A 70,213-nucleotide genomic window follows, 5' to 3' on the forward strand; every position below is an offset into this window, starting at 1 on the left:
CGCACCCCTTATCCTCAGTCCCTTAACCCTGATACAGCCCCCCCATACCCAATCCCCCTCCCCATACCACTCTCATCCCCGATTCTGTCCCTCCAATGCAGCTTTCATCCCCCAATCCCCTTCCTGACACCACCCTGATCAGCTAGGGTGACCAGACAGCAAGTGTGAAAAATCGGGACAGGGGGTGGGGGGTAATAGAAGCCTATATAAGAAAAAGACCCCAAAATCGGGACTGTCCCTATAAAATCAGGACATCTGGTCACCCTACCTGATCCCCCTCCTGATGCTGCCCCCTCCCAGATAGCCCTATTGATACTACCCCATCTCAAATACCCCTACTAATACTGGCCCCATCCCTGATACCACCCCCCCATAAAGTCCCCCGTGCCTGGCCCCCGTCCTGATACCTCCCACATCCCAGATCCCCTTCCTCATACCATACCCGATCCTCTTCCTGATACCATCCCTATTCCTGATACCTCTGCTAATACTGCCCCCATCCCTGTTACCACCCCCAGCACAGTCCTCATCACTGATTCCTCTTCTCCCTCAAGAATACAACCTCTCATCCCCGATGCCTCTCCTGATATTGCCCCTACCCTGATACACTCCCTGCACCCCTACTGATACTGGCCGTAATCTGCCAATACAGCCCCTCCATTGCTGACACAACCTCACCGCTAATGTTGCCCCCATTCCTGATATCACTCCTAATACCTCCCCCACCCTAATACAGCCCCACTGCCAACAACACCTCTATACTGATACAGCCCGCACTGCTGACATTGCCCCATACCTGATCCCTTCTGATCTCCAATACCAACCCCCAATACCACCCCAATCACCCCACTATCAGTAGTGCCTCCATCCCCAGTATCCCTCCCAATACCACCTTATTGCCCATATTGCCCTCTCCCTGATACCCCCATCATACCTCTCTCACCCTGATACATCCCCACTGCTGATACTTTCCCTATAGTTCTCCCAATACTTTCCCTGCCTTGTTACATCCCCATCACTTATACCCTTCTCAGTGCCACCTTGCATAACACCTTCATCCCACATACCCTTCCCAATACCTCCCCTGTGCTGATGCACCCTTACCTGGGATACTGACCTAATTACTTAGATTGAAAGCTCTTTGGGAGGGGGACTGTCTTTTGTTCTGTGTTTGTACCGCACCTAGGACAATGGGTACTGGTCCATGACCGAAACACCTAGGCACTATGATAATGCAAATAAATAATAAGAAAATAGGCACCTACATTTATAAAAGTAGCCTGATTTTCAGCACTACTGAATTCCTATTGACTTCAGTGGGAGCTGTGGGCTAGCAGCATCTCTGAATCAGCCCCCTTTTACTGACGTGCCTAATTTTAGTCACCTAAGTTTGAAAATGTTGGTCTTGGTGCCAGGTTTATGTTATTGTTCCCTATTTCTTGTCCCTACCTCCATATCTTTTCCTTCCCATCTCACCTTTCTCATATCCTATGTCCCTCTGTAAACCATCAGCAGTGAAAACCAGTCGCAAGCAGAAAGTTTGAACACTGCAATGGTTAAACACACCTGTACATTTTTGCCTACTTAATTACCATTTAGTTTCAATTCCAAAAGTTACTCTTCACTTTCTACTCCTAAAATTGTTGCATAGTGTTGTTGGCATAGCATGGCAATTTAAGAGTTAGCTGCATTTCAGTAGTAGACAAGTGATCTTTATGTATACAGGGCAAAGTTCTGGGTGCAGTAGTTGGAGGAACAGGGCGTATATAACCTTGTCTCTCACCATGACTCACCCTTACAGCAGGAGGGCAGGATTCAAATACAGAACACAGAAGTGCATTAGGCTGAGAGATTAGCTACTACATCAGCTAGTGCACAAAAGGACCCATTGTTGTGTAGGTAATGTCCAAGAACACATGGCCCCATCTTGGGTGCATAATCATCATAGAAACATAGAAGTGTAGGACTGGAAGGGACCTCAATAGGTCATCTAGTCCAGTCTCCTGCATTCAAGGCAGGATTAAGTAATAACTAGACCATTCCTGACAGGTGTTCGTCTAACCTGTTCTTAAAAAACTCCAATGACGGAGATTCCACAACCTCCCTACACAATTTGTTCCAGAGCTTAACTACTCTGACAGGAAGTTTTTCCTAAATTCCAACCTAAACCTCCCTTGCTGCAATTTAACCCCATTGCTTCTTGTCCTCTCCTCAGAAGTTATGGAGAACAATTTTTCACCCTTCTCCTTGTAACAATGTGTATGTACTTGAAAACTGTTATCATGTCCCCTCTTAGGCTTGGTCTACACTAACCCCCCAAATCGAACTAAGGTACGCAACTTCAGCTACGTGAATAACGTAGCTGAAGTTCGAAGTACCTTAGTTCGAACTTACCTCGGTCCAGACGCGGCAGGCAGGCTCCCCCGTCGACTCTGCGGTACTCCTCTCGCCGAGCAGGAGTACCGCAGTCGACGGCGAGCACTTCCGGGTTCAACTTATCGCGTCCAGACAAGACGCGATAAGTCGAACCCAGAAGTTCGATTGCCAGCCGCCGAACTAGCGGCTGGGTATAGACGTACCCTTAGTCTTCTTTCTCCCTACTAAACAAACCTATTTTTTTCAATCTTTCCTCATAGGTCATGTTTTCTAGAACTCTAATCATTTTTGTTGCTCGCCTCTGGACTTTCTACAATTTATCCACATCTCTTTTGAAATGTGGCACCCAGAACTGGACACATTACTCCAGTTGAAGCCTCATCAGTGCTAAATAGTGAAAGAATTATTTCTCATGTCTTGCTTACAGCACTCCTGCTGATACATCCCAGAATGATGTTCACTTTTTTTTTGAAACAGTGTGACACTGTTCACTCATATTTAGATTTTGATCCGCTATAGCCCCCGATCCCTTTCCACAGGACTCCTTCCTAGTCATTTCCCATTTTGTATGTGTGAAATTGATTGTTCCTTCCTAAGGGAAGTACTTTGCATTTGTCCTAATTGAATTTAATCCTGTTGATTTCAGACCATTTCTCCAGTTTGTCTAGATCATTTTGAATTTTAAACCTATCCTCCAAAGCACTTGCAACCCCTCCAGCTTGATAATCTTCCACCAACTTTATAAGTATACTCTCTATGCCAGGGGTCGGCAACGTTTGGCACGCGGCTCACCAGGGTAAGCACCCTGGCGGGCCGGGCCAGTTTATTTACCTGCTGAAGCGGCAGGTTCGGCGGATCGCGGCCCCCACTGGCCGCGGTTCGCTGTCCCGGGCCAATGGGGGCGGCGGGAAGCCGCGGCCAGCACATCGCTCGCCCGCGCCGCTTCCCGCCGCCCCCATTGGCCCGGGACAGTGAACCGCGGCCAGTGGGGGCCGCGATCGGCCGAACCTGCCATGTCAGCAGGTAAATAAACTGGCCCAGCCCGCCAGGGTGCTTACCCTGGCGAGCCGCGTGCCAAACGTTGCCGACCCCTGCTCTATGCCATTATCTAAATGATTTATCAAGATATTGAACAGAACCAGACCCAGGACTGATCCCTGTGGGACCCCACTAGATATGCCCTTCCAGCTTGACTGTGAACTCCTGATAACTTCTCTCTGGGAACGGTTTTTCAACCAGTTATGTACCTACCTTATGGTAGCTCCATCTACACTATATTTCCCTAGTTTGTTTATGAGAAGGTCATGTAAGACTGTATTAAAAGCCTTACTAAAGTCAAGATATAGCACATCTACCACTTCCCCGCATCCACAACGCTAGTTGCCCTGTCAAAGAAAGCTATTAGTTTTGTTTGACATGATTTGTTCTTGACAAATGCATGTTGACTGTTACTTGTCACTTTATTATCTTCTAGGTGTTTGCAAATTGATTGCTTAATTATTTGCTCCATCTTTCAGGGTACTGAAGTTAAACTGACTGGTCTGTAATTCCCTGGGTTGTCCTTGTTCCTCCTTTTATAGATTGGCACTATATTTGCCATCTTTAAGTCCTCTGACATATCTCCAATCTCTCTCATCAGTATTTTAGGGGTCTGACATCTTCAGATGGTATGTTGCAGGCACTAGGAATGGTGCATGTGAATTTGTCCCACTTGTTTTTAAAGGATCAGTAAGGAGTGGCACAGCACACAAACTTGCCCATCCTCCCTCATTTGGCTAGCCTGAGTCATCTTGCCACGTACCAGTCGAATGGCTCTGGGACTCACTACAGGGCCAGACCCTTTCACTCTCCACTATAATAAGGGCAGTATTTTGCCCAAAATCTGTAAAGAAATTTAGAATCCTCCTTGCTGAAGGACGTTTTAAATAAAGGTGTCATCAGGTGAATACTTGTGTAGTTCAAATAGAGTAATATTTAGATGAGTTGACTGTTGTCTCTGTTTGGGTTATGGTAATTGTGCTTGACAGCGGTTACAGCATCACTTAATATAGCCCACAAAGGAAGCACCTGCACTTAATATGAACAATTAGTTTCTAGCTAGAAGAAGAAATACACAGTCATCATAACTACATCAGACTAAATATTTCGGAAACAATCCAAATACAGTCTTAATTTTTAAAAAGTAGGAATCCACTGTAGTTTTTTCCATTCAATTAAATTACATTTTTGCCAGTTTGGGAACATGGGTAACCATACTAGGTTTAACTGCACATCTTGATTACCTTTAGATACATGTAGGAAGCTAGGTTTTAACTCCACAACTCTCCATGCTACCTGCTGGCTTGTAATAGCCTCCCATTGAAGGACCGTGTGTACCCTGGCTGAAAGCACCCCTTCACTAATTTCCATAGGCAATATTGCCAACCTCAAAAGTCAGGGCCCCCAATATCATGATTTTTTTTTTAATTACATTTTAGGGGGGGAGGGGATTATTTGCCTTCTGTTTCCAAGCCTTCATCATGCACCATTACAAGCTTCTCTGCAACCTGGAGGTCTAGAAACTTTGTTTTTTAAATGAAAGGTGAGATTCTCATATAATCACTTGACTGAGCTGGGGCTTTAAGTAAAAACATCAAATATCATGAGACTTGTCGTAAGGCCACAAATGTTGGCAACACTGCATTGGACCTGCACACATTGTCACACGATCTAACTAGGCTATTTCCCATGCTGAAAAACTAAAAGTGCTCAGCTGTAGCACGCAGAACTAAAATGTACCTGTATTTACATTGCTACAGCAAACAAATATTTCCTTCTATATGCAGTCACCAGAGAAAGAAACAAGATTTGACAGCTCTTCATAAATAGTGACCTCCTTCAGGACACTTAGGATAACCACTATTGCTGACCCCAAATATTAAAAAAAATCATGAATCAGGCCTCAGAAAAAGAGATTAATCACATTTTTACTTTTTACACAATCAGCTCACAAACACATGGTTTCTGATACTGGTAAAGGAAAACGGCATGGTTAATGCATATTTTGTATCTAGGTTTAATACATTTTTCTGTGCTCTTGTGGATATTAGTGAATTAAACTAACTGATGTGAAATTGAATCACTGTTCATTTTCTCCTGCAGGTCAAGTAATTATGTGAGAATGGCTAATAAAAACATCCCTTCCATTTCCCGGCCTCTCAGCTCCCAGCAGCTGGGGACAAGGGCTGATCCAGCTCAACACAGGGCCCAGGTTTTCATACAGCAGGGATTTGGTCTGTTCAAGAGGAATTGCAATATAACATCTTGTTAACTAGAGCCTATATAAATAACTGCATTTTTATATACACCTCTACCCCGATATAACACGAATTTTGATATAACACGAATACTGATATAAAGCGGTTTCACCTATAACGCGGTAAGATTTTTTGGCTGCAGAGGACAGCGTTATATCGAGGTAGAGGTGTACTTTGATCTTTTAAATGTACATGCAAATAATTTCTTCAGAGGGAGTTTTATGAGATCTCAAAAGTTTGTGGAAAAGTATAATGGTTTCTTTTAAAAAGTAGTATCCCACACTGACACCAAGGACCACAACATTTAAAACACATTGCTTTATTGATTTACAATTTCTAGCCTTTCAACTCAGGGGTTTGGCTGAAAGAATTTAAATAACCAAAATAAACTTTTTTAAAACTAATATATTAATTTATATAGTTTTTATAACATGTACCCATTATAAAACTGAACAGCTCTCTCTTATTTGGAATACATATTGATAGATTATTATATTGTGCTCATTACATACTGGGTCAGATCAATGGTCCATCTAGCCCAGCATCCTGTCTTCCAACCATGGCCAATGCCAGATGCTTCAAAGGGAATGAACAGAACAGGGCAGTTTCAATTAATTCATCCTCTGTCATCCAGTCCCCGCATCTGGAAATCAGAGGCTTAGGGACACCCAGAGCATGGGGTTGCATCCTTGACCATCTTGGCTAATAGCCATTGATGAACCTACCCTCCATGAAGTTATCCAATTCTTTTTTGAACCCAGTTAATAGTTTTGGCCTTCACAACATCCCCTAGCAACAGGATCCACAGGTTGACTGTGTGTTGTGTAAAGAATTACTTCCTTATGTTTGTTTTAATCCTGCTGTTTATTAATTTCATTGGATGACTCCTGGTTCTTGTGTTATGTGAAGGGGTAAATAACACTTCCTTATTCACTTTCTTCATGCCAGTCATGATTTTATAGACCTCTATCTTATCCCCCTTAGTCCTCTTTTCCCAGTCTTTTTAATCTCTCCTCATATGGAAGCTGTTTCATTCCCTTCATAATTTTTGTTGCCCTTCTCTGTACCTTTTCCATTTCTAATATATCTTTTTTGAGATGGGGTGACCAGAACTGCATGCAGTATTCAAGGTGTGATCATACAATGGATTTATATAGTGGCATTATGATATTTTCTGTTTTATTATTTATCCCTTTCCTAATGGTTCCTAACATACTGTTAGCTTTTTTAACTGCCACTGCACACTGAGCGCATATTTTCAGAGAACTGTCCATGGTGACTCCAAGATCTTTTTCTTGAGTGGTAACAGCTAATTTAGATCCCATTATTTGGTATGTGTAGATGGGATTATGTTTTCCAATGTGCATTACTTTACATTTATCAACAGGGCTGGCTCCAGGCACCAGCTAAGGAAGCAGGTGCTTGGGGCGGCCAATACAAAGGGACGTTACTCCGTCCGCTATTGGGGCGGCACGTCCAGGTCTTTGGCGGGAATTCGGCGGCGGGTCCCTCAGGCCCTCTCTTCCTCTTTGAGCTGCCGCCGAAGAGGAAGAGAGGGAGTGAAGGACTCGCCGCTGAACTACCACCGAAGAATGGAGCGGCGCGATCAGCTTTTTTTTTTTTTTTCCCCCCGCCGCTTGGGGCGGCAGAAAACCTGGAGCTGGCCCTGTTTATCAACATTGAATTTCATTTGCCATTTTGTTGCCCTCTCACCCAGTTTTGTGAGATCCTTTTGATCCTCTTTTCACTCTACTTTGGACTTAATTATCTTGAGTACTGTTGTATCATCTGTAAACTTTGCTACCTCACTGTTTACCTCTGTTTCCAGATCATTTATGAATGTGTTGAACAGCACTCATCCCAGCACAGATCCCTGGGGGCCCCACTATTAACCTCTCTCCATTATGAAAACTGACCATTTATTCCTTCCCTTTGTTTCCTGTCTTTTAACCAGTTACTGATCCACAAGAGGACCTTCCCTCTTATCCCATGACAGCTTAGTTTGCTTAATAGCTTTTGGTGAGGGATTTCTGAAAGTCCAGATACACTATATCCACTGGATCACTCTTGTCCACATGGTTGTTGACCTCCTCAAAGAATTCTAATAGATTGGTGAGGCATGATTTCCCTTTACAAAAGCTGTGTTGACTCTTCCCCAACATATCGTGTTCATTTATATGTCTGATAATTCTGTTCTTTACTATAGTTTCAACCAGTTTTCCTGGTACTGAAGTTAAGCTTATTGGCTTGTAATTGCCAGGATCACCTATGGAGCCTTTTGAAAAAAATTGCATCACATTAGTTATCCTCTAGTCATTTGGTACAGTGGCTGATTTAAGTGATAGGTTAGATACCACAGTTTCATATTTGAGTTCCTTCAGAACTCTTGGGTGAATAATATCTGATCTGGTGACTTACTACTGTTTATCAATTTGTTCCAAACCTCCTCTATTGACAACTCAATGTGAGACAGTTCCTCATATTTGTCACCTAAAAAGAATGGCTCAGATGTGGGAATCTACTTCGCATTCTCTGCAGTGAAGACCGATGCAAAGAATTCATTTAGCTTCTCCGCAATGGCCTTGTCTTTCTTGAGTGCTCCTTTAGCACCTCAAATGTCCAGTGGCCCCACTGATTGGTTGGCAGGCTTGCTGCTTCTGATGTACTTAAACATTTTTTGATGTTAGTTTTTGAGTGTTTTGTTATTTGCTCTTCAAATTCTTTTTTGGCCTTCCTAATTATACTTTTACAGTTGACTTGCAAGAGTTTATGCGCCTTTCTATTTTCCTCAGTAGGATTTGGCTTCTAATTTTTAAAGGATGCTTTTTTGTCTTTAACCACTTCTTTTACTCTGTTGTTTAGCCACGGTGACATTTTTTTGGTCCTCTTTCTGTTTTTTTTAATTTGGGGTATATTTAATTTGAGCCTTTATTATGGTGTTTTTAAAAGTTTTGATGCAGCTTGCAGACATTTCACTCTTGTAACTGTTATTATTGACAAACTAGTAGTCTTAGCTTTTGAAGTCCTCTCTATGAAGTCAGACCTGGTACATCTGCTTCAATAATAACTATACAGATACACAGCTCCTTCTTTCCAGGGGAAAGATTACTGTGTTTCCACTGAGTTTAATTCTAAAACTATGGTGTCATGAAACTGAGAGCTTTGCCAAATCATTTTGTAATTAGTGGTACCTCATAAATGAAACAAAGAACTAAGGAACAAGCTTTGTTTGATTTGGTTGGCTGAAGCAGAACTTTGTCCTGAGTAGTTTAGAGTAGTCTTCATTGTCTGAAGTCTAAATTAAGAAAAAAATTGTTTTTTGTTTGCAAAGAGGGAGGAATTATATCAAATTACGATATTGTTTTCCCTTTTCACCATAGTTTTAAATCAGTTTAAATTATAAAAAGGATTGAAGCTAAGTGTAAGAACATTTAGGATAAATATGAGAAAAAAGTTTCCTGCTAGTGAGGTCTATGAAACTATAAAACAATTTTTCAAATATTAGCAGTGGAAGACATTTTATTTTCAATTTAGAACTAGACTGAACACAGCAAGAGAGAATATAGTATAAGGAACATTGATCAGAACAGATAAGATAACCTGATAGAAATTAGGGATGGAAAAGACCTATGTCAGATTTATATCTCCCATAGAGCAACAACATGGAAGGAGAAAAAAATCTACCAAGCTCCAACTAAATGCCTTGTGTTAAGCTGTGGTGTACCATCTTGTGGGGTTCCTTTTTAAAATTGTTCTTATTTCTTTTGATAGCATGGAAACATGCACCACCGATACCTACAACACACATTGGGGGGACAAGGTTGTAGCCAGAGAATTAACTGAATAGTGGTTCAAAAGTACAGAAGGAGCTTATGAAAGCCTGTGTTAGGACCTGCATACTGCTGACTGGGTGGCTGCATTTGGATGCTCTTGCTTTCAGGTCTCTCAATGTTCTAGTTTTTGCATCTTCCGGATATGGAAATAATAGCGAATGTTTCTGGTATGTATCCAGAGCACTGCAGATAGCAGAAATAAGAGTTTCAAAGCCAGAACTGATTTTGGTTAATAATATTATTGGATGTAATAACTGCTTTGTAAGGAGAAATTGCTAGGTGTAGTTGGCCTCCTGTTCCTTCCCCACTTCAATCCTATTTTTCAGGTTATACTGCAGTTGTTCACAATTTATAGTGCTCCAGGGCCTAGATTAAGCTACTGAAGATGCTGTAGTCACCTTCCCTTATGTGAAGACTTCTCCGTTTTCCTTAGCTTTAAACTTATACTCATAGGCTTTCCTTAGTGAGGGGAACATATGGCATTACGATACTACAGTATAGAATCATAGGACTGGAAGGGATCTTGAGAAGTCATCTAGTCGAGTCCCCTGAACTCATGGCAGGACTAAGTATTATCTAGACCATCCCTGACAGGTGTTTGTCTAATCTGCTTTTAAAAATCTCCAATGATGGAGATTCCACAACCTCCCTAGGCAATTTATTCTAGTGCTTAAACACCCTGACAGGACATTTTTCCTAATGTCCAACCTAAACCTCCCTTGCTGCAATTTAAGCTCATTGCTTCTTGTCCTATCCTCAGAGGTTAAGAACAACAATTTTTCTTCCTCCTCCTTGTAACAACCTTTTATGTACTTGAAAACTGTTTCCATGTCCCCTCTGAGTCTTCGCTTTTTCAGACTAAACAAACCCAATTTTTTCAATCTTCCCTCATAGGTCACGTTTTCTAGATCTTTAATCATTTTTGTTGCTCTTCTCTGGACTTTCTCCAATTTGTCCACATCTTTCCTGAAATGGCACCCAGAACTGGACACAATACTCCAGTTGAGGCCTAACCAGCGCGGAGTAGAGAGGAAGAAGTACTTCTCGTGTCTTGCTTACAGCACTGCTGCTAATACATCCCAGAATGATGTTCACCTTTTTTGCAACAGCATTACACTGTTGACTCATATTTAGCTTGTGGTGCATTATGACCTCCAGATCCCTTTCTGCAATACTCCATCCTAGGCAGTCATTTCCCATTTTGTGTATGTGCAACTGATTGTTCCTTCCTAAGTGGAATACTTTGCATTTGTCCTTATTGAATTTCATCCTATCTCCTTCAGACCATCTCTCCAGTTTGTCCAGATCATTTTGACTTATAATCCTATCTTCCAAAGCACTGGCAACCCCTCCCAGCTTGGTTTCGTCTGTAAACTTTAAAAGTGTACTCTCTATGCCATTATCTAAATCATTGATGAAGACAGTGAACAGAACTGGATCCAGAACTGATCCCTGAGGGACTGCACTCATTATGCCTTTCCAGTATGACTGTGAACCACTGATAACTACTCTCTGGGAACAGTTTTCTAACTTTCACCCAGGAAGATTAGCCAGAACTACAGCTGTAGGCTTGCCATCATTCAGTCCTTCAGTTTAGCAATATCATCTCCAGAATAGTCACTTATGTTAGACCGTGAACCTCTTACACACGAATCGTCCTATTGACTCAAATGGGACTACCCATGTGAATATTGCTCAGTGTGCGCAGTCTGGCCCTTAATTCTCAAAGTTGAACAAGATATTTTCAAACACACTTACTGTGACAGGAAACAAGCTATTTACTATCTCTTTATAGCGCTAGCTAACAATTGAGTTGTTTAAAATCTCCTAACAAATTTAATACAATTGTAATGATTACTATTAAAAGATCTTGAAAAGAAAAGGATCCAAGAAATGTCTCTCAGAAGCAAACAATTGATACTGTACATGGTGACCTATATAGGATTATTTAACTTTACTAATTCCTCAATTTATTGAAATAGTGGATTTACTTTGAAAGTGCTTAAAAATGGATTTGAGGTTTATAAGGCAAGTCATTTCTGAGATACTACACAACGAAAAAATTGTTAGTAAGCTTGAAAATGTGCAGACTCCCCCCAACCCCCAAGTTTCTATAATACCTTATGCAGTGTTGTAACCATGTCGGTCCCAAGCTATTAGAGAGACAAGGTGGGCGAGGTAATATATTTTAGTGGACCAATTTCTGTTGGTAAAAGAGGCAAGCTTTTGAGCTTAGGCTTGGTCTACACTTACCCCCCAAGTCGAAGTAAGGTACGCAAATTCAGCTACGTGAATAATGTAGCTGAATTCGACATACCTTACTTCGAACTTACCGCGGTTCAGACGCGGTCCACACGCGGCAGGCAGGCTCCCCCGTCGACTTCGCGGTACTCCTCTCGTCTAGCTGGAGTACCGCAGTCGACGGGGATCACTTCGTGGTTCGATTTATCGCGTCCACACCAGACGCGATAAATCGAACTCCGAACTTCGATCCGCAGCCGTCGAACTACCCGGTAAGTGTAGACTAGCCCTTAGACACAGCTCTTCTACAGTCTGGCAACACAAATACATTTCTCAGACCTACAGAAGAGCTCCGTGTAAGCTTGAGTCTCTCATCAACAGAAGTTGGTTAAATAAAAGATATTATCTCACCCACCTTGTCCCATAATACCTTGTCAGATTAGGTTCAAACTTTTCACAAAGTATTTTCACCTCACCAGAGTGAAGCTTCAGGCCCCATGATATAAGTCACAATTTTAATATTTTCTGGAAACTATTTTGTGCCATCACAAAAAAAAAAATCAACTCTTAAGGAGCCAATTCTGACTGAAGCTATTTTGGGAGATTTTTTTCTACATGACATAATGTCATTAATTGTACTGTATCTATTAAAATCTCCCGGATTGCTTTCAATAGTCACCGGGAGATCGATGCCGATTCCAGACGACTCCCGGCCAATCCAGGAGGGCTGGCAACCCTGCTCTTGAGTGACTATGTTTTCAATTACATATCACTAAAGCACCTTCTTGCTGAACACACATCTTCAATAATGCACTTTGCACCTGTAATCATGGCATTATAGAAAGGTATTCTATACTGTAATCTTAAAAAATCCTCCTGGTCCCAGAAAGACAGGACAGATTTTAACTTCTTAAAAGAAATCACAGTGCTATCAGTTGCATTTATGTACTCTGGGCTTCTGCTTACTGCATTAGTTATATAGGTCTACTCCACAAAATCAAGTTGATGGAAATTTGTATGTTAATACTGACCAACTCCTGCAGCTAGAAGTAAAAAAATGTATAAAGGACATTCAAGCTATTTATTTTAAAAGGGCACTGTCTGTTCAAATACAGCCCTAAATTTAGGTTGTGCAAAAGCTTGTTTTTACAAAATGAAAAATGATCATGAAATTTAAAGAAACAGAATGGAAATCCCATGTTCTTTAAAAAAAAAAAAAAATCTCCCTTATGCTTCACTGCTCAAACAGTTCAGACTCCTGGTAGTACATGAGTACCTAACAGGGTTTTTTTTAGTAACTGACTAATCAAAAGTGAAAGATGAATCATCATCCAAGCTGAGGAATGCAAAAAGTGAACAACAAAAGTATTTTTATTTTAACATTCTTTCAGTTCTTTCAGCTTTAATAATCCAACATATTATTTGTAACATAGGTAAGATTATTTGATTTTTACCCTGATTTTATCCAATTGGAAGTTTTGTATGATAGCTGCAAGAGTCATCCTGGTGACAAAAGTTGACAGTGTCTCCACGTGCACATACAAATATGATACTGTGATTGCATGTTTAGTGGAAAAATGTGGATGCTTACATAAGGAAACCAGATATCTTAATTAACCTCTTCAGTCCTGGTTCCCACAGCAGCAACTCTATGGCAGGAAAAAAAACAGTAGCATTCTTTGAACTGTCTGGTCCAATACATGGGCAGCACTGGAGATGTTCCTTGCCCCACATAATCAGATACAACTGAGAGAAGTGAAGTGGTGAAGACTGATACTCCTGACACATCATTGCAACAAAAGAGGGAGACAAATATACATACACTGTGGCCCAAATCCACCCTTTGGAAGTGCTATGGAGGGGAGAATACAGGGGAGCACTCACTGACATAGATTCTAGGGCTGGAAGGGACCTCGAGAGGTCATTGAGTCCAGTCCCCTGCCCTCATGGCAGGACCAAATACTGTCTAGACCATCCCGGATAGACATTTATCTAACCTACTTTTAAATATCTCCAGAGATGGAAATTCCACAACCTCCCTAGGCAGTTTATTCCAGTGTTTAACCACCCTGACAGTTAGGAACTTTTTCCTAATGTCCAACTTAAACCTCCCTTGCTGCAGTTTAAGCCCATTGCTTCTTGTTCTATCCTTATAGGCTAAGATGAACAAGTTTTCTCCCTCCTCCTTATGACACCCTTTTAGATACCTGAAAACTGCTATCATGTCCCCTCTCAGTCTTCTCTTTTCCAAACTAAACAAACCCAATTCTTTCAGCCTTCCTTCATAGGTCATGTTCTCTAGACCTTTAATCATTCTTGTTGCTCTTCTCTGTATCCTCTCCAATTTCTCCACATCTTTCTTGAAATGCGGTGCCCAGAACTGGACACGATATTCCAGTTGAGGCCTAACCAGCGCAAAGTAGAGCAGAAGAATGACTTCTCGTGTCTTGCTCACAACACACCTGTTAATGCATCCCAGAATCACGTTTGCTTTTTTTGCAACAGCATCACACTATTGACTCATATTTAGCTTGTGGTCCACTATAACCCCTAGATCCCTTTCTGCCATATTCCTTCCTAGACAGTCTCTTCCCATTCTGTATGTGTGAAACTGATTGTTCCTTCCTAAGTGGAGCACTTTGCATTTGTCTTTATTAAACTTCATCCTGTTTACCTCAGACCATTTCTCCCATTTGTCCAGATCATTTTTAATTATGACCCTATCCTCCAAAGCAGTTGCAATCCCTCCCAGTTTGGTATCATCCGCAAACTTAATAAGGGTACTTTCTATGCCAATATCTAAGTCATTGATGAAGATATTGAACAGAGCCGGTCCCAAAACAGACCCCTGCGGAACCCCACTTGTTATTCCTTTCCAGCAGGATTGGGAACCATTAATAACTACTCTCTGAGTACGGTTATCCAGCAAGTTATGCACTCACCTTATAGTAGCCCCATCTAAGTTGTATTTGCCTAGTTTATTGATAAGAATATCATGTGAGACCATATCAAATGCCTTACTAAAGTCTAGGTATACCACATCCACCGCTTCTCCTTTATCCACAAGACTCGTTATCCTATCAAAGAAAGCAATCAGATTGGTTTGACATGATTTGTTCTTTACAAATCCATGCTGGCTATTCCCTGTCACCTTACCACCTTCCAAGTGTTTGCATATGATTTCCTTAATTACTTGCTCCATTATCTTCCCTGGCACAGAAGTTAAACTAACAGGTCTGTAGTTTCCAGGGTTGTTTTTATTTCCCTTTTTATAGATGGGCACTATATTTGCCCTTTTCCAGTCTTCTGGAATCTCTCCTGTATCCCATGATTTTCCAAAGATAATAGCTAGAGGCTCAGATACCTCCTCTATTAGCTCCTTGACATGACTATTAACTCCCAAAGAAGGTATTACTGGTTAGGCTGGGGGCAGCTGTCTCCAACACCGTCACAAAAAACCCCACCTAGTGTCAGAGGGGCAACACTGGGAGGAGCTCACTCTCCCTGGTATTTTTGGAGCACTCTCCCCTCTTGAACCTGTGCCAATAATGTAGTCCCAGGTAAAGAGTTTACCCACTTCTCATTTGGGGATTATGAAGTTTAGTATAGGAGCTTCCCATTTCTTTTTTCTTTTTAACCAATATATCACAGTGTACCACTGCAGCCCCTATTCCTCACACTGATGTCTCTCCCCTCCACAACTTTTGGGTACTAGAAGTGCTCTCCATCTCTCCCAAGCACTCAGAACCATACATTTGGCATATTTTGCACAATATTTATCAGATACACTAGAAAGGATCCATTTGTTGATTAAATTCATATTTTAAAATTCTCCATTTCTGTCCAATAAACTCAGACCAAAGGAACCATTGAAGGCTAAAGGATAAACAGAAAAATCATGTACATTAGGCAGCAATGAAGGGTTAAAAGCCAATAGTTTCTCCTTAGACTAATATTCACTTAGACATATTGCATTCTTATCTTCCATCTCAGCTGGCACTCTACTACCATGATGTTGGGCACAGTAACAAAAGCTAAAGAATTGCATAAGACGTTCCAAGATGGTCTTATAACAGAATATAGTGTATGTATTCAGCAAGTCTCTCAATGACTATGTTTGCTGTTGGTAAAAACGCTCCATTTCTGTCATAAGCCAAAAAATACTGGTGGTTTTAGTCCACAATTAAAGGTGCAGCATTACAATTTGTTTTAGGGTGACCAGACGTCCCGATATTTACTTGTTTGTCCCGCGTCCCGACCAATGTTCGGTTGGGACATGAATTGTCCTGATATTTTGCCCCCCGGCGCACAGGCGGAGAGTGCTCGTGCCCCCCCGCCCCAACTCCGCCCCCTTCCTCCTCCATTGGATCCCTCCCCACATTCCCACCCTTGCCCCGCCCCCAGCCCCACCCCCTCACTGCCCCATTGGATCCCTCCCCAAATCCCCGCCCTGGCCCCGCCTCTTCCCCAAGCACACCACATTCCTCCTCCTCCTCACCCCTCCCTTCCAGGCTTGCGCTAATCAGCTGTATGGTGGCGCAAGCGCTGGAGGGAGGGGGGAGAAGCAGGACGCAGCACCCAGCTCAGGGGAGGTGGAGGCGGGGCGTGGAGCTGCCGGTGGGTGCTCAGACCCCACCAATTTTTCCTATGCTCCGGCGGCTCTTGGTTTTTTTTTTTTTTTTTGCTTTTTGCTTTTTGCTTTTGTTTTTTCCTCCGCCACCGGCTCTTGGGGTTTTTTTTTGCTCCGCCGGTACCCCCCCTCTCCCAGCGTCCCAATATTCACATCTCTCATCTGGTCACCCTAATTTGTTTTAACTGAATGTGTACTTTTTAACAAAGGAAACTTTCAAAAGTGCTTCTCCCTTATCTTTTCTGGCTACGAGGTTATCCAGTGAACTCTTGCAGCTGTTCTAGAGCCATGTGCACATAAGCCCTATGTAGGAGGCGTGGGTACAGGAGCTGCTCTCCCTTGTGTGCTCTTTCATTTGGCAGAGCTATTCTTTAAGCTACAACTATAAAATGAATACAGAATTGAGAAGGCATGTTTTACTTCTCCCTGCCCTCCTTTATGGGGTGGGTAGTGCCGTAATTGCTGCAAGAACAGATCTGCCGCTGTGATCAGTGTTAAAACAGAAAGTAGCTACATCTATGTAGATTAGACTAAAAGAGACCAATCCTTCAGTCCTTATTTAAGAACTCCCTCTGAAATCAAAGGGAGATTTGACCCAAGTAAAGCAAGTAGAACTGGGCCCCAGCATGAGCAACTTTAGGATTTTCCTCTAATGCTTTAATATACCTGAAACTTTATATTATATTGGTATGGCAGAAATGAAATACAACCTTTTTCTTCCTCCAATTGTAGAGGCTCAGACTCTCAAACTAAGCATATAAATAAAATCCTTCAGTTACATACCCTGTTCCTGAAATGTTATAAAAACACCAATGCAACATAAAGCAGTATTACAAAATAATAGCTGTATAGAAAGTTATTTTAGAGATATATGTTGAGGTAAATTATAATAAAAAGCCCAACTGAGAGGGCATTACCAGTGTTATGGAGAAGTTTGGGTAGAGTTTAGCCAAAGGCCTGTTTTACAAAACCTAATTTTTACCTACCAGTTGGTAAGGCTCTTATTGCTATCATACTTCAAAATAAGAATTCTTCAACTTACAAATTGAAAAAAAATATATGAAGTTAGATTTGTATGAATGTTATGTATTCTGTCATAAATTTTAAAAAAGTAATTGTATCAAGTTTTCTTGATTGTTTAGTAAACAATTTGTTTGTAGCATGTATATAAACTACACTATATATTTTACCTGACACCATGCATGAAAATCAGCATAAAAAACTAAGTTTATCAAAGTTTAACTCCACGAGAACACGAAAAAAGTGCAAATTATGTACCCAACATTTCTGTCACAGCTGATTTTTCTTAATATGGCCTGGAAAAAAGTTTACAGCATATATTAAGAGAATTCTTACAAGAACATATATTCACCTCAATGTTTATATACAATATTTTGCTCAAAGTGCTCACTGTATATGAAAAAATTGACTGGATAAAAATGTTTAAACGGTGCCTTTTTGAGGGGTTGGGAGGAAAATCCATGTAATATATCAGTCCCATTTCTCTTCCCCTTCAGTCAGTGCAACAAGAGCCTTGCTGTCAACAATGCCATTAGAACTTCAGCTACAGTGGTGCTCTAGGTGTGCCATTAGGGGTGGCTCTTTTATTTTTTTGCATCTGGCTCTGATGTTTTCTAGATCTCACTACTTTCATTCTCACTTCAAATACTTCATGTATGGCCTTGCGAAAACAATGGAAGTTGTAGTCTATTAGTCCTAGAAAAAGAGAGAGACAAAAAGGAAAAAAGAATTTTAAATTCTAAAATCTTTATACAATATTAAAATACAGTATCAAATTAACTTATTTTCCATATTTTATTTACTAATGACTCACTTAACTGGGTCAATCTTATGGACAATGATTTTTCATTTACTGCAAAAGCACATTTAATATTAAAACTTAATTATTTACAGTGTATTATCTCATGATTCTGTCCTAGATTTCCATGTTATTTAATATATTTATTAATGATCTGAAAAGCAGAAGCGGTGGAGAGAGAAGAAGGTAGCAAAATTTGCACATGACAGAGTTATTTAACTTGGCCCTGGTCTACACCTAAAAATTAGATCTACCTAGCCACATCACTCAGGGCTGGAAAATGTTTTGTGCCTTGTGCAATGTACTTAAGTTGATCTAACCCCCCACCGTAAATGCAGCTAGGTCAATGGAAGAATTCTTCCATCGACTTAGCTATCACCTCTCAGAGAGTGAATCAACTTGTACAACAGTGTACAAGTATAGGAAGCTTGTACACTGCATGACTATAGCTACAGTCCCATAGTTGTGTCAATGTAGCCTGGACATAGTCCTACCTGGTCTTGACTAAAGGTAAGAGGAACTTCAGGGAGACCTAAACAAGGTAGGTGAACAGGCAACACGATGGCAAATGAAATTCAATGTCTATAAATACCAAGTAATGCATATTGGAAGGAAAAAATGTAAAACTACTCATACACCGAACAGGGTTCTAAATTAACTGTATCAGCTCACAGGTGGGCCCTGGGCATCACTGCAGACAGCTTAGTGAAGACTTCTGATCGGTGTACAAATATGTTAAAAAAAAGTGAACAAGACATTAGGTTGCATAAAGAATGGGATGGTTAATCTTATAATGCTTTTTATATTAATCAATGTTGCAGTATCATCTGGAATACTGTGTGCAGTATTGGTCATCCAATCTCAAAAAGGGTATTGCTGAACTAGAGGGAGGTTCAGAGAAGAGTGGGAAAAAAATGATAAAGAGCCTGGAAAGACTCTTATGAAGAGAGATTGAAAATAACGGGGTTGTTAGAAAGGAGATGAATAAGAGGTGACATGATAAAAGTATATAAAATAATGAATGATCTAGCACCAAGGCCGTTAAGCATTGTTTGTTCAGTACATGCTTTGTTTTCTAAAGTGTAGTCTTTTCAATAAGTACCCCAAAATTACACTCCTTGCACACTATAATGCAGCATAGTTACAGAAAAATTCACTATAATAAAAGGATATAATGGAGAAGGTCTTAACACAGTAGTACTAGCACAGCAAAATTTGGGTTAAGCCTGGCAGACTTGCTTTGGAGTTCTTTACAATTTCATGACTATTAGTGTTAGCACAACTTATAATATTAAAAATATAAGAGCTAATTCCAGCTTCAGTGCTAAGGAAATATCCCAGTTTGACAACACCAAATATACTAGAGCTATATATTCACACCAACACCAATCAATCATTCTATATTGATAAGATACCCACTATGACTGGAATTCCGTAAAATGAGACAAACAAGTCCTCTAATCAATTCACTGAACAGGGATAGCACCAGTATTGCTGACCTGCTTACGTACATTCATCTTGAGAGGGAGGAGGTGCATTCTAGGGCTAAGACAATAGTTCATTCTCCACAGCTCAGTCTATGAGACTGTCAAGTATGGTTATTAGAACCAACAATACTGGTGGGTTGGGAGACACACAGACACCTCTCCATTAGGAATCTGACCAAGACCAACAGCTCAATGCACACTGGCCAATGAACAGCTGGACAGTGAACTACAGTTGTTAATACTCACCTTGGCAAGAGTCAGAGTGGTTACTCACAAGCTTCGTACCTGATATACAAAACCTGAAAACTGCCTGGTTTCCAAACATGCAGTTTAAAAAAAAAAATCTCAAAGAGGCAAAAACAAAACAAATCTTTTCTTATTGAAAAGTAAGGACTCAAACGATTTTCTCTTGGGTTCTGTGGATAGTATATTACAATTACATATTCTTATATCAATAAGTGCAATGCAAAGTTAGCGAAGATGTGCTGAAACATTATTTTTGTATTAGTATAAATGGAAGTCTTATTGCTTTTGACATTTAATTGTATAGCTTTCTTTCATACAGGAAAGTTGTTAATATATTTATCATTTCATCTTATATGAGTGGCAACACAAACACCTCATAATTTTAAGCACAATGATATGAAAGCCATATCAAAATATGCTTTTATTTTATATTTGTGATACCACTAGAAGTCATAACATCATCTAGGGACAACCCCACAGTTACTCATTAGCTTGTGGAATATGAAGTAAAAAAATCGATTACTACAAAAAAATTAAAAATACCTTTTCTCTCAAAGCTTTCTTCTCTTACAAAGCAAACAAGAGCAAGGAATTTTGTCACCTCCTTTAGATAAAGGACAGTTGTATTGTTCAGTTTTATGATTGCTGTTGATTCTTTGTCATAAGGTGTTCCCGCGCCATCTTCTTTGAGCCTAAGTGGCAAAATTTAAAAAAAACCATGTAGTAAGTCACTGGACAAATTTGAATTATCTGTCTATATAGAACCTTCCATCTAAATATTTCAAAATGTGCTTATGAAAAAGTCAGCTTCATAGCTTCTCTCTGTGAGATAGGTATTATCCTTATTTTACACAATATGAAAATTGAGACAGAGAGGGAGATTAAAGGATTTGTTTAAAGTCACATAGGAAGTCTGTGAGAGCTGGGAACAGAACCCAGATATCCTGACTGTCACATACCTGAAGTAAACCACACTTTCCTGTCTGTTATAGACCAATCTACCACAAACTTGTTTGCATTTTTATTAATATACAACACTCTGACCTTAGTTCAAATAAAGACTGTGAAACAATTACTCTGTTCTGGCCTGACAATTCTGAGTATAGAAACTTGATTTGGGCAGTGTCAGCTGACTGATAGTTCAGGTCAATGCATTAAATTCCCCCCAACGCTCCCACTTATGCAACAGTATACCAAGAGGAGAGACTTCTTCCTGAGTCAAGCTGATAATCAGCAAATACCTGTGATAAACCTTGTAATTTGATCCCAGTAGTGTAAATGCACATAGCAATTTTATTACTCTAAATGGGTAATGCGCCCCAGTTTCATGAACTATTTGCATCAATATCTTGGGGCAGCAAGTTCAAGATTCCACATTCTGTTGATATGCATTTCCTTTGATTCCTTTTACATTTGTCTTCAATTTATTATATGTCGTCTTGGTCTTGTATTTGGGGAAAGGTCAAATGTGCATCAGAGCAGCTTCTCTGCAGTTTAATGTCTCGATCATTTACTCTTCTCTCTCTCTGCAAGCTAAAATAATCCTAATCAATTAAAAAAAATCTGTATACTCAAGTCTTACCTTATGTCTCTAAACTACACTATATCTCAATAAAATGACAAATATAGATTTTTAACTGGTCAGAAATGCTAAACAGTTATTTAAAGAGCACATGGGACAGTCACAGTTTTTGCACACGTATATAAGGTGCCATGTCCACTAATGGTGCACAACAAGTAATAAATTAGATCTGTTTATTTTTGATGTACACAGCAGTAGCTTTTTCCTTAAAATATAATGTCACAGAAACTGATCCTTAATTATTATATGTATCTGCAAGGCACAAGCTTTTGTAAGATTAGTGAAGCATCTGAATTCATGCAATCTGTAATAAAATATAAACTTTAAGAACATTCTACATTTTTTCTCCCTTTTTAAAAATCTAATGTGTACTTTACCTCAGCCAAAACTATGCTTTGTACATTTAACAGAGCTGTAAAACTTTGAGAGCCAGGCAAATGATTCAAATGCTACCTGTAAGATAGGGTCTTTTTTAGAAAGAGCTTTGCCCACTTGTTATCATTAAAGACCCTATTGTAGTGTTTGCAGGTACCAAAGACCACCACACAGTCTCTATTCAGTATTTTATGGATTAACCTTTAGAGGGCTGTGTTCCAGGATGCACTATTTCTACCTCACTATGATCCTGACTTCAGTGGGAACACTGGATGTTCCACACATCTCAGGATCAAGCTGTAACAGGTACCTTAGAAGATTTAGAGTTACAGCAGTGAAGTGTATGATTGCTAATGAAAGGAGATGGGGAAATGAAAGTCAAGATAGCTGGGAACAAGAGTATGGGGAGGAAGGAGGCAAGGAGTAGCATATGCTCAAGTACCATTTGGTGGCAAACTAAACAAAAATAGTAATGGGAGCTGCACTTTAAAACAAAATGGCAAACATTTGTGTGTGAAATTCAACACTGAGATTCACAAAAGAATGTCATTTTAAAAGGATGGTCCCCTCCCCATTTCTATTTTAATGGCTATTATTAGGGCCCTATCAAATTCATGGCTGTGAAAAACGCATCACAGACCATGAAATCTTGTCTCCCCTGTGAAATCTGCCAGGGAAGGGCAGAGTTGGGGGCGCCCCAGCCAGGGCTCCTACCATGTGCCAGGCTCCAGCTGCTAGTCCTGGCGGGGCTGGGGAGGGACAGGACTTCCTTTTCTCCTGCAGAGGCCACTCCCGGGGCTGGTCAGATGCACCGCTGGGAACCTTCCCTGGCTGCAGGAAGCTCTGTGCCCCCGCCCCGTTTCCTGCCCCCATTGCTCCCCAACCGCAGAGGGAGGGGTCACTGTACAGGGAGCAGGAGCAGAGCTTCTTGCAGCCAGGCAGCTTCTTGGAAGAGGGTCTGACCCAGCACCAGGAGCGGCCCCTGAAAGAGAAGAGGAAGACCCGTCCCTTCCCAGCCCAGCCGGGACTAGCAGCTGGAGCCTGGCGCATGGTAGGAGCTCCCGGCTGGGGTGCCCCCAGCCAACTGCGCTAGAACCAAGGGAGCCAGGGGGCCATGCCCCCCCCCACTTTAACCTGGGTATAGTTGGGGGGGCAGGGGGGGCATTGCCCCCCCAAATTGCAAGCCACGGGCAGGCCTGGAGTGATGCCAGCAGGGGCTGCGCTTCACAGCGGGGCAGCTGCCAGTGCCGATCTGTGTCTGCCGATCCGTGTCTGCCCTAGGCTTGCAGTTTAGGGGGGCAACACCACCCCCACCCCCAAACTACGCCCATGTTAAAAATGGGGGGCATGGCCCCCAGCCTTCCTGGTACTGGTGGTCACCCACTTCTACAAAGGTTCCGGAACCTTGTCCCCAGCACTGCCCCTCCCCAGCACTCGACGGTTAAAGGGCCCTTGGGTTGGCGGGGGGCGGGGGGGAAAGACCCACAGCACCCTCTGACTATGGGGCCAAAGGCGGTCACCCATCCATAAGGCCAGCCCTTTCTCCTCCCCAAAAAGTGATGACCCCACACACACCAAGCAACTCTCATGTCTGTGCTGCCCGCTGCTCTCCGGCTGCCCAGATCTGAAGGCAGCACCTCCGTCAGCAGCAGCGGAAAAGTAAGGGTGGCAACACCACAACCTCCCTACAATAGCCTTGAGACCTCCCCCAACCCTTTTTTGGGTCAGGACTCCATGGTTATAACACCATGACATTTCAGATGTAAATATCTGTAACCATGAAATTGATGATTTTTAAAATCCTATGACTATGAAAACCCTATGACCATTGACCAAAATGGACCGTGAATTAGTTAAGGCCATAGCTATTATCATAGCATATTTAAAGTCTCCATGGGATTACATGTATCTGGGATACTTTAGGTGATTTCCCATTCACTTCGACATACAGTACTGTGTTACCTGTAAATTTGCAATGTTTCAAAGTCGTTCCAATCTGTAGGACATTCAAGTTTTTAGTCACCGTATAATATATTCTAGCCTAATAAGGTGGCTAAAGAAGATTAACAAGCATGATTAACAACAATCTACTTACCCATAGATACAAGAAATATCGATAACAACATCTATCATATCACAGCAGAGCTCATAAGTTTGCATATCCACTGGAGTACTGTCCGTTGCAATATAAATTTTACTGACTACATCAAACAGAAATGCTTTCTCAATCCCAGAATTCTATAAACAAAGAAAAATATTCTTTAATATTTAATATTCTTTAATATTTAAAATATTCTTTAAAGGTATATGTATAAGTCCATTTATGCTGCCTCATATGGGTCTGAACTGGTGCTACAGCAATTCCATAATTCCAGAAGCCTTGAAAACCTCTGATGAACAGTTTTTGTAGTTGAGACAAACTCAATTAAATTTCACTCAGTACTGTTTTCTTTCAAAAGAACTATTTAACAAATATTTATAGATTAAAGTGACCTTCCTGCCACCTTTCTCCTATTTCCAGGAATTAAGGGATTTCAGCCCAGGGTATGGTTCAGCACAATAGCCCATAACATTTTGGGCAGCTTAATTTTAAAGGACCTCTAATTCATCCATCAACACAAAGGGAACTAATCCTGGGAACTCCCATCAGTAATAATAGGTGTCATGGGCTTGAATTTCTTTTATTTCAATGGGAAAATATAGACTATAGATTGTTCTTAATAACACTTTCTAGTAATCAATTATTGAAATTTACAAACTATACACTCTGGATATCTTAGAATTCCTCAAAACCCAAGAACAAAAATATAATATAACATTTGATTGTCCTATCTGACCAAAATGGCATCTGCACGATTTAAAAAGAAAAAAAAATTCATTTTGACACAAAAATTCCTCATGTACTTCAGCAGATGGCAAAATTCATTTAAAAATTCAGGTTTTACAAAAACACAAGATTTTAATTTCAATGAAAATTATTATCTAATTCCCCTATTATTTTAGTCTCCTGCAGTGTTTGAAACTTAAATGTATAGTTTCATACATGAGTTGAATATGAAACTGAATAGGAAAGTTCTATAAACAAGAACGAAAATGACTAATCTAGTTTGTATTTCCAAGTGTGAGAAATACAGAATAAAGAAAAATCATATAGATAAATGTAAAATAGATTTTTACAATCTTCAGAGTTTTATAATCTAAGAGGGCATAATCAACATAGTTAAGAAAATCTGACTTTTAGAAAAATGCTTTTTCATATTTCAGTATACCTATAGTGGAGAAAGGAGAGGGTGGATGAGAGAATTCAGAAGGGAAGAAGAAATTGCTCAGATAAAATTAGTGACAGTAAAAAAAAAAAGGGTACACATACACAGAGAAAGAAGTCTGAAAATATGAAAAGAGAAGGATCAATATCATTATATATTGTTACTTAGGTAAGGTATAGAAACAAGTCAATACCCTAAAATATTCCAGTAATAATAATTGGAAGTGCATAGAATATCAGCATTATGTTACTTTTTAGGAAAGTGTGGGAAGAATGATTGAAATATCATTGGCTCAGTCTTGCCCTTGTTGAAAACACTGCCAATACTCTAACAGACTTCGATGGGATTGTGCCTAATGTACTGTTTTCCTTTTAAGAAAGTGAATCAAGTTTGTTTTACCTCAAAAAAAAATCAGCACTGAAGTTTCAGGGACATGCACCTGTGATTCTAGTTTGGGCCTGCTTCTAAATAAGGTTTCTTTTATTGTTTTCAGAGTACCCCACAACATTTCACAGACAAGAAAGGTGCTGTACAACATAGTTTCTAAATATATCCAAAAATGTAAACACACCTTAAAAGAAAACATATTAAACAAATATGAGAGAGTGATAATACATAAGTAGGAAAAAGAAATGGAAGGAAGAGGTAATATCCAATACTAAGATAAAACAAGTTCCAAGAGCTGGAAGTTGAAGCTACACAAATTCAGATGAGACATAAGACACAAATTTAACAGCGAGGGAAACTAACTGTTGGAACAACTTACCAAAGACCGTGGTGGATTCACCATCACTGGCAATTTTTAAATCAAGACTGGATGTTTTTCTAAAAAATATACACTGGTTCTAACAGGAATTAATCCAGGGAAGACCTCTGTCCTGTGTTATGCAGCAGGTGAGACTAGATGATCACAATGATCCCTTCTGGCCTTATAATTTATGAAAATGTCAAGTGCTATTTAAAAACAAACAAACATAAGCCATACCACACAGAACCTAGGTCACATTCAAACCAATGTCTAAACAGATGAGGGATGACTGGGCCCAAATCCTGCATGAGCTAGACACCCTAAATTCCTGCTGACTTCACTTGAAACTCAGTGTGCACAGCATCTCTCAAAAAGGCACTTAGCGGATTTTAGGATTCAATTGTTACAGAATAAATCACAAGTTTTCTTGTATTCAATCAGTTCTATGCAAAAATCTAGAAAGTACACAAAAGTACTTACTGAGATAAAGATGTTAAGGAGGTTTTCCAGTGTTGGGAGCTGTGGAATCAGTTTCTGTACCACTTTGCTAAAGGCTTCAAATATAGAATGATCATATATGCTTGTCAGATAAAAGCTGGAAAAAATGTCACCATATTTTCCTTTTAGCCATATAAAAGGAACATTCTGAATCTGTCATAATGAGCATGTAAAATATTTTGAAACACAAAGTACTTGAAGTTATGCATTTTCCCCTTGTGATCAGAAGTTGCATAATGTTTCTAAAACACAGTTCTTCAACAAACTGAAGTCAATAATTAAAACAATTACATATATTTTCAGGGCTATATTTAACATGATAGTACACAATATGAATACATGAAATCATAGATACTGCAAAGCTGTTCTATATATGGAATTTAATGATCTAGTTCCCACTTCAATATCCTCTGGAAAGCATTTTCTGTATACCAGGAGAGCAATACTACATAGCTTTTATGTATTGCTTTACATCTTGAAAATAGTAGGGATGAAATTAACAATGAAAAGGTGCCACCAAAGTGATTAGCTACTCTATGAATTAGCATGTTTGTGAAGCACTATATCATTATGATGGCATTTTTTATTTCACAACAAGTCCCAAGAACAGCATTAAAGTTTCTATTGTCCTGTAGCTCCCAGTTTGTTGAAGTGCATTATTTCCAATTTTCTAAACTAATCTGCTCTTTCTACAGACTGAATAATTTAGTCAAAGGCATTATGTTTTCCCTTAATAGTCATATCTAATAAATTCTTGTTGCCTGCTACTTCAGTAGATTAGAAAGTGATAAACTGTCTATCAGATAGGCTGCTCTGGTTTCTGGCTTTAGCATTAAACATGGCTTTTATTCTTTTCCAGCAGACTCTGTGCACAGTTGCTTCTCTCACCTGAGGTGAATTTTCTCCAATCCAGCATCTGCAAGGTCATCATTTGCCCTCTGGTGAATGTCTCTTTGGGTTTCAATCTTATGATCATCAGACAAACCATCCACTTTATGAATAAAGATTTCAAAGTTGATGTCTGGATTCACTTTATAAGCTCTGGTCACGGTGAGATGCAACCTAGCCAAGGCCTCCATATAATCATCCTAATAATGGAAAAATAAAACCCACAACCTTATGACAAACAGTTATGAGACAAAAGCGAAGTTTTATAAGATACTTGCAGACACTTCTACAGTTCAAAATTCCTTTGTTTTAAACTTCTGTGATCATAAAGGCCTATACCTGCACAAAAGCCCAATTGCCATCACTAGCAAGTCCATGCAAGGAACCAGAGACTTTAAAGCAGACTAGTTATTTCTGCATTTAAAATAAAAACTAAAACTAGGTTTTGAAACTTTATTTGCAAAAAAGAGGTTAAAAAATAACCAACTCTGTCAACTTAATTGTAATTGGTGGTTATCATCTTCAAAAGCACTTAAGTCCCATTAAAAGTCAATATGACTTAGGCTCTAAGTGCCTTACGTGCTTTGGAAAATTTGACTGTCTCTGTGTTTGCATTCCATTTGCCTATAGCTGGAGGAGAAAAATGACTAAGACAAACAGGTGGCCTGAATACCACCCTTATAATATTCTCTTTACCTGAGAATCTATGACAAATATCAGTGCTCCAGTGCCTCTGAAAATCATCTCATAGTCAAACGTAGGGTCAAAGAAGTCAATTTGCCCAGGAAAGTCCCATATCTGAAAGTTAACAAAGGAGCTGTTGGAAACATCTTCTCTGCAGATCTTGTTAGTGCTCTCCAAGAAAAGGGTTTCATTTGGAGACATTTTGTGAAAGACAACTTTCTGAATGGAAGACTTCCCACTTCTTCTCAGTCCCATAAGTAGGATTCTTGGCTTAACTTCAGTACTGAAGGGGTCACTGAAATCCAGAACTGAATAAACCACACAATAAGAAGAATGATACACTCCAGCAGGATAAATTACAACAGTTGTATTTATATTAAATACTATATTATATGCACTTTACATTTACTTACATTTTGCAGTGTTAATTACACTACTTTATCTTATGTGCATTTACATCTGCATCTAGACTACAACTGCCAAATCTCAGAAAGTGGAAAGAAAGATATTTAAAATAAAATTTCTTCCCTCTCCTAAACTACTGTTTGAGAACCTACTACTTCTCATCTGAAAAAAAGATGAAGAGTGCTCAGGGCAAGATACCTGGGTATAGCGCTATTAGGTGGCATCAAACACACATGTTCACCCAAAAAACAAACTCTTCATGCCTCCCACAACCTAAAAACATCTAGGTCTAATCTCCATTATAATCAGATATATATTTTTTCAGCTGTGTTTTTGTGGAGTAATAGAAATAACCAGCATCCAGTTAGGGAATGTACACTCTTTAAGGACCATCACTCCTTGCTGTCACTTCACTATTTATCTTACTGCTCACTGATGCCCGCCATGTAGCCAGGATGCTCAGCAGCCCTAGAATGAGAATTTGGTATGTTACTATTGTACTACACTGTAATTGGCATCAGAACAGAGTTAATAGACCAGACCTATCAGTGCTGACAATTTTGGACCTCATATTGCAAATCATCATGTGCAGAACTCCCACTGAACAAATCACAGTTCTGTGTGCTGTGCATTTGCAGGACCGAAGCTTCAATGAACATTTTAAAATGATGTACAGTAGGGCATGAGGGGGAATCAGATGTGTGTTGCAAGTCCCCAGCAGGGACTTATTTTTCCAAGGTGTAAATTGATAACATGCTTTGCAGTGACTGGGATGACAAAAAGAGGGTTTTAAAATGAACCCCTTAATTGATATAATGGTAGAAGCATAATCGCTTTTCATTTCTCCCCAGCTTGAAGCCTTACAGCCATAGCAAGATCACCCTTTTTATACAGTAAGTCTGCAACCCAGCAACCTTTCAGACTCTCACTCTACCTGCATCAGCTGCTTTGGAATGCAGGACCTTAAGAATAGATGCTCCTTTTGGCCTTGACGCTGCAACCCCGCAATTCCGTTCAAATTACTTTTGCTAAGATACTCTACCTGGCTCGTCACTCTAACTACGTTACTCCCCTCTTTGAGTCCCTCCATTGGCTCTCCCTCCTCCACTGCTACAAATACTGTACAAACTTTTCCTTGATTTTTTATGGCCTTTCTTAATTTAGATCTACCTAATTAACTGTTCTATTATGAGGTAAACCCCTGCCTTTGCTCTGCCAAGGATGCCAGCCTTCATCACCTGCTTATCTGCTTCCTTCACACTTTCTCTTATGCTTACCTATACACAAGGGAAAGATTCCTTTTCAAAATCCACATGGCTACCCCCTTATTCTCCTTCAGAGCTTTCCTAAAAAGGCACCTCTACGGCAATGCCTACAAGTCACTGCTGACTGAAAATGGTTTAGTAGGTAGCAGGTTGCTATTACTGCTGATTAGCTGTGTGAACAGTTCATAGGTGTAATAAGCCAATACATGATGAAACATGCTTCTGTTATTGTTATCTCATCCACCCACCCTGATTGCTTATTTTACACACCTGTTATACCATGTCTTTAGATAATAAACTCTTTTGGGGCACGTGCCTCTTTTCGCTCAGACTTAATACACACTATGATCTATCACCTCAGGTATATGTGCATGAGGTGGAGATCAGAGAGCCTCTCACAAACTGTAAAAGAATCAGAGATAATAAAATTATCAGGTAGTTTTTGGTGTGGAGGAGTTATTGTCCATAGCTCTAGCCTAAAAGTCTTCATTCTTATAACACCGGCCACTGCAGCTCAAACTAAAAAAACAAACCAAGATAGTTTTCTATTGTACTCTCATTTTATGACTCAGTCCTTCCATCCCAATTGTGATGCACAGTAACTATCAAAGAAATGTTAGAAGCATCTTTCTTTTTGGACTAATGCTTTGTTTTAAACAATTCGCTTCTTTCTTATTTGGTTTTATTTAAAAAAAATGACAATTTGCTTCTTTCTTATTTGGTTTTATTTAAAAAAAAAAACGGACAGTATTCTCTCATATGCAACCCAGCTTTGAAAACTTGCATATGATGTATGTATCTGTGCATATGTGCGGGCATGTTATCTGTTAATAGCCATAGCATTCAAAAACAACACCAGAGACAGATTGTCACAGTACTGATGTAGGTAGAAAAAAGATGATCCCATTAATAATGCAAAGAGAAAGGGATTACCAGGCTGCAGTTTAGCCTCCATTTATGTCATTTTGATTCAAGAGGGATAATTTTGTGAATCTTGACACAGGGTATGTCTACACTACAGGATTAATCCAAATTTATATAATTCGAATTTAGGAAACCGATTTTATAAATTCGAATGTATTCGGCCACACTAGGCACCATTAATTCGGTGGTGTGCGTCCAAGCTACCGTAGTAGCATCGATTTCCAGAGCGTTGCATTGTGGGTAGCCAATAACATCTAATTGCCAATAACATCGAATTGCGGCCACACTAACCTTAATTCGGATTAACAATACCGATTTGACGCTACTCCTCTCGTCGAGGAGGAGTACAGAAATCGAATTAAAGGGCTCTTTAATTCGAATTAAATGGCTTCGTTGTGTGGACGGGTCAAGCGTTAATTCGAATTAAAGCAGCTAAATCCGAATTAAAGTCGTAGTGTAGACCAGGCCACAGACTCAGAAAGCACTTGCCTAGTGATCTTCCTTGCATTTCTATGCAAAAGATAACAATTAAGAACAGCATCAACAATGTGATTCTAGTATCAGAGGGGTAGCCGTGTTAGTCTGGATCTGTAAAAAGCAACAAAGAGTCCTGTGGCACCTTATAGACTAACAGATGTATTGGAGCATAAGCTTTCATGGGTGAAGTGGGTATTCACCCACGAAAGCTTATGCTCCAATATGTCTGTTAGTTTATAAGGTGCCACAGGACTCTTTGTTGTTTTTTAATGTGATTCTAATATCACTGTCCTTTTATTGTCTAATTGAACTTGAAATACTTTTAAAATGTTTTTTAAAATAATCTAATTTCTCTTTATCCAATAGCAAGGATTATTGTTGGTTATCCAGACAGTTACTGGCTTTATCCAGTTTGTGGGAGAGAGGAGGGGGGGGAGATTATATTTAATATTAGGGTAGTACTTTTTGTTGCTGACTCAGTCTGCTAGAGTTACATATCATCCTGTGCAGGATTGTAAGCCTCTAAAGAAAATACATGCCATAGGTGCTTCAGGAGGTGAAGGTGGCAACTTAGCAGGCAGCAGTCTTCCTTCTAGGTCAGTACTGAACCAAAGCCTCTGCACAGCGGTGAGGCTCATTGGGCTATTGGAAGTTCCATATCCAACAGAAGAGATGTTACTGTGTGCTATTGGACAGCTTGTATTAAACTCCAGAGGGGTTGCTTTTCATCAGAGGTGAAATTTAGAGGAATAAACTATTCCAGCATAAGCACCTGTGTACCGGTCTAAGTATCCACACAAAGGGACATAACAAATTAACCTTTTCAGTAAATTATACAGGTAACCAAAATAGTTAAATTGATAAAAAGCTTTAGATGAGGCTTACGAGTTTTTAAAATGTTTTGAAACCTTAGGCTGAAAGGTGGTACTGGATATAATTACAAAGTACTTTCATGCACTTCTGCAACATTTCGTCTGTACCATAAAGCACATACAGGAAAGAGACACATGAGCACAGCATACATGAACGATCAAGATAGCAGCAGACAGTGGTCTGCCTCAGAGAACAAATGTTGCAGCAGACTAACAATGCTGGCAACAACTAAACACCTTAACCAGGAACTCTCACACCCACCATGAAAGACATGTTAGTTCACTGTTGGCGTAGTGTACTGATACAGTAACTCCTCACTTAAAGTCGTCCTGGTTAACGTTGTTTCATTGTTACGTTGCTGATCAATTAGAGAACATGCTCATTTAAAGTTGTGCAATGCTCCCTTATAACGTTGTTTGTCAGCCGCCTGCTTTGTCCACTGCTTGCAGAAAGAGCAGCCCGTTGGAGCTAGCTGGTGGGGACTTGGAACCAGGTTGGACCGGCAGCCCCCCATTAGCTCCCCGCTCCCCTAAGTTCCCTGTGGCGCAGCCGCCCAGCAGGCTATCAATTGCCGGCAGTTCAGCTGTCTCTCCCCCCACTGCCATGTGCTGCTCCTGCCCTCTGCCTTGGAGCTGCTCCTGGGAGCCTCCTGCTTGCTGTCCCCTCCCCCCTGCTTCTGCCCCCCCCCCCCCCCCCCCGCTTATCCCATCTCCATAGAGCAAGGGCGGGACACGACAGGGCTCAGGACGGAGGGAGCTTGCTAGCAGCAGCTGCTGTCTCAACTTGCTGATCTACTTTAAAAGGCAATGTATTTAGAGTGGGATCAGCGTACTTAAAGGGGCAATGCGCATCTCTCTCTCTCTCACACACAGCGTGTGTGTCTCTGTCTGCCATGCTGTCTCCCGTCCCTCCATTTGTGCTGCCTTGTAGAGTGTGAGGCTACATTAACAACAATGTGTTAACCCTTGAGGGCTCAGTCGAGTGCTTGTTCATCATTTAGCAGTAAGGCATTCCCTGGGAAATATCCCACCCCCTGACTTCACCATCTCAACCAAGCTTCACAATCATCATTGCTGTGTACAGTATTAAATTGTTTGTTTAAAACTTATACTGTGTATATATAAAATGCGACTTTAAGCGAAACGATGTTAAGCAAATCCAATTTCCCCATAAGAATTAATGTAAATGGGGGGGTTAGGGTCCAGGGAATTTTTTTTTCACCAGACAAAAGACTATATTATATATTGTATATATTATATATTGTATATGTTATGTATTGTTTGTTTAAAACGTATACTGTGTGTATATATATACACAGTATAAGTTTTAAACAAACAATATAAATATATACACACAGTATACGTTTTAAACAAATAATATTAACATCATTTCGCTTAAAGTCGCATTTTTCAGGAACATAACTACAACATTAAGCGAGGAGTTACTGTATATTATAGCAACAAAGAGAGATTTTCTTCACGTATTGTGTGTGTAACAATCACTCATCTTCCTTCACTCCTGTGGAAACATCTTTTGTATCAAAAACCAAAAAAACATAATTTTTAGACAAATGATCAACCTTCATGAAAAGGTACCAAAATTCAAAATGAATGAATTCAGGAATGGCAAATGAAGGATTTGATCCTGCAAGTTCTTGACTGCTGATGAGGACCATATATCTGCCTTCAGCAGAAACAAAGTTATTGGGGAAGAGAGACCCGCAAGATATCTGACAATGAAAGGAGGTTTATGAGATCTTTTTTCAGAAAAGATGTCCTGGACTGTATGAACCTGAGATCCAGTCTAACTCACAGTACTGATTCCCCAATAAACATTTTACAACTAATGACACTGTCATAATTTATAATTGACTTAATTTAGGGAAGCACTCTAAGTGAATCTGGTAAGGAAAATTATCTCAATGACTGGCATACTTGAACGTCATCTTCTTATCACCATGCATTTAGTATGTAATCAGAGATGGGACTGAATCCAAAACTCTGGATCCAGAGTCAAACTCTGAGGATCTGAAATTCAAACTCAGTTCCAATTTCTAAAGAAAAAGTAATGAGCTGAACTAACTCCCCCAAACTCAACCATCTCCCAGCTTTGGAAGGTTTGAAATCCAGAAAGAAATGTTGTAGCTCAGGCCCATTTCTATAAAGTACTGTATGAGATAGTTATGTATGATATGATAAAAGATTCTAGGGTAGTCATCTAATGTACCCTTATCGCTACACAAGTGTATGTATTCAAAGTGAAATACTATTAAAGTTAAATAAGTATAGGCACCTCTTGATGACTAATGTTATATAAATTGATGTTTTGTTTGCAAGATGGAAAAATTCATGCCAGTACAGGGAGACTTACACAAGAACCTAAGAGGGGTTGAAGTAGTATAGATTCTCTGCACTGGGGTGAATTTCACCTATAAAGTGTAAGCAATGTGTTGTCATCAAGCCTATATGTTCTTCCATAAATTGGGTATGTTAGTTGAAGTACACATGCTTGGGGTGTGCACATCAGGAATGTAAAAAAATGTAGTACATACCTGTTATGTGTCTTGTGTTAATTACTCAAGTGTTATTCCAGGGGAACTAATATCTTGTCTGTATTGGTACAGAGCATCACATTGGCACCACCTACTGGCTCAAGAGCAGCTAGACTAGGCAGCCACTGATTGTGACATAGTGTTATCAGAATGACTGAGGTTAAGTGCAGATGATGCTGTAACTCCTGGATCCCATGATTTTTAGATAATTTTAAAAGGCCTGTACTCATACCACCTTGTACTATGATCCCATTAGATACCACAAGTTAAACAGTGTCAGGCTGGATAATACATGGATGAAAGCCCTCCAAGTAAAACATAGTTGCTGCAGAAAGTGGTGTTGGCAATTCAGAGTGGAGGGAGAAGGGAGGGACCCCATTCTTCTTCATAAATAACAAACCACTGCCCTAGCATGGTGTTGTGATAATTCCATTGCTGGAGATATGGTCTTGTGGACAAAACAAACCAAAGTTCTGGGACTTCATAGTTTGTTTTTTCCTAGAAAAGAAAAAGAAAAAAAGGTGTTTGAAAGATTCCCAGTGCTCCAAAATGTACAGTACAGTCGCATCAATGTGTATGTACATGTGTTTATATAGGGTATGCCTACTCTGCAATTAGATATCTGCAGCTGGCTCACATGACTCAGGCTCACAAGGGTTGGGACTAAGGGGCTGTTTAATTGTGGTGAAGACATTCAGGCTTGGGCTGCAGCCCAAGCTCTGAGACCCTCCCACATCGCAGTGGCCCAGAGCCCAGGCTCCAGTTCAAGCCTGAACATCTACACTGCAATTAAACAGCCCCTTTGCCTGAGCCCACAAGCCACCTGACACAGGCCAGTGCGGTTTTTTAATTACAGTGTAGCTATACCTATATAGGGCAATTTGCTAACTGTCTTGGCCAACTCAAGATCATAAATGAAAACCTGTTTGATGATTTATTTAATAAAAAACACTTTGAATGAAAGACTGTCTTTTGCGTTCCTTCTAGTCTGTGCTTTTTTTGCATGTTTCAAAGAATAAAAAAAAAATTATATTGTCCAAAACCAATTATTCTAAATGACTTGAATTTTTAAATGAATTGTCATATTAGGTAAACTTTGCCAAACTGCTACACTTTTTCTGGAATCCTAATTTAAAGACTGCTTAATGTTAAAACTATACTTAAAAACAATTGATGTGAATTCTATTGCTTTAGGACTGCAGTTTATCTTTCTTATTTTTCAAGTTTCAGAGATGGAGACAGATAAATTATATTTTCAGATCTATGACTAGATGGCAGAATTGCTAGAGCATTTTCCTTTGAGAAGATTAGAGATTTCCTTATATGTAGAGGAACGGGACGATACATTGTCCGCCCACATTCTTTTATTGCACACATGACAAGGCCCTCCCCAGCTTGCCACAGAAATGCCTGTAGATACATCACTACAACTTTCCAGACTAGGTTCTGAATTGTAGTTATGATATGACAAACACTAATCTACACATTTCACTTACTCTGGCAGTGGGGAAAAAAATCTATTCTTCCCTTTACAGAATAAAATTAGTATAATTATTGATATTTCTTACTTAAAAGGCTAACATTTATAAAAGTGAGGTTTACACATAGTACAAATCCTAAAGATGTCAACAGTTTCCACTGGAGGGCAGCATGATCCTTTATCTTAATTTTTATCTGCAACCATGAAAAACCAGACTGCAGAAGTCATGCTAGTTAAACTATGTGCCCTTCGGAAGTATTCACAAATCAAGTTTTGTGCAAAACAACCTATCCAGAAGCACTTTCCTACACAATGGAGATGCCTTTAGGCCATGACAGACTTCAGATATCAACAGCAGTTTTGCGCATATTTATACAGTGCCACTGGCATACACACTGCATTATAAAGAAAAAGCAAGACAAAAGCCTTACTCAGAGAGTTTGTAATCATTGAGCGCAATATGTAGTCTTTACTATGTTCTACTAGTGAGGGTAGTACATAGCATATACCATATTAGCTTCCTCACATTACTGGAGATGCTAACTGATAAGTTTCTTTCAAATAGTCCTCTTTAAGTCCCTATCCTGTGTCCCACCCCAATAGTGGGAGACAATTACAATATATCCCTTACCTATTTCACAGTAGCCGGCGTTGCAAGATATTTATGTTCCAGATGCGCTAAAGATTCATATGTCCCTTCATGCTTCAACCATCATTCCAGAGGACATGCGTCCATGCTGATGATGGGTTCTGCTTGATAACGACCCAGAGTAGTGCAGGCCAGTGCATGTTCATTTTCATCATCTGAGTCAGATGCCACCAGCAGAAGGTTGATTTTCTTTTTTGGTGGTTCGGGTTCTGTAGTTTCCGCATCGGAATGTTGCTCTTTTAAGACTTCTGAAAGCATGTTCCACACCTCGTCCCTCTCAGATTTTGGAAGGCACTTCAGATTCTTAAATCTTGGGTCGAGTGCTGTAGCTATCTTTAGAAATCTCACATTGGTACCTTCTTTACGTTTTGTCAAATCTGCAGTGAAAATGTTCTTAAAATGAACAACATGTGCTGGGTCATCATCCGAGACTGCTATAACATGAAATATATGGCAGAATGCGGGTAAATCACAGAGCAGGAGACATACAATTCTCCCCCAAGGAGTTCAGTCACAAATTTGATTAACGCATTATTTTTTTAACAAGTGTCATCAGCATGGAAGCATGTCCCCTGGAATGGTGGCCAAAGCATGAAGGGGCATATGAATGTTTGGCATATCTGGCACGTAAATACCTTGCAATGCTGGCTACAAAAGTGCCATGTGAACATCTGTTCTCACTTTCAAGTGACATTGTAAATAAGAAGCGGGCAGCATTAACTCCCGTAAATGTAAACAAACTTGTTTCTCTTAGTGATTGGCTGAACAAGAAGTACGACTGAGTGGACTTGTAGGCTCTAAAGTTTTACATTGTTTTGTTTTTGAGTGCAGTTATGTAACAAAAAAATCTACATTTGTAAGTTGAGCTTTCACGATAAAGAGATCGCAATACAGTACTTGTATGAGGTAAACCGAAAAATACTATTTCTTTTGTTTATCATTTTTACAGTGTAAATATTTGTAATAAAAATAATATAAAGTGAGCACTGTACACTTTGTATTCTGTGTTGTAACTGAAATCAAAGTATTCAAAAATATAGAAAAACATCCAAAATATTTAATAAATTTCAATTGGTATTCTTTTGTTTAACAGTGTGATTAAAACTGCGATTAATTGTGATTAATTTTTTTAATCATGGTTAATTTTTTTTGAGTTAATCACGTGAATTAACTGTGATTAATCGACAACCCTAGTTCATACATACTAGAAGTGAGGGTGGGGGAGGGATGATGTTCTTGTGGCTAAAGAACAGACTGAGAATCAAAAGATCTGGGTTCTGTTCTGCCACAGACCCACCAGATCTGGCATTCTGCTCCTGTATGACTTTGGGCCAGTCATGTAGGTGCTTTGTAGTACAGTTTCCCAACTGCAAGTGAGAAGATTTTTTATTACATACAGTTCAAGTGGGTTGTGAGGCTTTACAAAATTAAGTGCTTTGAGGTCTTTGAATGGAAGAACAAAGAATGATTATATGTGGAAAACTGGAAGATTGCTGTGTTTTATGCACTAACATTTTCCAGTGTTCAGCCAAAAGGCAAGTAACTACTAGTCTTGGGAGGTGATCCACAGTATGTTCAGAAACTCCCTGTGCATGTACAATCATAACCCCTATGTGGATATGGTGGGGTACAGGGACAAAGCAAACTAATAACTTTTGGAAAAAGTTATCTGCCATATATTGATCTTCCTCCACTCCTCTTTCATGGGAAGGAGGGATCCATGACTCTGATCTTTGCAGAGTTTGCTCCCTGAGTCCTGGAGAATGGTAAGGGTAAGCCAAGTAAGCCAAGGGGAAGAGAAAGACATCTTTCCCTCCAGCCCAATGGAAGTTAAGTAAAGGAGATAACACAGCTCCAGGCTCCCTCTATAGAGAGTCTGCCCTCTGCAGGCCTCAGAAGCAACAGGCAGGCCAGATCCACTGGATTTCCAAGAGAGCTCTTGGTGGCCAGAGCCTGCATGGAGGCATAGAGTCTCTATGAACTGCCCTGCCCACTTGTGGATTACAGAGAGCCATCCGGTTTAGAAGAGGGTCTCATGGTTCATTCAAGGGAAAAAGGGTACCCTGAAGGAACAACAGAGGATAAATTCCATAAGGGGATCCTCATGGAGATTTCCTCCCTCAGTGCTTTTGCCTCCTTCAGATGTTTCTGGGACACAGCTGTTTTCATCAGTTAAATATAATATTACTATGCTACTACGAAAAAATGTTTTCTAGAGTTGGGTTTTTTTAACTGCTGCAGTGACAGCAAGGGTCTACTGAGAAATAATCACCATTCTCTTCTCAGTAAGTTCCCTTGGATTACTTGTCTACAGCAAGTCTTAAACTCTACCCAAATTTAGTTATTTAAAAATAAACATGCTGTTGATTAGAAAACAAAAAAATTATAACTAATTTATATCAATCTTTGCAGACAGCTTTCCTAACAAAAGTGTTCATATATGACACATTGGGGAAAAGATGTGGATAGACAAATTACTCCAGAGGAATGGGGTTTGATTTGTCAAAGAGGACCAGCAACCTCCATCTGTAGCACAACAAAAGAAAATGTCCTTAAGATATTGTTTCAATGGTACCTTAACCAGTCAGGTTAAAAATAGAGAGAGACTGTATGGAAATAAATGTTGAGAAACCGTGGTGAAAGATGAGATTGTATGCAGGACATGTCCAGTCATTAGAGAGTATTGGGATGCAATCTGTAGCCACATATCACAAACTATTGGATATTTATTATCAAATGATCCTTTGGTAATCATCCTGGGACTTCCTAGTGAAATGGTCACACAAAGGAAATAAAGAATTAATCTCTCATCTGCTAGTAGCTGCTAGGCTATTGGTAGCATCTCATTGTAAAAAGAAAAATAGTCCAACTATGGAGGAATGCTTCAAAAATATGGAAGGCTCTGGTTATGGAAAAATTAACACACAAATTATGTACCCAGCAAAATAGACAGAGGACAGATAGATACTTAGCTATTTGGTTGCATTTTATTCAATATTCAGACATAGTACAATCACCTGAAAAACACCAGTACACCTGTCCAATTTTTTTGAATATTGATATATATTGATAGACATACCTGGTCTGTTAAATGTGTATACAAAGATTTCACTCAATATAATAAAAATCACTAGAAATGACATAAGTGTTATAATGATGTTCATTCTGTAATATGGTAATACCCTGTTAAACAGAAAGATTGGATGAATATAGTCCTGTATAATATCTCTTTAAACAAAAGCTAACTGTTGTAATAAATTGTTTTGTTTCTGATATTTACATGGCAAGGATTTGTAAACTTCTTAAAACTTCCTAAATAAATAAGTAGTTTCAAAAAATAAACACACTAACACAGAAAATCCCTTACTCAGATGTTTTAAGTGGTTTTAAAAGCAACAATACCTATTACACCATATCAGTCTGTATATCAATGAATATTTGGCTTTGTATTATGTACTTAAAAAGCAACCCCCGGAAATATTCAATATTCTCCAAGCTCCTTTGTAAAATGTAACAGTGTTTCAAGGGGAAAACAGTGCACATTCTAAGTGAAAGCAACAGGTGTTGGCCTGGCCTACCTCTTTTGTAATGTATTTCCCAACAAGCATTTGTTTTGTAACATCACTGTTGCCTCTACATGCACTGATGGATAAAGCAAATGGCAATGCAGGCACCCACAGCAACATATATATGCATACGGTCACACATACATTTAAGCAGAGCTTGGAAGTCTGGGGACTGACATTCACAGCTGCAGAGCAGCCCTGGATACAGAGCTCTTTGCTTGCTGCTGCCTTTTATAGCCTGACATCTGTCCTCCCGCCTCTTGGCACTTTAAAGAAACATCACCAGGCCATGTCCATTATATTATACATGGAAAACTTTCACAGCAGAAGACATGGTAAGTACTATATGGAGATGTTTTTCTGTTTGAATGTCTCCTATTCCCATTCCCCAACATATAACCAGTGCTGCTCTCCTCCCCCCATCAGAACACTGAGTCCCCATGTCCTTCCATCCATTCCTGTTCATACTTCCTAATACATCCCTATTCCTCATACATTCCCTTCACCATACAACTACCTTGTTCTCCCTTCCTGCCTCCTACCCCATAACACAGCCAACTTTGACATGCTCAAACTTGCTTACTCTCCCTCCCCCGACAATACAGGATCACTGCTCTACCTCCCTACTCAGTATCCCTTACCCTCCCTAAACAGACCCTAACCCCATCCTATACCCCCATCACCAAATCCTGTCCCATCCCATACCCACACAGCCAACACCTTCGTTTATCTCATTCTCAGGGCCAGCCCCTCCCCCTATTCCCAAAGAGCCAGCCTCTTCTCCCACTCCACCCCCCACTCAGCCCCTGCCTTGCCCCTTCCCCCACACCCAGAGCCAGGCTCCCATCTCCACATTGCCTTCCCCTCCCCACAGAGCCAGTCCAATCCCAGCCCCAGCCCCCTCTCCAGTCAGTCCATGCCTTTATCCTATCCCCCCATCCAGAGCCATCTCCTCCCCATCCCCAGAAAACCAGCCCTTGCCCTGCCCCATTCCCTGCTCCCCCACACCCAGACCCAGTCCCCCATTGCCATAGTACCTTCCCCTGCGCCCTCCCGAGAGAGCCAGTCACCCCCAGCCCCTGCCCCCCACAGACAGCCCATCTTGCCCCATCCCCCCACCCCCACAGTGCCAGCCCCTTCCCACCCCCACACAACCAGCCCCTGCTTTGCCCCATCCCCCACACCCACAGTGCCAGCCCCTTCCCACCCCACACAGCCAGCTCCTGCCTTGCCTCATCCCCCATACCCACCGTGCCAGCCTCTTCCCACCCCACACAACCAGCCCCTGCCCTACCCCATCCCTCCACACCCACAGTGCCAGCCTCCTTCCCACCCCACACAACCAGCCCCTGCCCTACCCCATCCCCCACACCCACAGTGCCAGCCCCTTCCCACCCCACACAGTTAGCCCCTGCCTTGCCCCATCCCCCCACACCCACAGTGCCAGGCCCTTCCCATCCCACACAATCAGTTCCTGCCCCCACACCCAGCACCGGGTCGGCTCCCGGCCCCGCAGGCATGGGGCGGTGGCGGCGCTGCCCTCCCCGGCACGGCGGGGCACTCACACGCTTCGTCGGCGCCGGTCTCCGGGTCTCCATCCGAGAAGGACTCGGCCCCATCCCCGTAATCCGCGAGCCCAACAAGCTCATCTTCCTCCTCCTCCTCCTCCTCCTGGGGCATCCTCGGCACCTGGCTCATCGCGACTGTCGCGGGAGGTTCCGATTCGGTCCCTTCCCCGCGGGTCCTGGGCCGGGCGGTGCTTGGACCGGAGCAGCCAGCCAGAGCCCGCGTCCTCCCAGAGGAGCGAGCGAGAGAGACTGCGTGACCCGAGTCACCTGACACAGCCGGGCGGTCACTCACTCACACAGGCACCGCCGCCACGCTCTGCACACGCAGGGCAGGGCCGTGCACCCTGCCCCGGCACACGGCTCCGCCTGGGCGGCTGTGCGCACCGCCAGCCCCCGGCACTGGCACAGGGGCACTGCCACACTGTTCGCGCCGAGCCAGCCCAGTCACGCACCCCGTCACTCACAGACAGGCACTGCCACACCGAGCTGTGCCCCAGGCACTCACACCCACAGCCTCCCCCCTGTCACTCACAGACAGGCACTGCCACACGGAGCTGTGCCCCAGGCAGTCACACCCACACAGCCTCCCCCTGTCACTCACAGACAGGCACTGCCACACGGAGCTGTGCCCCAGGCAGTCACACCCACAGCCTCCCCCTGTCACTCACAGACAGGCACTGCCACACCGAGCTGTGCCCCAGGCAGTCACACCCACAGCCTCCCCCTGTCACTCACAGACAGGCAATGCCACACGGACCTGTGCCCCAGGCAGTCACACCCACAGCCTCCCCCTGTCACTCACAGACAGGCACTGCCACACGGAGCTGTGCCCCAGGCAGTCACACCCACAGCCTCCCCCTGTCACTCACAGACAGGCACTGCCACACGGAGCTGTGCCCCAGGCAGTCACACCCACAGCCTCCCCCTGTCACTCACAGACAGGCACTGCCACCAGGGCCGCCGAGAGCTGGTTCGGGCCCCGGTGAAAAAAAATGTTCGGGCCCCCCAGCTTGGGCGGACCTGCTAAACAGGGCCGACGAGGTGGGAGGGGGGGAAGCTGGGCCCGGAATTTTTTCGGGCCCCCCAGCAAGGGCGGACCGACTAAACAGGGCCGACGAGGGGGGTGGGGGAAGCCGGGCCCCCTTCCAGACCGCCGGGCCCCGGTAATTTGTACCAGCTTCCCCCCCGCCTCATCGGCCCTGACTGCCACACCGAGCTGTGCCCCAGGCAGTCACACTCACAGCCTCCCCCTGTCACTCACAGACAGACACTGCCACACCGAGCTGTGCCCCAGGCAGTCACACCCACAGCCTCCCCCCATTACTCACAGACAGGCACTGCCATACTGTGCTGTGTGTCCCAGGCCACTCACACCCACAGCCTCCCCCTGTCACTCGCAGACAGGCACTGCCACACCGAGCTGTGCCCCAGGTGGCAGCCAGTCACACCCACAGCCTCCCCCCATTACTCACAGACAGGCACTGCCATACTGTGCTGTGTGTCCCAGGCCACTCACACCCACAGCCTCCCCCTGTCACTCGCAGACAGGCACTGCCACACTGTGCACATGTCACTGAGCTGTGCCCCAGACCAGTCACACCTACAGCAGACTCTCCCACCCCCACCTCCTCATCTCTCATGGGCAGACACTGCCACACCCTGCACACTGACCTGTGCCCCAGACCAGTCACACCCAGGCCAGAGCCTACCCCCGTCATTCACAGAAAGGCACTGCCACGCTGCACACCAAGTCATGCCCCAGACCACCCATTCACACAGCCTACCCCCATCGTTCAGACACAGGCACCAGGGCCGTACCTAGACATTTTGGTGCAGCCCCCACACAGGGAGGGCGTCCCCAGGCCTCCAGGGCGGGGTGTGTGGCCCCCAGGCCTCTGTGGGGGACGGGGACGGCAGGAGCAAGCTTGGAGGGCAGGGGGGAAACTGCCTCCAGATCAAGCCAGCAGAGTGGAGCGGGTTGGGGCCAGGTCGCTCCACTTCCTGCCACCGGTGATTGCAGGGCAGGCCCGACCCCACACTCACAGGGCAGTGGGAAGTGGAGTAACCCGGGCCCAACCCACTCCGCTCTACTCCCCTGGCTCCCAGACTTGGGACTTGGGGGATGGGGGAACCGCCCTCCAGCACTCACCGGCGGTGCGGCTGGGAGCTGGCAGAGCGGAGCGAGCTGGGGCCTGGTCACTCCACTTCCCGCCGCCTGGTGAGTGCAGGGCGTGCCCGACTCCTGCTGCAGTCCCCCGGGATGTAGTTTGGGAAGGGGTGGAGTGGGGGCGGAGCAGGGGTGGGAAAGGGCGGGGGCAGAGCAGGGGCAGGCGCTTTGGGAAAGAGCAGGGCTGGCTCCAGCTTTTCTGCCGCCCCAAGCATTTATACACATGGGCACTCAAACATGAAGGCACAGACACAATTAGTGATACCATAGTGCCATAGCAGCATAGGGGAAAATCTCCCAACTACAGCCTCACCTCAAGACCACCCCTGCCTTTCCTATAGGTCCTCATCTGGGCTAAACGTCCAGTATCTAGATCTGGGACTGGTGAATCTAGGTATACACCTTTCATAAGTAGCAGGGTGAACAGTTAGGGCTCAAATGGGCAGAAGAATCCTAATATGGATTAATGGCCATTAAACCCCAGGTGCCTGGCAGAGGACCCTCTTTAGACAATGTCAGGAGCCACATAGCCAAATTAGCAGGCACTGTGGGACAGATGCAGCACCCTTCAGCCTTCGAGCCTTGGCTCTCCTCTGGGTAAAGTTTGCGGTATCCCAGAGCATGCATCCTGCTACTATGCACCACAGGTTGCACGTTAAACTATTCTGTGTGGACAATCTACTGGTACCAACAGTTTCCACCCTCCCATCATCATTCATCAAACCCTTACAAAAAGACTCATGACGTGAGTTTCCCATTAGGCCTGAGAAGCTAAAAGCTGGTAGTCAACAATCTCCACATGAGCGGTCTAGGTGTGATGGTTGCATGATTCTCGCTCGGTGATGGAAACAGAGGTCCTACTTAGGCAACTAGGCCTCACTTGCCTCAATCCAAGGAGGCCACTATAAAAGTTGGGGGTAAAAAAGGCTCGCCTCTCACCGACTCCTGGCTGGTTTCCCACAATCATCAGGATCTCCATTTTAAGTGAGAGAAACAATTTTAAAAACGGACAGAAACTGACAATTGGATGCTGGATCGTTCTCACACTACTTGGCTCAACGGAAAATTGAGCCTGTAGAAGAACTGCAATTGTATAAAAAGAGGTATACAGGTATCAAATAGATATTGCTGACTTATCTGAGACTAGATTAAATGACAGTGGTACACTTAGAGAAAAATAATACACTTTCTACTGGTCAGGCTACAAGGCAGATCAAAACATCAGCCTACACAGGGTAGGTTTCGCAATAGCAAACTCCATCGCTAATAAACTACCACAGCAACCTATGTCAATATCTGAGCTCCTAATGACATTGCAGATACTATTGTCCCACAACAACTTTCTGACAATAACAAGCACCTATGCCCCAACACTACTTGCTCCTGAAGAAATGAAGACTCAGTTCTACAGCCAGTTGAGTGACACTCTCACTCAAGCTGCTGAGAATATAGTTAATTTCCAGTTGAATGACTTCCCAATCCTGTAAGCATATTTCAGAAAATTTCTGATGTAGTAGAAACTCCGAGTCTTGAGGTTCAATGGCAGTGCAAATCTGCTTGGTCCACATTCACAGCTGACCAAACCCTTCCATTCAGCAATATGTAGGGGTAATCATTAGCAGAAACATCTCTCTGGCATAGATTCCCAGATCTCCTTCACAGGACTGGAAAGCCACCTCTCTTTTCCATTCTGGTACCTTGAAAACCGCTATGTTCTCCAGATGTTGCCCAGCCTTTAAAGAAGAGATTGCAAACTGGTAACATAGCCCCTGGAAGGAACTGCCAACCCCCCCGCCCCGACCCCCTTGAGACACTATAAAAACTTTACATTTGAAAAACATAAGTACATTTATCACACCATTATTTGCCTCTGCTCCTTCCTCATGGGCTGCAAAAGTTGTCTGAGAACCAAGGAAAGTCTAACAGTCACATTCCTGGAATGCTGACAAGTAACAAAATTGTAACCTTCTACAGCATAGTTATGTTATGTCGGGGGATTACTCAGTTACTTCTAAAGAAAAGAAAATATGCTATGCTTCTCTTTGAATCAGCAGGTCCTTTGGCTCCTGAGAGGGAAACCATTCTGCCAGGAGAGCAGGAGCAGCACCCCACACACAGTGGAGGCAAATGGAGAAGGATGCTGGAAGACCTGCTCATAGGGATAGACAAGAGGAACTAGCAGCAGTCTTAGCTCCTCAAGGCATGGGAGGATTGGGCTCTTCAGCAGGAAGAGACACTGATGAACCAATTAACAGCGCAGGAGCCACACCATAAGGAACAGGACGATGCCCACAAGGAAAAGGAGCATTCCCTAATGAAGAGGCTCATAGAACTGGTAGCCAAATGAATTCAGGGTCTCTGCTTCTGAGGCCACTGCACCTGTCTGTAAACTGTCACCCCCTCTTCCTTCTCCTGCTGCCACACAGGATGCTGCTGAGCATAAAGTATGGAGCCCCATATGTACATGCCAATGTTTCATCATATGCTTTTCCAGCAGCTGTATATGGGTTGGATCACAGAACTGTGATGGGTTGGATCACAGAAACCCCCTTGGGAGCTGCCACCCAATGAGCAAAGACTACCCCTGCTCCTGTTTTCCCTGCCAGCTCAGGACTCCAGCACCCTGTCTTGCTGAGCCAGACACTCCAGTCCGCTCCAACGCAGACCCAGGGTCTGAATCACTTGCCCCAAAGCTGCAAGTTTACCTGAAAACAGCTCACAGAAGTTTGCTTGTCTTTAGCACTTAGATGCCCAACTCCCAATGGGGTCTAAACCCAGATAAATCCGTTTTACCCTGTATAAAGCTTATGCAGAGTAAACTCATAAATTGTTCGCCCTCTATAACACTGATAGAGAGATATGCACAGTTATTTGCTCCCCCAGGTATTAATACATACTCTGAGTAAATTACTAAATAAAAAGTGATTTTATTAAATACAGAAAATAGGATTTAAGTGGTTCCAAGTAGTAACAGACAGAACAAAGTAAGTCACCAAGCAAAATAAAATAAAATGCGCAAATCTATGTCTAATCAAACTAAATACAGATAATCTCACCCTCAGAGATGCTTCAGTAAGCTTTTTCTCAGACTGGACACCTTCCAGGCCTGGGCACAATTCTTTCCCCGGTACAGCTCTTGTTGCAGCTCAGGTGATAGCTAGGGGATTCTTCATGATGGCTCCTCTCTCCCTCTGTTCTCTTCCACCCCTTTATATATCTTTTGCATAAGGCGGGAACCCTTTGTCCCTCTGGGTTTCCACCCCACCTCACTGGAAAAGCACCAGGTTAAAGATGGATTACAGTTCAGGTGACATGATCACATGTCACTGCAAGACTTCATTGCCCACTTGCCAGCACACACATATACAGGAAGACTAACAGGTAAACACAGCCATCTGCAGACAATGGTCCTTGTTAATGGGAGTCATCAAAATTCCAAACCATCATTAATGGCCCACACTTTACATAATTACAATAGACCCTCAGAGTTATATTTCATATTTCTAGTTTTAGATACAAGAGTGGTACATTTATACAAATTGGATGATCACACTCAGTAGATTATAAGCTTTGTAATGATACCTTACAAGAGACCTTTTGCATGAAGCATATCCCAGTTATGTTATATTCACTTATTACCATATTTTTCTAAAACTATCCCAGTTACATTATATTCACTTATTATCATGTTTTTATAAGACCATATAGACTGCACAACGTCACACCCCATATGTACATGCCAATGTTCCATCATATGCTTTTCCAGCAGCTGTATAAGGTGTAAAGATGTCCCTCAGCACGGTCATTGTCATCTTCTGTCTCCTTGCTGTGCCGAGATGGCACATCTGGCATCCCTGATTTCCCTTGCCCGCTGGGGACCAAGACCAGTGTGCACAGTTTGTAAACCAGACTTGTTCTGAGCCCACTCAAGACAGAAGCACTCCTCTTTACTCTCACAAATGTTATGGAATGTGGAGCATGCAATGATTATACAAACCAGTGTTGTCCAATTGGCATCCAGATGGGATAGGAAGCGCCAAAAAGATTTCAGCATGCTCCATGACTATTTTGCAGCTACTGAGTTTATAACTGAAGTCTCTTTTTCCAGGGTAAATGATGTTGGGTATAGTTTAATGAGCCAAAGCAGGAATGGGTATGCAGTGTCCCCAAAAATAACAATTGGTACAGACACACTGTAGAGAACCATATCCTTTCTGTGGAATAAAGTCCCTTCTTCAAGTACAATCCTGATCTCTTCAACACCTTGAATCTGCCTCTAAATCTGTCCACTAAACCTTGCAGAATGAGCAAATAGTAATCTTTTCGGTTCACATACTCACTTGCCCTTTTTTTGTGAACAAAGTATTGGGATGTGTGTGCCATTGATAGCCCCAGAAAAGTTCAGAAACCTCATCTCCTCAAATCCAGCTATTATTTCTGCAACTTTGATTATTGCCACACCCATAAGTAGATCACAGTGCTAACTACCTCACAAACCTGCACAACCACAATGCTGACAGTGGATTTTCCAATCCCCAAGTGGTTTGCAAAGGACATTTACCTGTCTGGTATTGCCAGCTTCCAAAGGGCAGTAGCAACCTGCTCCTGCACAGGTATGGCTTCCCTGAATCAAATGTTGTCACTGGGAGTTTGGCACAAGCTCCTCACACAGCTCCAGGAAGATCTCTTTCCTCATTTGGAAGTTCTGAAGCCACTGCTGATCACCCCAGGTTTCCAAAACTCTGTGATCTCATGACCCCATACTGGTTCTCTTGTATCCAAAGAGACGATCCATCCAAGAGCAGATTGTGGCAACACCAGCATTTACTATATCTGTACCATATGAGCTGAATGAATTGTCATTGACCCTCCAGGTCAGCCATCTTCAACATGTCATAAAAATCTGTTCAAATTCTATCCAGCATCTCTCTGATTACCTACTCCACTGCATAACCATTTGTCCTATGACAAGGAGCAGAAGCAGAACCACATCATCCCATTGCTCCATGTCTTCCACCCAGTTTGGCAGGGAATAACAGTGAGGGACGATGTGATCAGGAACTACCATTGACCAATGTGTGAAGGTGGGGGACAGTACTAACAATGCACAACAAACTAGTTCCTAAAGTGTCTCCCTGTGAGGCATAAAACCTGGCATATCACTCCTGAAATGGTAGCGCTAACATTGCGTAACAACAGTGCAGTGTGGATGAAGGTATATGTGTGTACATAGCATCATGCCTGTGTCCAGCTGTGATAGGGTGTCCACCCCACACAAAGCCTAAAGGGTTAAGGTGGCCAGATGGTCAATTAACCAGCTATACTGCACCTGGGGGGAGGAGCCAGGGAGTGGGGACTAATTAGGGACAAGGCTCAGCTGGACAGGAATAGGAGGGGCCTGTATAAAGCCCAGTAGCAGTGAACAGGACAGTGTGAGCCTGCAGCAGTTGTTCTCAGGGGGAGAGAGAGCGGGCAAGGTGGGAAGCAGCCAGGGCTGGCTCCAGGCACCAGCTTACCAATCAGGTGCTTGGGGTGGCCACTTTGTAGAGGGGTGGCACGTCCAGCTGTTCGGCGGCAATTCGATGGACGGTCCTTCACTCCTGCTCGGAGCGAAGGACCTCCCACCGAATTGCCGATGCAGATTGCGATCGCGGCTTTTTTGTTTTTTGTTTGGCTGCTTGGGGTGGCCAAAACCCTGGAGCCGGCCCTGGAAGCAGCCCAGGGATACACCAGTAAGGTTCAGGATTGTGCAGACCTTGTTGTAGGGTCCCTGGTCTGGGTTTCCCTGCCAGCCCCGGGGGAAGTGGCACCCTTAAGGGGCAGTGAATGAGAAGACTGCCTGAGACAGTGGGTCCTGAGCGATGGAGAAAGCATTGCCCCCACCCCCAAAAGGGGAAACTACAGTGAACTGGCTGGTGGGCCAAGCCATGAAGAGGGAGCAGTGGAGTCCCAAGGAGAGTGACTGAGTGCAATTGCAGAAAGGGGTGTTGGCCTGGCAGAGCTAATCCCCAGACACAATCAGGAGTGACTAATGCACTCCAGGACACCAGCACAGCATGTGTGTGTATGGGGAGCATGCCTGAGCATGTACATGGGCTGGTAACTGTGTTCATGTGTGCCAGTGTAGACATAGCTGCAGATCCTCTATTATAAGTCTGGGGTGGTGGATTTAGCTGGTTGGGAAATGGAAGAGTTTCTTAACACTTTTTTTTCTGTTGAAATGTCATTTCTCTTCTTTCCCCCCCCCGCCCCGCCATGGTTGTGGTCAGTGGGTCCCCACTCTTCCCCCCCGCAAATCTATGAGAGCCACCTCCTCCAGCCCACCCTCTGCGGCGGCCTTTGTCCTTGCCCGCTACGGGCGCTGGGTGTCGCTGCTGCAGAAAGCAATGGGGAGGGCGGGCTAGTTACCTGCGGAGGGAATCTGAGCAAGAGCTCGCAGGAACTTCACGCCGTCCCGAGGGAGCTGCGAGGAGCAAGCAGAGAGGTTCCCCGAGGAGGAGGCAGGAAAGCCCCCTTGCACGGCCTGGCCGCATTGGACACGCAGGCGGGGCTAGCGCACCGCCGACTCCCGGGAGCCAGAGGAAAAGGTAGGACCTTTTTTTGTGCCCCCATTTACTAGCTAAGAGTGACTCCTTCTGCGGGGGGGACCTTTCTCCAGCAGGGGCTGGGCTGAGTGACCGGCGTGTGGTGGCCCTGCTAGTTCGGCAGGTGTCTGAATTACTCCTCTGCTAACGGAGCTGGACTGCAGCCTAATCCCCCGCCCGCCTTGCACGGGACTTGGTCCTCGCTTGTAAACAAGCGGAGGGCGTGGGGCGCTGGGCGTTAATGCAGCAGCGGCTCGGTCCCTCCCTCCCTCCAGGGCTGCCTTTTCCTCAGCACGACCTGGGGAGCGAGGAGCAGCTAGACTGGCTCGGTCTCCGTCCCCTCCCCGGGAGAGCGGCCGGAGAGCCGCGTCCCTTCCTTGGGGAAGGCGGGAGATAGTTTCCGTGTCGCAGGGAGAACCCGGTCTCGACTCCCCCGGGGGCGAAGTTCCGCAGTGGTGACTCGAGCCCCGCTCCCAGTGGCTCTATTGGGAGTTGGAGTTGAGTCAGGAGGACTGCAGGATTGGGCCCCAGGTGGCTGCATTCTCCTTCATCTGAGACACCCCCCCGAGGTGCTCCTTGTAAACAGGCAGTCAGGACACAAAGGTGCCTCTTCGTGGTAGCTGGACACCCATCTACGCCCTCCAGCCCCGCAAGAAGATAGTTTGGTGATTCTTCCCCCCCCCCCTCCCCCTCTTCTCTGGCACTGTATCTGGTAAATACTCTGTGCTGTAGATGTAGTATTTGCTACTACACCATGTTTTATCAGCCCCGCTCATTATGAAAGCCCTTATTTTCAGGAGTTTGCGTCAGTCATAGCAGTGTTTGGTTTGGGATGTGATTTAGGCTGCCTGGAGGCATGGAACAAAATTAAAGGTTGATATGAACTGTGAGGGAGGTTTTCCTACTGGATGTTATAAGTAAGTGTTTGGATGGGAGTGAGCTTGGAGCCAGTTGATGCTTAATATTATAAAACTGTTTGTTTTACGCCAGGGATATGACAGAGTGAGGCTTTACCATCTGCAATGTTTAAATAGTAACATAATTTTGGATGCATTTCCTCACTAAGTCCTGATCCTGCAACTGGATCTCTGAAGGTGAGTGACCGTGATGCCTGTGCAAAGTCCTCATGAAGTCATTGTGGCTCCACAGAGATAGAGGGGGTTTGTCTGTGTGGGTCTGATTGCAGGATCAGGGCTTAAGTGGCTTTAATGTCAGCATTTCAAGCTTTTATAGTGACTTCTATTCAGAAATGGAAATCTGGCCCAAAGTCACCCTTCCTTTTCTTGACATCTAATAAAAACTGACAAATGTTTCCATTTGTTTATTACATGTAGTAACTGCTCCCATGGATTTAACACCTTGTGATTACAGTATGTTCAGCTATAACTGGATATATGCTGTTTCCATCAATGGATGATCTGGAGTGCCATTGGCTTGCAGCAGTCATTTTATTGCCAACACTAACCTAGTAAACATTTAGCATACTGTGAGTTAGTGTAGGCATTAGAGCAGGAAGCATTGGCTGAGTTCCATCTTAGAGAGTATCCATATTTCAAGTTATTTGTGAATGGATTATTTAGATTCATATAAAATGGCTTATAATCATTCACAGACAACACTTGACAGTGCATGTAGGTTGGTGCTGAATTTGCTTCCTTCTGAAGGAAAGTGATGGTGGGGGGCAGATAAAAAACAATTTCAATAAGTATCTTGCAGAAAGGAAGATCAGTGTGTTTCACTCCAGTTACCTGTAGAGCTATTCAGATGTTGATGAATGTACATATTGGTCTTTAATAGACAGAAGCCCCTTGAATTACAGTAAATCAGTTTATCTTCAAAGAGGGAAGAATGTGCCAATGGCTGTGATATATTCCACAGAAGAGCAGACCTAACACATACATGATGGTGGTCTGTTTTAGGCCCAGATCCTAAGAAGGTTGCATCTGGGTGGAGTGCCATTTACTTACTATACATTGCTTGTGGCACCTTAGAGACTAACAAATTTATTTGGGCATAAGCTTTCATGGGCTATAACCCACTTCATCAGATGCATGGAGTGAAAAATACAGTGGACAGGTATAAATATACAGCACATGAAAAGATGGGAGATATCTTACCAAGGGGGGAGGGTGTCAGTGTTAACGAGGCCAATTCAATCAGGGTGGATGTGGCCCATTCCCAACAGTTGACAAGAAGGTGTGAGTATCAACAGAGGGAAAATTACTTTTTGTAGTGACCCAGCCACTCCCAGTCTTTATTCAGGCCTAATTTGATGGTGCAAATTAATTCCAGCTCTGCAGTTTTTCATTGAAGTCTGTTTTTGAAGGTTTTTGTTGACGAATAGCCACTTTTAAGTCTGTTATTGAATGTCCAGGGAGATTGAAGTGCTCTCCTACTGGTTTTTGAATGTTACAATTCTTGATGTCTGATTTGTGTCCACTTATTCTTTTACGTAGAGACTGGACAGTCTCTATGTACATGGCAGAGGGGCATTGCTGGCACATGATGGCATATATCACATTGGTAGATGTGCAGGTGAACAAGCCCCTGATGGTGTGGCTGATGTGGTTAGGTCCCTTGAATAGATATGCAGATGGAGTTGGCAATGGGGTTTGTTGCAGGGATTGGTTCCTGGGTTAGTGTTTCTGTTGTGTGGTGTGTAGTTGCTGTTGAATATTTGCTTCAGGTTGGGGGGCTGTCTGTAAGCAAGGACTGGCCTGTCTCCCAGGGTCTGCGAGAGTGAGGGATCGTCCGCCAGGTTAGGTTGTAGATCCTTGATGATTCATAGATTCTAGGACTGGAAGGGACCTCGAGAGGTCATCGAGTCCAGTCCCCTGCCCTCATGGCAGGACCAAATACTGTCTAGACGCTGGATGCGCTGGAGAGGTTTTAGTTGGGGGCCGTAGGTGACGGCTAGTGGCGTTCTGTTACTTTCTTTGTTGGGCCTGTCCTGTAGTAGGTGACTTCTGGGTACCCTTCTGGCTCTGTCAGTCTGTTTCTTCACTTCCCCAGGTGGGTATTGGCCTCGTTAGCACTACAAAAAGTAATTTCCCCTCTGTTGATATTCACCCCTTCTTGTCAACTGTTGGGAATGGGCCACATCGACCCTGATTGAATTGGTCTCGTTAGCACTGACCCCCCACTTGGTAAGGCAACTCCCATTTTTTCATGTGCTGTATATTTATACCTGTCCACTGTATTTTTCATTCCATGCATCTGATGAAGTGGGTTATAGCCCACTAAAGCTTATACCCAAATAAATTTATTAGGGCTTGTCTACACTACCCGCCAGATCGGTGGGTAGCGATCGATCCAGTGGGGGTCGATTTATCACATCTAGTAGAGACGCAATAAATCAACCGCTGAGCACTCTCCCGTCGACTCCAGTACTCCACCAGAACGAGAAGCGCAAGTGGAGTCGACAGGAGAGCATCAGCTGTCGACTTACTGCAGTGAAAGATCTACTTACTGCAGTGTCAAGTATGCCAACTTCAGCTGCGCTATTCATATAGCTGAAGTTTCGTCTCTTAGATCGACCCTGCACGGTAGTGTAGACAAGCCCTTAATTTCTAAGGTGCCACAAGGACTCCTCGTTGTTTTGCTGATACAGACTAACACGACTACCCCTCTGAAACCTATACATTGCTTGATTTCAATGTGACTCTGTGTGGGAATAACAGTACATCAGGGCATCACCTTTTACAAGGTCACAGCCCAAGTACTGACAAGACTAATCACTTAAATTCATAACTTTGCTAGATACTAAAAATTGTGGGCTGAATAGAGAGAGACTGGATTTATGGCTTAATACAACAATCTATAACCCACTATCAACCCCTCCTTTCTTTCCTCCCTATGACAGGAGGGGTGTTAATGGGTCACTTAACACACATTTAAGCCCCTTCATTTTCAGTTTTACAAAACATATTCATTTTTTTCCTGACCTTTAGCCTACCTTTGTATCATTCAAATATATAGAAAAATAACTTGTTTTATTAGGAAAATACAATACATTGCATGAGATATATGTATTATGATGATACATTTGTCTGTATGTGTATATGCAAAGCTGCCTGTTGAAGTAAGGCTATGTATTAGTCTAGAAGATACCCACACTAAACAAACAGGCACGCACATCAGTTCTGAAGTGCATGTGCGTCTGAACATACTGATGAATCTCACGCCCACCACATACACGTTTCAAGCTGTTAGCAGATAATGGTTTAAAGATTTGACACACTAAAATGAGAAGAAAATGAAAATCTGTATCAGAATACATTTCAGAACACAAGGAAGTATTCAAAAGGTTTTTTGAAAAAAGGATGAAGTTGAGTATATGCGTTGCAAATGATGTGTCCCAATTATTAAATGTAAATATGTATAGGCTAATAGTTCTAAGTCTACAACAGTAACCTGTTTATTCAAATGAAAAGTTTTATTTGGGGATTAGAGAGATTGTTTTCTTAAACTCAGAGGTGGCATTCTGTTTTGAGTTCTGTTTTAGTTCTGCAGCAAACCACATTGATGAACGGAATTAAAAGTATTAATCTACTGAGTACTCTTTTCTCCTGTCTTCCTGCCCACCAAAATAAACCCCAATATTTACCCATAAAATATTAATATTTTTGCACTGATTTTCACCTGTTTTTGTGGTAATAAACACTGATAAATCCTGGGAAAAATAAAATAAAAACTGAAAATGAAGGGCCCTACACATATTTCGAAGGACCATTCAAGGTAAACTATGTATGCTAAACAATCTATTCCATCTTCTATTTAGCTGTGACACATTTCCCAGACCTGAAGAAGATCTATGTGTAAGCTTGTCTCTCACCAGTAGAAGTTGGTCCAATAAAATACATTTTCACCCATCTTGCCTGAAAACGTGGCACTGACACTGCTACAACAACACTGCATAAGACTAATTATGGTCTTTCTAAAAACAAACAAAGCTTTACTAGATACTTCTCAATATATGATAATGGCTTAGATCCTTCAGACTATACACAGGCAACACCGAAGGTCTGAATCTAGTATGCCTAATTCAAGGTTAGGCCATGTCTACACTAGCGAATTTACAGTGGCACACCTGTACCAGTGCAGCTGTGCTGCTGTAAGATCACTTGTGTAGCTGCTCTATGCCGATGGGAGAGAGCTCTCCCATTGACATTATAAAACCACCTAAATGAGTGGCAGTAGCTATGTCAGGGAGAGAAGCTCTCCCACTGACAGCACTGTGAGCACTTATATCGGTGTAACTTATGTTGCTCGGGGGTGAAATATTCACACCCCTGAGCGATGTAAGTGTTGCTGATATAGGTTGGTGTGTGGACATAGCCTAACTCAGTAAAATAGAAACAATAATGTTTATCGACTTTGTAGGGATGTTGTGACACTTAATTGAACAACTTTGAAATCCTTGAATGCAAAATAAGTGAGTGCTAAATTTTTATTTATTTCTATTCTATTCAAATCTTCAATTCCTTATTTTTCCATCAACAATGAGGACTTCAGATGAACTTCCAGAGAGCCTATAGCTATATCTTTCCTTAGAGGTATATCAGATTAACATCTAGCCAGAGGCAATACTTTATTTAAAACCACAAATCAGATGCCTTATTTCACTTGTGGAATGAGCCTAGTGATATTTCCTTTGTACGGATAAATGGATTGTAATTCCTCTGGGCAAATATAAATGGAAATAAGTAATTTTAGTTCTCTATATTTATGGGAGGGGAAGGAGAAGGCATATGTGTGGCTTGTCCAAAATCACCCAGCCCTGACGAGAAGAAATATAATTGCAGCTGGAAGAGAGTGGGCAGTAGCAAAGTAGGTGTATGCTGGCGGACTAACTGTGCACCAAAGAACATTCTCCACAGGATTCAAGTCCCTCTTTCTTCAGGGCTTCAGTTTACATGTCACTGGCATCAGCTGGGAAGAAGCTGATTAAGCACAGGTGTGAGCCAACTCTCCTTAAAGGAGGCAAAAATATACATGTTCTCTGGCTCCAAGAGTTATTTGAAGACATTTTACAACCAAGTCCTAGATAGTGTGGATATGTTCATACAAGATATACTGTGTAAGCTGTGTGTAGAACTATTTGAATAATTACAAAAAATTTATCATACTCTGCTGCCTGGGGTTAGCTATTGAACACCTCCACTGCTTTAGTGCCAAAGTGAAATAAATAAAACAGGACTGACATGCATATGTTATATGTGAAGCTAATTTACATTACAAGCCAGAATTTGCTGGAATTCACATGGAATTAAAATTAGTTTTGTGCCTCTCTTGTGTTTGGCTCCAGTGAAACTCAAGCTAAAACTTAAAGCCAAGGATGAGTTATGACATGAGATGGAGCAGAAATTCTGAAACAACTGCATTTATTGCTGAAATCTGTTTAATTCTTTAAAAAGTTCTTAATCTTCAGAATCTATTAGGAGTTAATGATACAGAACAAAACACTGAAGTCTTTGTTTTCACTTATTTAGTGTTTAAAGGCTTAATATTCTAAGGAGTGGCTGAGACAGAAATGAATAATAGTGAAAGCCCTTGACATCTAAGATGGTTTGCACATTATAGCAAAATACTTAGTTGAAGTTTGGTTTGCCTCCCTAAAATTAATACTTTGAGGGAAATATACTTTTTCAGCCACCAAGTTAAATTAAAAATAAAACTTGTTAAAGCAACTAATGACTTTGACATTTTCTACAGGAATTAAATCTGGATATTTTATTGGGATTAGGCCAAGCTATCTTGATGTTAGTATGAAAAGAAATACTTCACTTTCTGCCTGTTGAAATCCGTATCATTCCTTTTATTAGCCAGTTGCTATCGATCTTGCAATAATCAAAGAATGACTTAGAACTTTTATTCGAGTTCATATGTAATGCATTTAGTAACTGAAACTTTAGGTACTATGCAGTGAAAATATGCATGACCAGGAATTTTGGCTCTAGCTTTATAATTTTGTGTAATATAGTAATAAAAAAAAGTGTTATCCATATAAAATTGGTATTTTCTAATTATTGGTGCCCAGCACAGTGGGATAAAAAGAATACAAATACAGATTAACTTTGTGTCTTAAACTAATGAACCTCTGCTTAGAAAATGTCATTGTTCCTGAAAGTTTTTATAGCTTCTAATTATGGTGATACCAGGAGACAAATTCTGTTCCCAGCTCTGTAACTCAGTAACTCACTGACTTACTATTGCCCTTGCACAAATTACTTCAACCATCTGGGTTTTGTGAATTGTGAAAGTGTTGTTGTTACCATCTTTTTTGATGGTTGCTGAATTGCAACATGGTGTATTTAATTCATAAACATTTGAAGTTAGAGATTAATGCTTGAAACCATTTGAAATTTGGGACTTTTTTTTGCTGTTCCTAATAATAAAACTATTCTCCTCATCTTGCTGTTCTCTGTGATGATCTGCACTGGACACCCAGAACTGTAAGCCACTGTTGCCCCTCTGCTTTAGCACCAAATGTGAGTTTTACTGGAGATTAGACTCTCTGTGTCAGCTCCCTTCCTCTTTGCGTCACTCACAACTTCTTCTTCAAGAGTCTGCCCATGTTTGTTACCTGCAAGGCAAGGTAATCAGTGAACCCAGTTCCTGAGTTCCCCAGAGGGGTGTGTGTGTGTGTCTGTCTCTCTCTTTTTCTCTCTCTCTCTCTCTCTCTCTCTCGTGTCCAGTCCCTCATGGGACACTCACAGAAGGTTTATAGTAAAACTAAGAATAAGTTTTTATTAACAAAGAACAGGGATTTAAGTGATACTAAATGAGGAAAAGACAGGCTTGTTTACATACAAAAAATGCTTTCTAGTGCCTAAAACTTAATTATAGCACGTTATAGTTGCCATTTGTCACTTACAGCAAGTTATCAGCAGTTCCTGCCCTTCAGGCTGAGGGGGGGCCATTCTTCCTATGCTCAGAGGGGGCTGTTCCCTTTGTCCCTGTATGATGGATAACTAGAAATGTCCTTTTTCCTCCCCTTCATATTTTCTCACGTCCATTATCTTGTCTCAAGAGCCAGGAAGACTTCCCAGAGTGCAGACTTGGACACCGGCTATGCTCACTAAATTGTTTCCTCTGTTGCTTCTTAGCTTGGTTATTTTGTTTACCTTTATATGTAATTGTACTTTAATTGTCCTCAACCTGTAATCAAGCCTGTCAGACAGGTAAATCCACATTCCTTTGTCTAGGGATGACTGCATTTATGCACTGCCTCCAAGGTGTATTTTAAGAACATATTTCCAGTACACATACCTAATTCTTTATACATAACCCATACATCTATCACATGATTTTTTTGGGACCAGCATGTCACCACTTTACATATGATACCTTACATGACACCCTTTTAGATACATATTATGACAACGTGGGATAGCGAGTGCATCCAAGTTACTGTATAGTGGACCCTCTGCCAGTTGACACTGAGGAGCTCTTAGGGGCATAATCTCTCACTTGATTATTGTAACAAACTCTTTTCCAGCTTCCTCCTTTTCTTTTCTTGTCCCACTCCAGTCTGTCTAGTTATTGCCTCCAAAACAACTGTTAAGAGAACATTAAGGTTGCAAAGTGAAGCACTCAAAGGTAAGGATGTGCCAGAATTAAGCTTGTAGGACCACTGCCTCATTTGTTGCAGAAGTTGAAAGGGGTAAAGTGAGTGAGGCAGTGGTTTGCAGGAAGAGAGAGGATGCTCTTGTAGTTAAGGCATAGAATGGTGCTTTGGAGAAGTGGATTGTATCCCTTCCACTGAGTCCCCCTGGGATGCTAGTCAAGTTAATTAAACCAAACTTTTCATAGGTGGCCACTAACTTTCTCCTCACTTTCTGGAAGCACAGCTTGAGGTCCTAGGGTCTGATTTGCTGAAGTGTGGAGCGCTCCCAGCTGCAACTGAAATCATTGGGAGCCATACTTTAAACACACAAAGCTATATGATACTAAGTGCTCTGAGTACTCAAGCCATAGGCATCTAAAATTGGGCACCCAAAATTAGTAGATACTTTTGACAATCTTTCTGTGCCTCAGCTCTCCTTCTGTAAAATGGGATAACAATACCACCTCACTTAACAGGGATTTTGTGAACATCGTATTTATGAGGCACTCAGCTGCTGTAGTGATGGGCACCATAGAAAAGCCTTAGTGCCGAGGAAGATGGAGGAGATATTTATATAGTCTACCTTGTTTTGGATGTCCATGTTGAAAGGATGGCCATGCTTTCTAGCCTGGACATAGTGCTATGAAAATTCCATTGTAATGAATCTGTGGAACTTAACACTAAGAATAGGAAAATGTATCCATGCTTACCTGAAAATATCCTTTCTTCAAGTAATAAGTTGCACAGATCTGGCCTACCTTGGAGACAAAGTGATCATCTAGCAAAGAGATGGAAATTTAACATTTTAGTGGCACATGACAGCCAATTCCAAGGATTTGGGTTTGTTGTCATTAGGTGGTAGAAACTGTTGTGTTTCTCAAAATATATTTATCACAATCTGTAATTTTTAAAAAGTAGATCTGAATTATCCTTTGAAAATTCTCAACTGGGACGTCAGGAGGTAGAACTGACAGGTCTGGTTCTACCCCACAAGCTGCAAGCAGACTGAAGTTTGCATTGTAATGGATCTGTGGATCAGCGTAGTTTAAGGATATTTTCAGGTAATTACAGATCAGTTTTCCTATTCCAGGCAGAACAATGTTCACACACAAACATCTACAGCATGGGTTCTTTTTATCACAGGCACATATGCTGCTCTGCCTATTTCCCCAGTTCTTGTGAGAGTTAAGAATGTAAAGTGTTGAAACATTTTTTGTCCTTCTACATTTCTCTGGAAGAATTATTGTACATTTCAAGTACACTGCATTGGTGGGGGGACAGGGTTTTTTTGTTTTGGTTTGGTTTGGTTTTTTTACACTAAAGAGTGCCCCCCGGTGAACTACAATTTGAGGTATAGGAGCTTTCCCTGAAGGATCTTGGAAACAATGTGGTACTCTTGTCCCTGCAACATGACCAGAGGGAAAGGAGGAGGCTGTGTTCATTGGGGGAGGGAGTTGGGTGCATTTCTTCAAATGGGACACATGAAACACGGAAGGGGAAGCTGGAGGCAGAAGGCCACCGGCTGTGTTGAAAGACCAGAAAGGGGCCAAGGTACCAGTACAGTTTGTGGGAGGGATGGAAAGTGTCCAAGTGTCGTGTGAAGAGCCATACCTTGTCTCCAACAGTAATTGGAGGATTGACTTGACAATGGCAGTTGGCGGAGTGCTTACAGTCCTTCCTGGTAGCATCCAACTGGGCTTTCAGTTCCTCCTGGATGTGGTGGAGGTGTTGAAGCAGGTTGAAGGCTGTGGGGATGTAGGAAGTCGGTTGTAGGGATGGGTGGAATTGGGTGAAAGCTATAGTTAGAAAAGAAAGGGCTCTAGCAGGTGAATTTGTGATCAGAGTTGTTACACGTGAATTCTGCAAAGGGTAAAAGTAGGATCCAGTCATCCTGGTGATAATTAATAAAAACACAAATATTGCTCCAAAATTGGACTTGCCCAGGCTGACTGTCCATGCACCTGGGGGTGATATGTTGTGGAGGTTGCAGGCTAAGTTCCCTATAAGCTGCGCAGCAGCCTTCTTAGGGCTGTGCAGGCGCTCAGGAAACACGCCTGGGGATGGGACACCCCTCTCCCGGCCCCAACCGAGCCTGGCCCCCAACCTGCCACAGCCAGCGCGCCCCTCCTCTGGCCCCACATCTGCCAGGGCGGCCTGGTCCAGGCTGCGGGTGGGGCGGCCACGGACCCGGCCCGGACCTGTCAGAGGAGGGGTGTCTATCCTGCAGCCCTAGCCCCAGAGCTGCCACGGCAGGGAGAGGCGCTTCCCTGCCCAGCCCAGGTGCTGCTGCAGGGAGAGAGCGAGCTGGGGTGAGCCCTCTCTCCCTGCTGTAGCCGCAGAGCACGCTACTGCATCCCAAACCCCTCATTCCCAGCCCCACTCCAGAGCCTGCACCCCCAGCTGGAGCCCTCACACCCCTCCACCCCAACCCTCTGCCCCAGCCCTGAGCTCCCGCCCACACTCCGAACCCCTGGGCCCCACCCCCACCACATGAATTTTGTTATGTGCACCAATATGGAGGTGCTGTGTGGGAAAAATTAGAGGGAACACTGGTTGCAGGTAGACATCCAAGAGCTGGAATAGGTCTTGGCAGAAGGGGGAGGAGATGTGACAATTGGGTCTCAAATTTACCCAAATTGTGAGCTTAATTGTAAAAAGTATGAAAAAGTCCATAAGATATTACAATGACCTATAATAACAAATGTTGATGGGAAAAAGTGTAAAAGGGAGAAAGAAAAATTAAATTAGTCTAAACTAAAAAGGTCTACTGATATGATTGAAGGACTGTGTTGAAATTATGCTTATTTCAAAACAGGAGAAGTGGAGCCAGAAGTTAATGAGCCAAAATTGATATGTTGGATATTAAGCCTAAATAGTGGACAATATAATGAGGGGATGGGCTGTTCCCTTTTTGGGTCCTTAAAAAAGATTTTGTGGGGATGTGATGGGTTCCTCCTGGGGTGCCACCTGGAACTGGGGTACCACTGAGTCCCCTGACCCACCAGCTGGGGCTCCCTCTCACATTGTGCAGCTGTGACAAGCTGCAGAGCCCTCCAGCCTGCACTTTCACCAGCATACATACAGGTTCATGGACACACCAAGCTGCAGTTATATGCAGGCTCTCTGACCAGCTCCTGCATAGGAAGGCTACAGCTAAGGCAACTCCCAGCTCTCCAGGCACGTACCCCCTCTGAAATATAAACCCAGAATTACACCGTCTTTTGCTGCACAAGGAACTGTACAGTGTAAACTTATAAAGTTCACCCCCTCCCTCAATGTGGAGAGGAATATGCAACAACCTTTGCCCCTAAACTATGACCCCATACACTTCACTCCAACTGATTGGTTTATCTAAAGAAAAAACAAAATTATTAACTATAAAAGATAGATTTTAAGTGATTATATGGCATAGCAAACAGATCAAAACAGATTACCTAGCAAATAAACAAAAAACACAAACTAAGACCAATAGATTGGATATGAATTAGCAGATTCTCACCCTAAGAAATGATACAAGCAGGCTGAAGATTCTTAAGGGGCAAACTGCACTTGCTTTACAGCTTGTAATCCCTAAGTGTTTCATTCACATGCTAGAAATCCCTTTAGCCTGGGTACAGCCCTTCCCCCAGTTCAGCCTTTGTTCCTCAGGTGTTTCCAGGAGTCTTCTTGTGTGGGAGTGAAGAACCCCAGATGTCACTCCTGGCCTTGTATAGCTTTTGCATAGGGCGGGAACCCTTTGTTTCAAAGCTTGGTTCCCAGACCAGTCTGTGGAAGAATACTTACATCCCAAGATGGAGTCCAGCATCATGTGATTTGATCACATGTCCTTGTAGGGTCATAGCAGCCATTACTCACAGGCTGTTTGGAGTGTTCTCAAGAAGGCTTATCCCCAAGTGGGAGATAAGCTTTCCCTAAGGCCTATTTTTTTTCCTAATGGCCCATTCCTCTGAATAGGCTCTTCCCCACCCACTACCTAGACAGAAAACATCTTGTCTAGTGGGCATTACCCAGGTGTAACTACATTTGAAATACAGATACATAGTCAATATTCATAACTTCAGATAAAGAATTGATACATGTATGCAAATAGGATAATCATATTCAGCAAATCATAACTTTTCCAATGACACCTCACATGACTTATCTTGCATGAAATGCATCAGAATTATGCTATAATGATACAATAATATCACTATGAAGAATATGGGGTGCAGTGTCACAGGGGAAAACCTCAAAAGAACAAAACGAAGAACAGACTTAGGCTATTTAGGCTTCCCCATCATGACGGCTGTGCCTGCTGTGTTCTGGGACACAGGGCCTTCTCTCAGGATCAGGATGATGATGCCCTGGGCCAGAGGCATTTTAACCCCTATCAGCTCCAGCTGAATCACCAACACCACCTGGGATGACAACTACTACCATGCTGCTGGGCTGAACCTGCCCACCCACACCTGGTGCACCTGGCGCGGAGGGGCAGGGCCCTGGGTTGTTTCTGGGGCAAGCCCAGCCCTTGCACTGTATCAGGGTTGGGTGCAGTCTTACTACTGAGTCCGTATCCGGTGTGGAGTTCTCGCCCACACACTCAGTCTAACAGATTGCCATATTTGAAGTCAAGAAGGAATTTCCCCCTGCATCAGCTTGGCAGAGACCTGGGGGGGGCGGGTTGCCTTCCTCTGCAGAATGGGACACTGGTCACTTGCAGGTTTAAACTAGTATAAATGGTGGATTCTTTGTAATTTGAAGTCTTTAAACCATAATTTGAGGACTTCAGTAACTCAGCCAGAGGTTAGGTGCCTGAGAGCATGGGTGAGGTTCCGTGGTCTGCAAGGTGCAGGAGGTCAGACTAGATCAGCGGTTCTCAAACTAAAGGGTGGGCCTCCCAAGGGAGGTGCAGGAATGTGTCAAGGGAGGTGTGAGTTGTGTGCCTTTTTTTTTTTTTTTTTTTTTTTAAAGAGCTCCGGCTATCAGTCCTGGGTGGCTGGGGCTTGTGCAGCATGGCTGTGCACACCTAGGAGGTGGGGGGATGGAATGAAGGGGACAGCTGTAGTCCAACCACCCCAGGGCTGACACCAGAACCCCACCTCTTGGGCTCTCCTTTCCCCTGCCCACCCCTCAATCCCTCACCGGGAGGCAGCAGTGGGGCTCCAGCTGTCAGCCCTGGGGTGGCAGCAGCAGAAGTAAGGGTGGCAAAGAGAACAAGGGATGCTGTTATAATTAAAGCCTTAATTATTACTTTACATTTTAAATCTTTTAACTGTTTTCCCTTTTCTGTGTCTTTAATAAAAGGTTTTAAAAGATTTTTAATGGCGTGCTTGCCATGTGCTAAGCTGGCTGAGTTCTTTTGTATATCAAGTCCAAGACCTTGTTGAACACTGTTGTTGAACAGTGACTGGATTATGTCAACACCTTTAGCCCGTATATTCAACCTAAATTAATACAACAGAGACTAATGTTGTTAGTTGTCCGCAGTTAAACGTGATGTTGGAGGGTAATCTGTGGAGCTTTGGCCAGCAGCTCCTTGTCGTAGATCTCATATTTTTTTTCCTGAGGTGTGATAGAGTGTGTTCCCTACACTTGCCCTGAAGAGGTTATTGAAGGCCAAAGAAGCCAATTAACCTATTAGGCTGCAAATTCTGGGAATTAAGGCTGAGAGGAAAGCCTTAATTAGGGGAAGCTCACTTATGCAGGAACAAGCAGGGCTTCTAGAAAACCAGGGAGCTGAGAACAGAAAGGGGCTGCAGGGAAATATTCTACAGTCACTCTCTGGGGGAAGGGAGGTGTGTTTGGGGCTATAGAAATTAGTCTGCAGTTACTCCCTTGGAGGAGAGAGTTTGGGCTGGCACACCTGTGGACCCAGAAGGAGTAGGCTCAGGGAAAAGGCAGCAAGGTTCAGGGTGGTGGAGACCTTGTCTGCTAATTAGATGGTTCCTGAGCTGAAACCCAGAATCAAGGGTGGGCCCGGTTTCCCCTACCAGCCATTGTGGAAGTGGCTGTGGCACCATAGGGGCAGTGAATGAGAAGACTGCTGGTAAGGAAGGATTCTGGAATGGGAAAACCCACATAGTGACCTGGCCAAAGGGCCAAGTCAAGAAGGATCACACTGAGTCACAGAGCGGCAGCAGGGCGTGCAGTGAGCAGCAGAAGGGGGCCTCGGACCTGGAAAGAGCTACTCCCCAGAGTGGCCAGGAGGAAGTGGTGAGTGGATCCTGTGACATGTTGGTATTAGCTTCTTTGAATAAAATGCACAGGGATGGAGAACATTAGGTGAGCACTGCTATTGTGATAGCAAGACCCTTATTGCATAATTGGACGCATCTGCCTTGATGGCGAAAGGGATGGGCATGTCTGGGTGTATTAAGATGCATGCTGAGGTGAAGACCTTCTTCAGTTGTTCAAAAGCCAGTTGGGCTGCCAACATCTAGACGGGGCAGAGTTGTGTTGGCGGCAGAGGCAGAGTTGGGTAACGGGAATACCACTCTGGAAAATCCTGTGATGAATTTACAATAGAAATTAACAAACCCCAGGATCCACTGGACGTCCTGGATGGCTTTCTGTGTGGCCCAGTCTATGATGATGGAGACCTTCCGGGGCTCCATACTAATCCCATCAGGCAAGATGACATAACCCAGGAAGTTGGTGGTGTGGTCAAACTCATACTTTTCAGGTTTTGCACATAAGCCATTTGCCCTGAGGCACTCCAGTACCTGTTGGATGTGTGGTTGTCCAGTGTCGGGTTTTTGGAGAAGCTGAGAATATCATCCAAGTAGATTACAACAAATTGGTCTAGAATGTCCTTAAAAATGCCATTCACAAAGTGTTGGAATGTAGCCAGGGCAATGCTCAATGGTTTGAGCATTGGCCTGCTAAACCCAGGGTTGTGAGTTCAATCTTTGAGGGGGTCACTTAGGGATCTGGGGCAAAATCAGTACTTGGTCCTGCTAGTGAAGGCGGGGGCTGGACTCGATGACCTTTCAAGGTCCCTTCCAGTTCTATGAGATAGGTATATCTCCATATTAAGAAAGGTCAAAGGTATTCATAGTGGCTGTATTGGTGTGGAACATTGTCTTACTTCCTGGCTGTGAACCAGGTTGTATGCTTCGCACAGGTTGAGCTTGGTGAAAAATTTAGCTGAGCTGACCTGTTCCAGAAGTTCATTAATCAGCAGGAGAGGGTACTTGGTTTTAATGGTAATGTTATTCAAGGCCTCATCAGGAGAGCCCAGGGTGACCAGACAGCAAGTGTGAAAAATTGGGACAGAGGGTGGGGAGTAATAGGAGCCTATATAAGAAAAAGTCCCAAAAATCAGCATTGTCCCTATAAAATCGGGACATCTGGTCACCCTAGGAGAGCCTGACTAAAATAGCTTTGCATGGTAAACAATCTTAATGTGCTTTCTTAATGGAAATGTTGAATAGAGACATACCTGCAACTGCACAATACATTACAATAACTGGATTAGTTAACAGGATAAAAATAAAATCTAAGCTCTCATTTTATTACTGATTCTGACATATGTAGGGATGTAAAATAAGAGTAACACAAAGGAATTATTTATTATTCTTTTCTTTTTTAACCTGCTGTCCTCCCCCTATCAGGCCTATAGCCAGCCAAGCAGAAATGAGACAGTTGGAAGCAAAGCAAAGAAAAGAAAAGGAGAACCCAGAAGTCCCTTTCCTTTCTCCATACTTCTTCTCCCCAATGTCCCATCTATGTATTATGAAATCTACTATTTTGGTGGGAACTGGTGATAAAGCAGTACTGTACCAATACAGGTAAAACATAGTTCAGTCTTCTACAATTGATAGGTCAAAACCAAAATGTTCCTGAATCGTGTTACAGTGTGAAAAGGTCCAAAGCCAAGGCACAGTCCAGGTATAGGATTTAATCTTCTTTATACCACAACACCAAACTCTGTTTTAGTCATGTTGGAATACTGTTGTGTTGTAAGACCATTCTAGATTTTTACAGTGTAGATGAGCTCTCTTCTCGATCTGGTTCCTTCCAATAGTAGAGAGAAAGGGTCAAGGAATGCTGAAATCTCAGCGCATTTATGTGTTAGCCATAGCACAGGTGCTCATGACCAGTTGTAATACTCCTTCCTCGTGTAGTGGGACTAGGACTACATGGAGATACATTAGGGTGCAATGGTACTGGAGCACAAACTGCATATCTTAAAATTGGCTGCTCTATGCAGTGTTTACAGTCAGTGTTGCTGACTTTACAAGAACTGCAATAATGCGGCCTGCATATCAAAGCTCCTTTCCTCCAGATTCTTCTTTCTCCCAAATGTGTGTGGCAAAACATCATGTTATAGCAGACTTGATCAGCAAATTTGGTACAGATTCATCCTGTGCTCTGGAGGGGACCCCAGTCCCCAAGGTTGGGGGTTTCAGGTTAATGACAGTCTATGGAGACCCTGGCAGTTTGGATTCTATTGGAGCCAAGGTATCTTCAAGGGATGATAAAGGAGGTGAAGGAGTTGGGTGGCAATGTGAGGCACGGGGACCAACACAGATACCCCTTGCCTTTGGCAGATCCCTCAGAACTGCAGGTGAATTTCTTGCCACTTCCACAACCCTCTCCTTCCACAATGGAAGAATTAGAAGGAAAATTCATGAGTATAAATTTGCTGATTTTTCACTTCCATGTGTGTCTTGGCATGGGACCCTGTGTATGTTACTATTAGGACATATTCTCAAACCAGGACTGACGTGAGATTACTGCTTTTTGGGGACATCAGTTTGGAAAAGAATCTCAGTTTCTGAGGAAAAAGTTTAGCCATTATCTCCTAAAATGACTTGCCCATTAGTGATGATGTTTTATCTATGCTAAGTTCCTGTTGGCACAGCAGATTTTCATTCTACCTGATTAGGTGTCATATTGCAGCATAGCAGATGGCATGCTTTTGTAGATTCACATTAGTAACAGAAGTTAAGTCCAGCAGTATTTTCTTTGGGTCTCTGTAACATTACCTGCAGGTAACCCCTATGCAACACTCATTAGAAGTAAGATTTGACCTTTTGTAACATCTACCTAACTTTTCTTTTGTTTGTTTGTACAGCTGGCAGTATTGTCACATGATACATGCAGAGCACATGGTGTTTAAGGTGTATCTAACTTAGGCACACTATAAATGCCTATCAGAGTTGTATCTAGGCCCTGTCACTATGAGAGATTGTAACATTATTTACAATGGACCAAGGGGAAAAAAAACTAAAACAAAATTTACAATTCAGTGAATTTTCCCACTTTTCCAATGTCTAAAGGCACCAGGATGAATTAAGGAAGTAGACAAGAATATATACAGTACTCACACAGAGATTGAAAGAAATATGGTGAATTTCTCACTCTTAATTGTGAATCTGCTAGCTTTTACATACAAAAGTCAGATAATTGCTTAGGATCAGAAGCAGGACGTGTGCCATTCATGTTAAAATTAGTTTTCTGGCACACTTAATTTTGTTTTAATGTAGTCTTTTTGTTTTTATAATGTTTTTCTGTTTAAAAAAAAAAAAAAAATTAAAACAGCATCATACTGGGGTTTTACTGTCCCATTACAAATTAAATTTGCCACCTATTCATAAATTTGGGGTAGTTCAGATTTCCAATCCAAAGCTCTTAAATTTGCTATGTGTCTGTCTGAGGAGTATATCCAATATTATCAGAAGAATAGACTAGATGATTTAATCATTTCTTTTCCATCTCTGAATTTTATGATTTTTATATCAACAGCCATCTCTTGTAGTGTGTCTGACATGCATGTGCATGGTCAAGTAATCATCCAGTGTAAATGAATTTTAGATGTGTGCTGATGGCTTTTTATCCATAACCTATTTATTCGGAGGGAGCTTTTGAATATGTTGTATATCACGAGTAATCATTTTGAAATGTATTCAAGTGCCCGTGTCTGTAGGTTTCTGAATGCTTAACATGAGGGTATTTTGTGTGTGTGTTGCTGTGTTTTTGTTTTTTGAACTGAGCAGCGTTCAATTAGGCAAAATTATGTGTGAGCTTCACTGACGTGCAGTCCTAGAAAACTGCAAATACTAGGTCCACAGATGGCCGCTCTTAATGGGGGAAAGATTGGTTTAATAAATAGTGTCAAAAAGATAAAAGGAATGGGGGAATTTACGGTAGTTTCTCATCAGAGAGTCATAGAGCTATTTGCAGGAGGGCAACTCAGTTAAATTGATTTTTGCATGTGTAGAAACTGAGCTTTCAAAATAGTTGTTGGTCCTAGGCTAAGACCATGTATATTTTATTCCAGCACGATCTCTTAAAGGTGAACTACAAAACCAAGATGAAAAATGAATTCAGCACTGACTTATGCACTTAATGCTCCCTAAACTGGGGGAGTTCTGCAGAAAAGGAAGCTTTAAAAGTTAAAATTTAATTTTCATCATTTAAAATCTTCTGGTACTAAGACCTCCATGTAGCAAATCAGGCTATACTAGAAAATTAGTGTGGAGGAGAAATAATATTTTAGGAATTAAAGTTAAAAATGTTGAATGCCCTCTGTGTCCTGCTGAGTGCTGGGGGCAGTGGTTAGAACATGGAACTGGCAGCCGAGATTTGGTTTGTACTCCAGGCTGTACTCCAGACTTTCTTTGTGACCAGTCACAAGGCAAGTCACTTAATCTCTCTCCAGTTTTCTCATCTGTTGGGGATAATAATACCAACTTGTATAAAGAACTTTGAGATCTCTGGAGTGCCATGTAAGTACAAAGTGTAATTATTTAGCACAAAAATCTGTTCTTAATTGAGTTTTCATTTAGGCTTTGCAGTTTACATTTAAAGCTGAAACTCCCTGAAACTAGGTTTTTCCAAAGTAAGCCCCATAAGACCTTTAATTGTTCACTGCAATGCGGAAACACAGTCAGGTTCTTTTAACAGTTTAATGATACATTGTTCCCTTATAGTTGTGCTAAGGATATTTAAAATGTTTGCTGAGAGGTCAAAAGACAGGTCAGTAATATCACAAAGTGTCTTGTGTGTGGTTAGGAACCTCCCATAATGCCTGGCATCCAAGGCATTTGAAAGGTACAGAGTTTGAAAAGACTGTTGCAAATGATTTAAGCTTCACTAATTCCATTTGAAAGATACAAGAGCGAACACAATGTGGGGCAG

At 42.6% G+C, this 70,213-nt stretch overlaps 1 protein-coding gene across 1 annotated transcript; it reads right to left on the reverse strand.

Annotated features, from left to right (window-relative positions):
- Positions 1-17,940: 17,940 nt before the first annotated feature.
- RRAGD (Ras related GTP binding D) lies at positions 17,941-41,857 on the reverse strand. The gene is made up of 7 exons (XM_065401795.1): positions 41,725-41,857; positions 27,982-28,277; positions 27,286-27,485; positions 26,380-26,494; positions 23,981-24,123; positions 20,472-20,620; positions 17,941-18,092 (listed from the first exon to the last, which is right to left on the reverse strand). The coding sequence occupies exons 1-7, from the start codon at positions 41,855-41,857 to the stop codon at positions 17,941-17,943; spliced, it is 1,188 nt and encodes a 395-aa protein (XP_065257867.1).
- Positions 41,858-70,213: the final 28,356 nt, after the last annotated feature.

This window comes from Emys orbicularis, chromosome 3, assembly GCF_028017835.1.
Source record: "Emys orbicularis isolate rEmyOrb1 chromosome 3, rEmyOrb1.hap1, whole genome shotgun sequence".
In the NCBI taxonomy this organism is placed as follows: Eukaryota; Metazoa; Chordata; order Testudines; family Emydidae; genus Emys; species Emys orbicularis.

Bases quoted from the DNA above. Each gene is read 5' to 3' on its own strand.
- RRAGD (XM_065401795.1), bottom strand. From the start codon at position 41,857: ATGAGCCAGGTGCCGAGGATGCCCCAGGAGGAGGAGGAGGAGGAGGAA. The intron at 26,495-27,285 runs GTGAGAGAAGCA...CATTTTTTCCAG, and splicing joins TTGGAGAAAATTCACCTCAG to CTTTTATCTGACAAGCATAT. The intron at 24,124-26,379 runs GTAAGTACTTTT...CTTTGTTTATAG, and splicing joins TCCTTAACATCTTTATCTCA to AATTCTGGGATTGAGAAAGC.